General features: G+C 41.8%; 1 protein-coding gene across 2 annotated transcripts; it reads left to right on the forward strand.

Moving 5' to 3' along the window:
• Nucleotides 1-13,363: 13,363 nt before the first annotated feature.
• On the forward strand, nucleotides 13,364-60,651 carry tmem121aa (transmembrane protein 121Aa). 2 transcript variants are annotated; one of them, XM_035410747.1, is made up of 2 exons: nucleotides 13,364-13,778; nucleotides 58,868-60,651. In XM_035410747.1, exon 2 carries the CDS (start codon nucleotides 59,670-59,672, stop codon nucleotides 60,606-60,608), a length of 939 nt encoding a protein of 312 aa, XP_035266638.1. In that variant the 5' UTR covers nucleotides 13,364-13,778; nucleotides 58,868-59,669; the 3' UTR covers nucleotides 60,609-60,651. The 2 variants fall into 2 exon arrangements, with proteins under 2 accessions (XP_035266638.1, XP_035266647.1); XM_035410756.1 differs by lacking the exon at nucleotides 13,364-13,778 and adding an exon at nucleotides 14,045-14,117.
• The last annotated feature ends 297 nt before the right edge of the window (nucleotides 60,652-60,948 follow it).

Genomic DNA, 60,948 nt, shown 5'->3' on the forward strand with positions numbered 1-60,948 from the left:
ATGCCTTAGAATGTTTATCAGAGGAGATCCAGTCCCTCTCCCAGAATGTTCCTTCTTCCCTCAACTTTCCTCAACATGATTTGGAAGTATCCCAAAGTCTCTGATTTTGGAGACTGGTCCCTGCTAGATAGTTTGAGATTGCATGTAAGGACATTCCTTGCCCTTCCTATGGACTTATACTTTATGATGACTCTGCTTACAATTTTCTCTGCAATCCAAACAGGAATGGTTGACTGACTTTATTGCTTCCAAGAAGATGGTGACATGTCAATTGAAGCCCCCGCTCATACTCACTGTCAATCATTGGTCTTCCCTTCATACAGATATTGTTCAGTTTGAGCTCTCTGTTTCTAGGATGCATATGAAGCAATACCAAAAAATATTGCTTTTTGGTCTGTTGCTGTAGCTAGAATAAGGTTTCACCATCAGTCAATGCATATTTTAATAGTTATCAGTGATTCCTGGTATGAGCGTGGGAAGGCATTATCATTTTTTATTGCTTTATGTGCTTATTTATTTTTGTGGGGGGGGTTTGAGGAATTGAAATTATACAGTCTCGGTCTCCATTATTGTTTATTTCTGTTTTGGCAAACCATAAAAATGATTTTTAAAAAGTATATTCTCAGAAAATTCACAACCTGCAGTGGGAGGCAAATAAGGTTGAAATAGATATTGCTGCCATTGTTTGGTGCCACAGTGCTCGAATGGACCTCTGTAAGACCAAGCAGAATTCGGGGGAGCAATCTCTTGGAACACTTGGCCATCCCTGGTCCGCTATTAAAGATCCTCTGTCAGAGAGAGGGATCCACTGCCAGTGGCCAGCTGTCAGAGATTAATGATGACAGAGACATGTGATGAATCATATTGTCTCGATTACATCATCAATCCTTCACGTAGGCCATTGTTCCAAAAACGGATTAATAATTCAGTGATTCGTGTGTATGAATGAGACAGAAATCGCCTTGTAAAGCACCCAACATGGAATTCGTGCTTGGATATAACAGGAATATCTGTAGGCTTGACAGTGCGTGTCAATTAAGAGTGATTCTCGGGCCTGGGATCTGGGTGCTAAACATTTAGGTAAGGAGTCACGGGGGCAGCGGAGGGAAGGAATCCCCATTTTTCTTCCTGCCAGTCCCGCTTTGAGGCTGTGATGATGAGTAAGAAACAGCCGCGCTTGCCCTCTCTTATTCGCTGACTCCATAATTGGATATCCCCCCGCTTTAATTGGCAAACGGCAAAGCCTCGCTCTCTCGCTGATTACAAATTCGCGCTAATTGGCTTTCGGGGGCCATTTTTTAAAAGGCTGTCAATGCTAACGGAATGCGCGCGAGCCGGGACGAGAGTATCGCGCTCCGACGGAGCTCAACCCGTCGCGCGCGGCAATGCGGTTTCACTGTCCGCGAAAGTCCGCGTGTTCCACTGCCTTTGGAAATGATTTTCCTTGGGTGCAGTGAGAGCCATAGTTTCAGACTTTGTGCATCAAAATGACTTCTACATTTTTTTTTACAGCACTTCATTGAACTAAACTGATAGTGGTGTTTCCACGAACATCCATGACAATCCAGGCTATACGATCACCTGGCTTGTTTCCGTAGACCTTTGCTGCATTTGCGGTTTTTGATCCTGTGTTGCACCCCTACCGTCACTCTTAGTCTTAGTTTGGCTAAAAACGGAAAACCTGTCATATTAGACATTTCCTCGTCTCATAGATGTCAAACAACTTTTATTCCATTATTTTTTTATCCATTATTATGATATTTGTTCTTACTAAGAGCATTATTCCATGTATTTGTACACTTACATTTGTACATTTGTCATGTCACTAACTTGTAGTGCTTGAGCCTGATCAGCATTGCACTAAATAATAAATATGTGTTACTCCCTACTCCAGTTATGGCAGATGCACTTGTTATTTGCACTTGCTATTGTTTGGCATAATGACCCAAGAGGTCATGATAAAACAGTCTTCCAAATGGATAAGTGGATATGGAAACTAAAACAGGATTATGCTGTATCCATTTACCTGTTGTTCAAAAGCAGTGGCTAGGCTAACAGTGGCTAAAAGCTGTTAATGAAGAGCTAAATCCCTACCTCTATCATATATGGCTTTTTAATGAATGATATTTGTGTTATTTATTGCTTTACCTTGATGCAGATTCCGAACTTGGGAGTTTCATGAATCTGTGGTAATCTATGTGATTCCAAAAATAGAATATTTTGACCTTAAAACATTTACTTTCATGAACGCAGTGAGAGAACAGATTAGATATACATAAATGGCAACTTCTCCCTGTAGACTGAAACCTGTACATCATCAATGCAAGCCTCTGTCTCTGTATGTCTCATGTGTTGTCTCTTTTTCCTCCTCTATCCCTCCATCCAAAGGTGGAGTAATTCTAACATCTACAGCAGGTCAAACAGGTGCACATCAAACTGTTGCCATGGTGATTCACATCATCACATTTTCTCAGGCAACGACAGTTATATTTATTTGTGCACTTCCAAATCATTTACAACAGACATCTGCAGCTGCTTTCAAAAACTGAGCATTAGCACACATCCACACATGTGCTTGTGCATGCACACACACACACACACACACACACACACACACATTATCTTATCTCTGAGCATTGCCTGTCTCATTCTCTTCCAGACACACATACCTCCACACACCTTCCTGTTGTTCTCTTTTTCTTTATCTTACTCAGAGACACACAGACAGGCATTTAAACGCATATGCACACACACACACTGTCTCTCATTGCCTCTCTCTCTCTCTCTCTCTCTCACACACACACACACACACACACACATTGCCGCTCTCTCTCTCTCTCTCTCTCACACACACACACACACACACAGCACAACAGTGGTGGAGGAAGAACTTTCATGAAAACCAGTGAGTGTGAGGTGAGGGTTGAGCAAGATAATAGCTTATGGCTGAACAGACCCGCATGACACATTTATCACGTCAAATGAAAGCAGATTAGAATACATAATTATTTACCCTCAGGAAGGGATCTGCCAAAATGCGTTATCTCTTAAAAGTCTAAAGGAACTAAACTAGACAACATCTTTAAAAATGTTTTTCATAGTTTCTCAAGTACAGTACCTGTAGTGTGTAGCATATCTAGTGTATGTTGTGGGGGGCAGCTTTAAGTTTTCTTTGGCACTGTTTTTGGATAAAGCATAGATATTGAATGTATTGCAAACATAAACAAGTAGTGATAATGACAAGCAAAAATATTGAAGAGCAATGTACTTCTTACTACTTTCAACAACTTTATTTGTTCATAATTTGCCTTGCACTATTCTAGCTAGCATGCTAGCCACAGGCTAACCCAATCCTCACACAACATTCTTGAAGAAAAGAAGCTGGATGCTATTGTTCTCTTCCATTTTAATGGAAATCAGACAGGACAAAAAGAGAGTAGTGATATATGGATGCTCGATTTCCTTTTCATGTGTTGTTCTAACTGCAATTAGCCATGGTATTTAAATGCAGATATTTCATGTGGTGCAGGGCACAAGTTGGCAGGGAAAGCCTTGTAATGAAATGTGGTTGTGCTTAAGGTGTGACCTCGCTCCAGCCAATCAGGATGCTGAGAACACAGCGCATGAATCAGCTAGCAGCATACATTGTTCAGCAGAACAGACTCTTAGCGCTGTTCTGCTTTGGATTTCAAAATAATGCAGTAACTCCCATTGTGACCATAGAACAGAGCAATATGTCAAGGACACTGTCCACACCTGCAACTGTCTATTTACATGTTAAGCCTGTCTTTCCCTTACTGTCAACACAGCAGGCCAAATAATTTCAGAGGTGACCGTGTAAAGAAATACCACCAGAAGTCAAGATTGGAGTTCATGTAAGTAAGTGCAGTAGTGACGATGTCACAGAACAGAACAGTGTCATCACAGAAGAATAGAATGATGGGGAAAGCTTTATATGATCAGGGGTCGCCATGCTTGGCTCAGCATTTCCCTTTATTGAATTAATCACCGGCCTGAATAGTAACCTTTTCAGACATGTCCATTTATCAATTAGCCTGTATTGGCCCTTGCTCTCAGAGAACCTTGTCCCCTAATTTCTCTCCATTACCTAGATGGGAGAGATATCGCTCTGCAGAGCACACGTGTCACTGCTGAGCTCACTGCTGAACAAGGAGACCCTCTCTCTCTCTCTCTCTCTCTCTCTCTCTCTGCTCTCACAGATAAAGCAGGAGAGGGAGAGAGAGAGGGGAGGGGAACAGGAGGGAGAGTGTCTGTGAGAGAGAGAGAGAGAGAGAGGGAAAGGGAGAGAGAGCAAGAGAGAATGAGAGTCAGAAAGGCAGAGTGATGGAGAGAGATTGAGAGAGTGAAAAAGAGTGGAGAGAGGAAGAATAAGAGAAAGAGCAGTAGAGAGAGAGTGCAGAAGAGGGAGAGAGGGCTGTTATTGCCTGAGGGAGAGTGGCCACAGATGAACCAGCCGAAATAATGGAAAGGGAGTTCGAATCTTTCCCTACTGCGTCTCATGATGTCCCTTTTTAACATTCATAAACTGGCCCGAATGCGGCAAGCCCCGATATTTCCGTAAACCGCGTTAGCTTTGTAACAATTTTCAGTTCATTTCAGTAGCTTTTTGCAGGCAATTTTCCGTGTCACATTTCGAGCCGGTAAAGCATTTTGATTTAAGCTGAGGGAGCGCGAGAGAGAAAGGGACATACATAAGAGAGACGTGGTGAAAGCGATGCCGAAATGTGGAAAAATGACAGAGAAAAACGGTCCTGAAAGCGGCGTGGAGAAAACCTGCTGACGCGCAGAAATCCTCGCCCTCGCACGTGAACCCGCGCGATAAGCAGACCCTGCATCACGCCTCGCGCGTGGCGCGCTCGCGCCAAACGGCGGCCGCGGCGAGCTTCTCCTCGGAAGCGCGGCGCTCGCTTTCGCCCTGGCGTGTCTCCCGCCGGCGTCCGGGGACAGGAGTCGGAGGAGTGGCCGATGCTGGCATCCCACGGTCCGAAGGGAAATTGTCTAAATAACCCATTGCCCACAAGTTGGAAAACTCTCCTCTTCTTTTCCGAGCAGAAAGATATCCTTTTTTGCTGGCTGAAGGTTGAAACAAGGAGAGTCGGACCTGAGGGAGTGGCTGTGGGGTTTGCGTTGGCGTTGCCATGGCATCCCGCCGCTGTGGCACTGTAGTTGAGCGCCCAGCATTGTAACCGCTCGGAATCCGTGGCCCCGTTGCGCCCCTCAGTATAGAAGCCTTCAATACAGTAATTGTAAACGCAAATGTAAATGCATGCGTGTTGCGAGCTTATGTGTTTACTACTATCTGCTGTGACACTAACGGCTTAAACATTTATGTACGCGCTTATGCAGGTCAGTCTGGATTAGAGCGCAGGCTAAATGCATGAATGTGAACGTAAGAAATGGACGGCATGTTGAATTTAAGCCGTGCTGGGGCTCCCCTCTGCATTAGCTCCTCCCCATAATGCACCTGGTGCCCGCAGGCTACCAGTTATCATCAGCAAGACTCTTTTCCCTTTTTTATTTCCCCTATCTCCCTCCTGGTGTAGTGTGACCTGCGGGGTGGAAACATCTTTTTTGCCGGCTCGCAGGGAAGTGCATCGGAGGTCTGTGAGCAGCCGCTTCAGCTGCAGCGCTCCTCGCATGGGGTATAAGTGGCACAGCAAGACAGCCGGAGAGGTGCAATTAGGCTGCCCTGGACTGGGTGGAAAGTGTACGTTGCCCTGGTGTCTGGTAAGTAAAACAGTAATGCGGCGTAATGACGCTCCGCTGGCCAGTTGAAGCAGGAATGAGCCTCGTGCCGCGTAGACGCCGTTAGCCGTTAGCCGTTAGCCATTAGCGGCGTTCTGGCCCGACTGAAAGGTCAGCGTTTCAGCGCGGTCTGTAGGTCCACCGCAGATCCGCGCCGGTGCTGGGAGGGAGGGAAGCTCCCTCGGGTGTGGCGGGCGCGGTCGCTGGCGGGTAGGGGGACGTCCGGCCAGAGCATCATCGCCGAGGCGCGGCGTCTCCCAGCCCGAGTGTTCGCCGTCGCGTCTTTTTCAGCTGACAGATGGGTCCTGACAGGAGTCTCCCACCGGCTCCCTTCGCTGGTCCCAGAGCAAGACACCCGCCATTCCAACCAGATGCTTTTTTTAGCCTGCTGTACCAGGCCGTACCAAGGCAAAATGCTAACTTCGATTTTGCTCAAACTTGAGTTGTGACTGAAACTTTTAATTTTGTGTCAAAGTGTCTGGTTCAAAACCTTGCCCCCTTGGAGAAACCTTTTGGAGAAAATAGGATGTTAAAATAGTAGTAACTACCAACAAAAATGCAGCTGTGTATTTTCTGCACTCTGTCTTTGTTTACCCATAATTTAACTGCTGTTATTGCATTCTTGCTTGGGATTCAACCGGGCATCTACTTTGCGCTCTCACGCTTCACATCCAATCATCCAGCAAGCCGTTTCAGAAGAATAACGACACTATCTTCGCATGTCCATGACATTGAAACATGATTTAATGTAAAAGCTGAGGTTAGGCATGAGATATAGGTTAAATCTGAATTAAGCGTGCTTTAAAGGAATCACTAAGTGTCCATATTCATTGCATACATCCAAACAAGTTAAAATTTTATAAGCACAAGAATCTTTGATCTGTGCTGAAGGACAAAATAAGAATTCTACTGTAGTGAACTCTTCCCTTAGATCTTCGTTCCAAATAAAATCTGTGCGAAATATTTCATATATATTTTATATCAATCTGAGGTAGTCATTGGAAATACAAATATGTTTGTACATTTTTTGACCAGTTGTTGAATTAAGCGTTATATTATCATTGAAGGAGATTTACAACTTGCTGTACCTGTGTGAACACTTAGGAAACATATTTTCGGTGTTGTCTGGAATAATAATTCCAGTGTTAATCAATAATTAAGTTTTCAAAGTGCATTCATTAAAATGTTTGCAACCTTATCCATCATCAGGAAAGAAGTGTCAAGTAAAAAGTCAATTAAAGGAGTTGTTATTTTTTTAATTAATCAGAATTTGTAATCATATTCACATTATTCTTTTTGCTTTTCCATGAATCACTATAACATAATTACATATTATGAATAATAATAAAAAAACACTGTCACAACCAGTGCATACTTCACCTGACCAAAGACAATGGTGAACATCAGTAAAGGACAATTCGGTCTAGAAAATGAGAGGTAGCACAAAAACCAAAAACCCGAAACCCGTAGAAAAAGCCTTTAAGAGAACTCTGTGTAACGAGGCCAGGCAAAGGCAAAACATAGCTGCTGGGTTCATCCCCAGTCCTCCTCAGCTGTGTGTGCCTGTTGGGTCCGTGGTCTTGTTGCTGTCCATGGGGCTGAAGATTGTTTTGGGCGGTCACAGAAAGCTCTGATCATAGCCAGGGAAGGCCCTCTCTGCTCCTTTCTCTTCACTACCAACAGCACACATGTATATGCTTGTTGGCCTTGGAATTACATGAAAACACAACGTGGACTATCTGGTATATTACAAACATAGCAAACATACTACAAGCAAATGCATATAGAAACAATTTTTTTTTTTTTTGTAAACTGTTATTGGAGGGATTCACAGATGAAGAAAACACTTCACAATGTTTCCAGAATTGCACTTTCTCATAAGCCGCTTTAAGCTCTGAATAGTCATATTTGTACAGAAATGACAGTATGAAATCAGTGTTGGTTTCCCTCTCATGTTAAGTGTCAGGGTAAGGTGTTTTGAAAAGGCGGTAGAAGCATTTCAAAAGGCCACGCGTGCTTTGGAAAGGCTATGCTGCCGTCTCAAAAGGCCCCGCTTCAGAAAGGTTGCGTCTGATTTTTTAAAGGCAGCGCGTGTCGCATCTGCTGTTTGACGCGTATGGCACCTCGCGGTTTGCCATTCGCTGCAATCTCCAGCAGGTTAGCTGAATGCTGGCGATTCCAGCTTAAGGTCAAATTCAATTATATCGTTGTGTAAATGTGGATATGCGTAAATTGCGATGCCTGGCAATAACATGAAAAGAAAGATAAATTGTAAATGTACGACCGTATCTATGGAATAATCCAAAGAGCAAATAATGATTGTGAAAAGGTTTGGCTTTAATATGAAAAGAGAAGTAGAAGAAAGCGAATGAAGGAACAGACACAAAGACATATAGCAGATGAAGGAACATCTTGATAAATATCATTTAAATTGAAATAGTACATTTTATGCATTTTAGAAACAAACCTTTCATACGCGACCATTTGTACAATGTGAGCAGTTATAAGTTCAGGCTTTAAGAAACTAGCAAAAGGAACCACACAGAAAGAAAAGGCACAGTAATATGGGCTGTTAGAGATATGGGAGTTATGTAATTGAAGCAAATCTGAGGAACGGCAGGGGGGCCTACAAAAAGAACGGAGGCATGGTGACGGAGAGAAGACAAGGGGGGAGAAGAGAAAGGAGGCAGAGTTTTAATTTTTTGCGGAAGAACGCGCGGGGAGGGGAGAATGGTAGGGAAAGGGGAGGGAAAGAGGACTGCGGTGTCTGGGGTGGGAAATTACTTGACAGGACCCGAACAATGAGGCCCGGAGCACAGCGCGGACCGTATTCTTAGAACGGGGCGTTCCAGGGCATGTCACGATGAAGTCCGAACCGAACGGGTACGACAGAGAGGGCTCCGACGGGTGAGTCACATGGGGGAGAGTGGAGGAGGCGGAGGGGATGACTCGAGAGATGGGAGGGTCTAAGTGTTCCAGCCCTACTCAACACACGCGCGCATGCGTGTGCGAACGTACCGTTATCTGGCCCAAGTTAAAAACAAGCATGTAGGCATGCGCTGTACTCACATATGCGCGCACACACACACACACAAACACATCTAAGAGGATCAGTCTGTACCTGCCAAGTGGGGAACCATAGTTTCCACACATTTCTTCAAAACAAAACACAGAACATTTCATTTCAAGCTCATTGTTCATACTATTTACTGAGATTTCACTTATAATGTTTTTTTAATGACCCAAGTGGAGACCTGAACCACATCTACCAAACAAAGCGGGGGCTTTCAACAAACCCTGGGTTTCTTTCATGAAGGGATAATACTTGTTAAATAGTTACAACGTTTTTATTTTTTCTGTTACAATAAAGAACAAAAAGAAAAAGAGAATAAAAATCTTTTGAACATGTATATGTAAAATTTAGTTTACAGAAAATGTATGTAAATCACTGTAAAGGTACTGTTTTTTGCAACTTTGTAAATGCACATACCCTCTTAAGATGCGTTGCATCAGAAACAGCTATACATGCCAAGAATAATAAAATTTCTATGTTCACATTTTACTTTTCGTGCTATATTGCAAACTACAGCTATTACACAAAATGAGGCAACAAAATTTAAAAACTGAGATGAATCGATATGTTCCTAATTAAGTTTTTGAATTCATCTGTTTAATCTTAACATAATGTAGGTTTGTTAATTTATTTTGTCTTTGAATTCTTCCTTATCTACACAATGGTTAGTTGTGGCCATGGGCACACACTTTCACCAATTAGAAGCCTATTGATTCACCTCAGTCTTTAATTTAATTTGATGAGTTAAAAATGTTGCTACCTCTTTTTATGCAATTGTTTGCAATAAAACACAATAGGCACTATGTGAACATGGGACTTTTAGTTTCATTGCATGCAAAGCTATTTCTGACATAATGTGGCATAAGAGGGTAAATTATCCCTCTAAACATGAAAAGCATCTAATTAAGATACATTTACAGCCTGTTGAAATTATAAGATTGTGTTTGTAGTTGGAACAAAAAACCAGTATACTCAGGTGTTCCCCAGGACCAAGTTTGGGAACCACAGTTTAAACACAAACTAGGTTGTGACTATCATTTCCTGGAATCCAAGAGTGGGTCTGTGTCACTTTGTGCCAACTAAGAAAGGACTTGCGTCATTCAGCACTGTCAACGTGTGGACCACCTTTTAAAGCCTAATACCAGTCTGTGACCCTCGTTAGGATGCACTGTAGAGTTACCTTTAATACAATGAACAGCCAAGTCATTGCAGCTATTTTATACTGAATAACTACAATGTACTTGCATATTGTCCATACACCCTTACAAAAAAATCACATGTTCAAAAACCACATCTGAACACCCACCATATGTTTAATTATGTGAATGAAGATAGGCCTACTTATTAGAGCAGAGAGGGTAATCCATATTATTTCAGGGCACATGTTTTGCTTTCACATATGAAAATTGTAGCTCGCATTTTAAAAAGTCAGTGACGTGAAAATGTGAAGATGCAAATGACTCAATGTGTCCTTTTTTTTGCATGTGAAAAAAACTTGGTAGAAGACATTTTATTAGTAAAGTTACCTGGTGAAATCGAATGCAAACCTGTCAACATAATTTAAATGGAATAATCATTGGAGCAACTGAAGCAAATTGAAAAGCTATTTTTGTTAAACATTTCGTACAAGTCTGGTAGGGGAAACAATGAGCATAAAAAATAAACATTTGCTAATTTGTTCATTTCTGTCAAGGTTTTGCAGAAATTTCAAACTGTGAAAAAATAAAAATGTTGTTTTTTTCGGTTAGCCTGCCAGCGACGGCAATAGAAAAACATTTAATTGCTCATATTGTTCTTGTGAACACATTATATGTTTTCTAAACCTGATGAACACACACACACAGCACACACACTCACACAAACCAACACGGTTACAGACACACATTTACCAGCTGTGATGGCGCACTCCTGTTCTCTTGGAAGAGATCTGTAGAGGCCCAGCCTTTGATATGGTAACCAGGCCACATGTCTGTTTATAGGGTGGCAGAGGGAGTAGGGTCGAGAGGGGACCATATGTATACACATATAGGGGGAGGGATTATGGGAGGAGACATATTCTACTGTACTGTTGTGCTTTCATTGGGGTTAATAGTACCCACTCTCGCTGTCACACTGTAGTGGCTCTCGCTCTCTCTCTCTCTTGCTCTCTCTCTCTTTCTCTCTCACACACACACACACACAATGGCATGCATTTTATAGATGCTATCTAGTATTGTACTGTACAACCTATAAAATGCAATTCCTTGTATATTGTTTGTTTTACAGCATTTACAATGTAGCTCAGTGATTACGAGTAGGCTATTACAAGGTACAAGCTATCCTGCAGCAGACACACACACACACACACTCACTCACTCACACACATCTGCATGCCTGCATGCATGGACACACAGATGGACACACATACACACATACACACACACACAAACACATACATACACACATGTGCACACACACATGCACAGACACACACACACACACACACACACACGCACACACGCGCACACACACACAGCTAGTGAGCACCGCATACACAGTAGAGTTTTTTCTGCCCCATTACCTGCAGAGGCTACATCAACACCGGGCTGATTACTCTGACCTTTACCTTCTTTGGAGAGTCACCTGGTCCACATAACTGCAACTCCATCTGCAAATGCCAACTGCGTGTGGCAATGTAACCTGCCGGTGCACAACAGATCTGGCCACTGGCAAGAACACGCTGTGCAGTTCTTTAGGGCCACAACCATCCCCGGGCCCCACAATTCAAGTTTTTATTTATTTATTTATTTATTTATTTATCTATCTATTTATTTATTTATGTTGGAACACTTTGGGACTGCAACAACATTCTTGTCTAGGGCCACCAAAACCCTTGGGCCTGTTCTGGTACACAAACTGTTGAAGTGAGGAGCTCTGAGCATTTCAGAGGGAAAGGCACTCTACGAGGAAGACCAATTACATTACGTCACCTTACATTACATTACAGGCATTTACAGTAGCATATGTTCTTATTCAGAGTGACGTACACAACTTTTTTACATAGCATTTTTACATTGCATCCACTTATACAGCAGCATATATGCTGAAGCGATGCAGGTTGAGCACCTTGCTCAAGGGTACAACGACAGTGTTCCTATCTGGGAATAGAACCTGTGACCTTTAGGTCGCCCACGTCGACAACGTGTGATTCCAGACTTAAATCCTTAACCCCTTTGACCTTCCATACTAGGAAAGGAGGCAAGGAAAGGAAACAAGGAGGTACGAAAATTGGCTGGGAAAGAACTATGAGGGAAATACAGACTCAACATCAGGAAAGGGACACAGAGGGGATACAAGGACACACGGCCACATGCAAGGGGACACGCAGGGCGGCGGTTAGCCCTCTGATTGTGAAATAATGACCGAAAATCACATTAAAAAGAAAGATCACTGGGGTTCAGGAACAGAAGGCTAAGGGGCCTGTGTGGCAGTTAGCAGAGCGTGGGAAATCTGAATGATGTCTAATTAAATCACCATGTCAGCTTGAGCCTGAATATAAATGTCTCTAACAACGGCTGAATGTTTTCGGTCCTTTGGCCCAGTTGGTCATTCCAATGAGAGAATGGGCTGTAAAAAACACAAGGGGGCAACAGGTCACATCAGAACACCTTCACAGATGACTGGTATATAAACTATATTTAGCCTATTGACTGGCATTTATCCACTGGTATACACCCCATTGATTGGTCTGTAGGCTACTCTCTTGATTGGTAGCTTAGGCTATATATCTACTGGTATATACCTACTATTTATCTATCTTATTGACTAGTGTCTGTTGGCGGTACCCTGTTCACTGACATTAGTTGCCAGTGACCCAACTGACTGATGCCATTTACTAGAACTGCTTTGCTACTGACTGCTATTACTGGCTGCTATCCGTACAATTTGCCGGAATTTTCCATAGCATAAATCTCAGTTTACTGCTTTTAAAAATTCATTTAACACGTAGGCTACTATTGGTACCACACTGAAGGATTAATTGTGCGGTAGCCTACATTTCTGGAACAGGCTCATTTGTGTTCGTTGTCATTTTTGACTCATATTCTCTGCTCTCAGAAGATGGCCTGCGCGCCCCCCCTCCCCTTCCTCTCGCTGCTTGTAGGCTATATCCGGATATAACTCTTACGTTTTCAATTTGCCTTTCAGTTAAAATTTTGGACATCTGCTTATGAGTTATTCCCTCCCGGGACTTCTTTTGACGCTATGAATGTTTAATAAGGCTCACCATCAAAAACCAATCTTTAAAAATAATAGTGGTACACGACTTAAAATTAGCACGTTTTAAAATAGCGGTTAAACCACAGAGTACTTTAACGACAGTTTTGCATGTATTTATTTTTGTTATATAAATGCACAAATCAAATAATACATTTTAATGTTTCGCTTGACCAGCCAATCCCGAGTCGTGGCACAGTGCGATTTTGATATACTTTTATACAGTTAGATTTAAAAAGCCACGTAAACTCTGCAGCGCAGAAAATCACATACCTCACTGTGCGCGAGTCCGCATGAAGCTGTTGCATCGGGAGCACAGAGGGAGGGAAAGCGGGCAGCTGACGGTCTCTCTACATAAGCAAATTGGCAATAAATTATTCTCTCTGCTGGGAGGGTGGAGGGAGAATAATCGAGAGAGAGAGAGAGAGAGAGAGAGAGAGAGAGAGAGAATCCGGGAAAGAAGAAAATACAAAGGAAACGTGAATTGGACTGGCAAAGCCAGCCCGCAAAAGGGTTGCATGCCATATCTCTCGATGGCTGTCACGATTTCGTCTCCTATCAGCTAGAAGCACCCAACCACAATACTGAATCGCTTCTCACATCTGTGCGCATCAAAACGGATTAAATCACCACCTAGCGCCTGTGTCCGGATATAGGGGATCAGCACTCTGGACAACGACCAGCGGTAAGATAGGGGTGCTTTTTAGTAAAGTCATTTGCAAGGGAATAGTTTAATCATTGCGCTATTGTAGAGGCAAGTAATCTATTTTAGTAGTTCGACCAACATAACAAAATGAATTTTAATCAGTAAATAAAGTACTGCTATGAAATGAGCAAAGTTTGCGTTAGTAAATTACAGAAAGACCATGTAGGCTATGCACTAATGTAAGCGTATCGTAGGGTATGTGGTAATTCTCGGTTGGGAGTCTGTGTTCTAGTTTTAGCTGCGCTGCAGTGCTTCCATTTGCCTCTCGTTGCGATTCCAAGTTATAGTGGAATATTCATTCCAGAGTAACGCTGGCTGGTATGTATCGGCACTGGTTTCAATTAATATGTAAGCTATACATATATTTTGGTTTCCAGTGGTTGTTTGAATGTAGGCGTACCAATGTATTTGTATGTGCATGTAACCCCAGCCGATGAAAGTGATGGAAAGTTCACATACTGAGACGCGTGGGTTAAGGTGTTTGCGTGGAGAAAATCAACCCAGTATATTTCAGTCAACCATTAATCTTGGTGTCAGCGCGTGTCAAGTCAGCAGCGGAGCTCGTGGCCGAAACGGCACACATATCAGAGCCAGTCAGCGACAAGTTAAGGCTTCCTGCATTGGCCACGAGCCCGCGATCCCTTTCAAGCCCGCTTTATAAATACTGCAGGGGGCTTCGCGCTAAAAGCAGAGAGTCACAGTCGTCTGTGAGTAATAATTTGTTGGAATTAAAATAAGGGAGCTGGCATCCATTGCATTTAACCGGCGTGCTGCTCCTCACTCTGTCCACGTCCACTTTATTCGATGGTTTCTGAAACTGCGTTTTACAGTTCTGAGTATATAAATGTTTCATCCAATATCGTTCTCCACTCTATACTTTGTGATACAAAAGCATTATGAGGATTTACTGCCACTTCAATGAAATTGGTTAATTGTGTTCTAAAATATATGCGGTAATTTCTCTAAACGTTTTGCAAAAGATAAATAATGCCTTAATAGTGTTTTAGCTCATTAGATTTTTCATTTACCTTTTGTTGACGTGTCAGTGGGATACGGAGATACTCTTATTGCATGAAGAAGCGGAGGTGCCTCTTAAAATATGACAATGGATCTCTGTCACTTAGTGTACCCTCAGGGATTGGCTACAAATCAGGTGTTTAGTTCAGATTGCCGACTGTTCCGCCGTGAGTGATGTGCTAATTGTATCATAAGTACAGTTTTAATAACCTTACTCAATTTGTTCCCAATTAAACCACAGCATGCCACACTCACATTTCTATCCGAAGAGTTAATAAATGTTCCTTCTTAAGTGCCTTTTCAGGGACAATGAAGAGCAAGCTTTTATTTGCTGTGAGTGGTTTGACAATTTAAGGGGCAGAGGTGACTTCATGTAAAATCAGTGGCTTCCAGATGAATACAGGGCCATGTCTAAGCACAATGATACCATCCTGAACAGTGATCTAAAACTGGTGGTGGAAGTATTGCTTATGTGAAGCCTGGCTCAACCAGTGACTGGACAAAGCCAGCGACATTGGTTATTAAAAAGAGAACCTTTGGCTTTTCCTTGATGCATGTTAAGACTACCTTTGATAATCACTATAACTTTAATTCCCAGCACAGGCTTACTGAATCTTCAAGTCAGTTGAATATAATCTTTGGACAAGGCAGAATCTGAAACATTGAGAAATTTCTCTATTCACATGATCCTTGTTCATTATTTTCAAGCATAAATTCAGTTAACGACAAACTGATTATGACACATAAGAATCCAAATAATGGAAGATATGCTTAGACTCATTTTTTGTTAGTTAAATGCCAAACATAATGATGCCAATATTAAAGATGGTCCTCATTAGCATATGTCGCTGTATATTTGCATGAAATCAAATGTAGCATAAGAACTGGGTGAGCACAGTTGTGTCCTGTTCTTTCACTACACTTGTCCAACTGATACTCAGATCTGCCTTGCATAGACAGTATTTCTCATGATACAAGTGCATGATAGCAGTGTTCTGGCTGATGCTGCAGAAAACAGTTAAGTTTGGCAAGGTACTGTATGGAATTGCAGCTGCCATGTTTCGCCTTCATGGTAAGTTTCTTTAACAGGTTTTCATTTGAGTCTATTACTCTAATAGCATCATTGCAGCAGACCAAATGAACGAATGAATGAAAACTCACAAAAAAATTAAAACAGCATATTCTCTCCCATCATGTCAGAAAAAAAGTGTTTAGTGTCCTGGCTGTCTACTGCAAGAATGTTGCTGGTTTGCTGACAGCTAACCATGGATTAGCATTAGCTAAGTGGCTAGCTAGCTACAAAACTGTTTTATTATACCTTCTACTTGTAACAAGAGGTACTTAAACAATTGAGGACAGCATTATTCCTAGCCGGCTAGCTAGCTAAATCTCACACAGGCGTTGCCTGCATCATATGACAAAATAACGTTAGCTCTGCTGCTCTAGCCTCCGGCATTCACCTGATCTGCATGCTCCTTTGGCTTTTCTGTCACAGTCAAAACAGAAAAGCAAGCAAGTCGAAATCTGCCAATCGATTAACATTGCTGCTGGGCGGCCCGAGACACAATACTCTATTCTGTGCGCGTTTTTTTTTGTTGTATCCGGGATAAGTTTAAACGAGCCACATAAATCCATCTGTTTGCCAGCTGGATATTAAAATTATGCGCAGTTTTTGCGAATCAATACCGAGGCCGCTCAACACAAAACCGAATTGAATGTCACGGCGGTTACACCTGCGTTTTTAAAATGCACCAGGCGCTCCGATTCTGTGTCTTTTTCATTTGGAAAAAAAATACCCTGTGTTAATATGACCTCTGTTGCAGAATGACTTCGAAAGCTCAGGTATTTGTTCTCTGTTGTTGAAGTATTGAAGCTTTTCATCATTAGCACAGTCCAACAGAAAATACATTTTCGCACGGATTTTTAGGGGCTGGATTTATATATGGCCTCACGTTGCCATACTTTAAGTCTCGCTGAAATGAGGCCATCGCGCTGAGGAAACGTTCAGGCAACGCTGAGGGAACCTCGAGACGTGCTCCTCTCTCTCTCGGGACTGAGGATAATGACCTGTGAGAGGTTGTGGATACCTGTGAATCTACATCATCATCTTTCACGAGAGGTTGCTGGGAAAACAATCTTGCCGAGACACAGCCCCGCGGCATGGATGCAACCCCTCGGCCCGGTGTCAGACTAGCGCTCAACGAGTGTCAACCGCGTCTGGCAGGCCCCGGGGACATCGCACAATTTGCTGCAGGTTTCGCCCGGAGAGGTGCGGGTTTCAGTTGTTGAGATTGTGCATGAGTCATCATGCACAGTCTCACCTTTTCCAATCAATGAGGCACTCGTAGTCCGCCAGCAACAGCTGCCCGTGTAGGGCACTCCTCCAACGCAGTCAACGCGCAGCTCTGGCGGCTGAAGTGGCATCCGGCAAGACTCACTTCGGGCGAGAGGACGCGACGGAAAAGAGGCCGCGGCGGTCGGGTCGGCTCGCGAATAAAGTCGGGCGTTGCGGATTCGGAGAAAAGGAAAAGAAAAATGTCGTGAGAAACGTCTTTTGCCTCAGCGGAATTTGTCAAAGAGCGTCAGGATTTGAGCAAAGATGCGCCGGCGCGACTCGCCGCCGCCTCCCTTTCGCTGTGATGCGAGGGCGCCGCGGGTTCGGGGCGTAAAACGCTTCAGGCTCAAGGGGAGGGGCCTTTCGGCTGTGCGCCGTTCCGCCTTCCGGCCCTGCGTGCTCACATGTCGCCCTGTTAGCATGGCGACGCCGACCCCAGGAAGTACACGGCACCCCAGCCAGCTAATTACCGCCACAGTGTAGCTGCGGACATCTGCCATGTCCATTGTGCGAAGCGAAGCGCTTGACTAGTTTACTGGAGAGAGGCCATTTGGCCCCTTGTTGCTTGGATATGTCTGCTGTGTCGCTGCCTGCTTTTCCCCTGTGCGATGTCACTTCTGGGATCCCACAGTCGTTTCGGTTTTTGGACAGACTGATGTATAGTATATCATTTGGTGTTTTAAGGACTGTGGACCATATAATCTTCGTAGTCTCTTTAAGGTGTTGTATGTTAAAATGGTTTCTGGACAGTGGAGTTCATTTATATCTCTGCAGGACATTTTATTCTGTGTACTAGCATGGTTGTGGTCATTGTTCCTGTGACAGGGAAGTGATTGGATTATTTTTACTGGCCATCATGGGTGGACCTGCAAAGTATAAAGCCAGGCAGTGCTCTTTGCCATGCCTAGCTTTCCCTGGAGAACATTGCAATAAGGCATTTAATCCCTTCAATAAACTACATACTTAATTGGAACCTCTCTAATTTGGCATATACTGAAATTTCTACATTATGTGATAAAAAAAAAATTAGGGATGGGAAAAAGTGATGATTGTAAGGGATAGCAACTGGAAGTTAGAACAAGGAAACACCTGTCCTATTTTCAGAATGGCTGTGACAAACAGGAAAGCATACAGAAAATATTATTCACCTGCAAAAAAAAGATTTTGCTGGATCTAGGCCACAGCAATGGGACTGTTTGTACACAATGTTCCAAATCCTCCTTTAAAAGCATTAGTAGGACCGAATAGGACATTATTTCAAATTTTTGGTAGTATTTTGGAAAAAAAATTGCATATAATGTATATAATATATTATATGTAGTAATATTCAGTCAAACAAAAATGTACAATAAAGTATGTTTGTTTATATAAATATGCGTATGTTTGTGTGTGTGCGCGCATGTACGTATGTGTGTGTGTGTGTGTGTGTGCATGTGTATGGGTGTGTGCGCGTGTGTGTGTGTGTAATATAAGGACTTAGTTCTGCTTGTGCTGCAGTAAATGTGCACATCAACACTGATGCTCCTCATGCAACGGATGCGGAGTGAACAGATTTATTTCCCTTGATCATCTTTGATCTGCTGGTAGCTCGGCCCACTGCAAGCGGAAACAAGCTCTGATTAATGCAGTGCAGACCAGGGTGGTGGTTGGGGGGGGGGGGGGGTGGGGTGGGGGGGGAAAGGAAAACACATTGATAAACAAACAAATACAGCAACCGTCCATACTTCCTCTCCGCACTTCGGGCCGGCGGTGTTTTTTTTTTTCCGACGTCCTCCCTGGAGCCGAGGCACTTCCTGCCCTGGTCTCGGGCCGCTGCTTGCCCCCCGATTCCTCAGCGCAGCCTGCCTTTAATATCGCCGCGAGCAAGCGCAACGCATTTCAACAGCTCCGGTTATTACAGCACGCCACGCTATTCCCACATGTGTGCGGCCATAGATGTGGCTGTGGAAAAATAGAGAGGGTCAGCGCGAGAAATGAAATGCGATGCAAAATGTGATTGCCTTTTTACCCCATAATATAGGCCGCTCATAATCACTGCTGTATTGATGAGGCTGTAAAACCAACAGCGTTCAAGGAAATACGTTTTATTGATGCATACCATTAAATACCTCGGACAAGCATTATTATGTTTGTGAGCTCGCGTGTGTGCTTATATGTGTGTGTGTGTGTGCATCTGCGTGTGTGTGTGTGCATGTGCATCTGCGTGTGTGTGTGTGTGCCTGTGTGTGCATGTGTGTGTGTGCGCGCGTGTGTGTGCATGTTTGCTCTCCAGGCCATACCCTTATGACACTACTGTTGTGGGTATTCAGATCACTAATGTATCCCTTTGTCTGATGCAAAATCAATATAAATACCACACACTGAATACAGCCAAACCAGGTCAGGAGAAATCTGTGTTGTAAAAAAGGCTCCTGTCCAGATGTGACAGCTAAAAAGCCACAGTGGGCCTGAATTATGGGAGGACTGGCTCTGCTACGCCGATGCCGTCTCCGCCTCGGTCTCACCACGTGGTGCCACGGAGACCCGCAATTTAGCGGTTGCCATGGTGAATCGTAAGATGCCATTTCAGAATCCTCGATGGAGGTGCGCGTTCGAAAACGAGCGGACGGGGGAACCCGCGGGCTCGTTCCGGGCGTGTCGTCGCGTGGCTTCGAGCGACCGCGCGGGACCCCCGGCGGCGCTGGGCAGTAGAGCAGGGGAATGCGGGTCCTCTCCTCTCCTGGCAGCGGGTAAGGAGGTGCAGAGGCAGGACGACATCAGCGCCTGGCTCCACGGAGTGGGCCGAATGCCAGGGACCGCCATGTCAGGGAAGCGGCGATCATGCACTCGCGGGAAATATCCCGCTCGCGATTTTTCCCTCCTTGAGACAGAGGATGCGAAAACGGGAGCAATAACAGGCCTGTAGGTCGTCCCACTGGTGGATGACTTTCGCCACTTAGGACCAAGGACCGCTCTCTCTCTTTCTCTCTCTTTCTTTCTCTCTCTGCCTCCCCCCCCTCTCTCTCTTTGCGTTCCGCGTAATTTTAAATTCCTGCTTTGTTAACCTAGCTCGTCTCCGTTTCCGAATTACCCCCGATTTGAAATGCCTGCCTGCCTGCTCACATCATCGTGATGCTGACCTTTCGTGCCAGGGGAGTGCGGGGAACGTGTGCTCTCTGTTGAAATGCATCCTTTCAGCCGCCTCCTCCTTTTCACGCGGCAGTCTACCAGCCGAGAAGCCCGGTCATTATGTCTGAATGCCCGTCGCTAATACGGCGAGGCAGTGACAATACTGGCCATCGAAACGCTCCGCGTGTGGTTAACTGCACAGCTGTACAAGTATTTAACAGGTATTTTCCCTCACCTGTTTCCAAGGACATCCCTTCTATGTTGATTTCAAATAGACGGCTAAAATGGTTTCCGTGCAGTGAATTTACAATGGAAAAGTCTGCTTATGTAACATAAGTATGTATACAGAACTAAGTCCATAAGAAGCAAAAGGTTAGAGGCAAGCAATGTGACTTGCTCTGAAAGACTGGTGAACAGAAGTAAAGATTAAAGAAAGAAACATGAGACAGTTTCTGTCAGCTTTTTCAGTTACAAAGTTAAAGTAACAGACATGTGCAGTCATTTACATCTTTAAACTAAAAGAACAACGAAAGAATGTATATTTTAATTCAGTACAGTATGAACAAACATGTTGTTTTAATGCCATAAGACAATGGTGAAATCAGTACCTGTACACGCAAACCCTGCACAATGGCTACCAAACATATATGATAGATATACACTCACTGGCCACTTCATTAGGTGACAGGAGTTGCACCTGGTGTGGTCTTCTGCTGCTGTAGCCCATCTGCTTCAAGGTTTGACGTGTTGTGCGTTCAGAGATGTTCTTCTGCATACCTCGGTTGTAACAAGTGGTTATTTGACTTACTGTTGCCTTTCTATCAGCTCGAACCAGTCTGGCCATTCTCCTCTGACCTCTGCCATCAACAAGGCATTTTCGCCCAGAGAACTGCCGCTCACTGGATATTTTCTCTTTTTCTGACCATTCTCTGTAAACCCTAGAGATGGTTGTGCGTGAAAATCCCAGTAGATCAGCAGTTTCTGAAATACTCAAACCGGCCTGTCTAGCACCAACAACCATGCCATGTTTAAAGTCACTTAAATCACCTTTCTTCCCCATTCTGATGCCTGGTTTGAACTTCAGCAGATAGTCTTGACCATGTCTACATGCCTAAATGCATTGAGTTGCTGCCACGTGATTGGCTGATTAGATATTTGTGTTAACGGGTGCAGTTTGCGGTTGAACAGGTGTACCTAATGAAGTGGCCGGTGAGTGTATAGTATATGTATTAGAAGATATTATATGTCTAATGTGTTCAAGTTTGTGTGTAATCTGTGTAATAGGGAAGCCAGTGCTTCTGACAAATAAAATGTCAACTATTTACAAAAGATACAATACAGACTTCCACTGGTATGTTCACAGTATTATATGGATTCTGAATGGAAACTATGCAAGAGCCAAAACGTACTGGCGTGTGGACATACCCCTCTGGGCAGAGAGGGATAGAGGAAGACAGGAAGAGAGAAAGAGAAAGAGAGAGAGAACAAGAACAAAGTATGAGCTATTCAGGATTGCTGCCTGAGGGGAGGAGGTATGCAAGCATGGCAGAGAGTGTGAAGGCCATTGTACCGGTGCGGTTGTGTGTCAGTGCAGATTTTCAGTTGGCAGCCTGACAACCAAGGCTGGCTACTGGGAGAAAGGTGTGTGGTATTCATACCAAAGGGAGGGTCATTGCTGCTAGGTCCATTTTAGCCGCACTTGGCTACTCCGATTACTCCATCTGAATGATCAATTTAACAGATTTTTCTGTTTCTTGGTTGTGCAGGCTACTTATGATAGGAAGTGAGTCTTCAATAACCCCAAAAATGATTCATTCATGATTATTAATCACCGTAAGTCCTCCATTCATTTATTTAATTCATTCCCTCATGCATTGTTCAAGTGAAAAGAAAGATGAAAGATGAGGTAGTTCCTGGTAAATACCCAAACAACTTTATCCCCACAGGGGACACTTGGGTGCAACTGACAAGAGTGACTGTCATTGCCTCATTGATCTGAGCCAATCGTTGCACATTACTATGAAGCAAAAAAAGCTTTTTGATTCCTTCAGATGGGTCATTGATTGACAGCCACATCCATTATGGAGTTCGTGAAGCCTCGTGCTCAAATCGCTATTGGTGATGTGGGCGGGACTGCAGTTAAACGCACAGCACTCTCCCTTAATGCCCCCCTCGTCCCTCATGACTTGCTATGCGTACATGTAGTGATTAAGTAAGCTTCTTAGCATTCTCACACAGACAAGGCTATTTTCAGTAGTGTCACAAATGTGAGTACTTTGCATAAAGAGCAATAAACATAGGTCTTTAATCAGGACAGTTTTATGAAAAGACTTGTGTAAGTGATCAGGAGTTCTACATTTTATATGCTAAGACGGCAAAATGTGTCTTAAGGTTTCAGTTTTACAACTTGTTTATCGAGTTTGGCACGCTGAGATGATATTTTGAAAATTAGTCCAATCAATTGTACAACAAAACTGTAACAGCTCAGAATAAAAAATAATTATTAGGATGGTTATGATTTCGGTGGGGCAGTGTGTAGCACTGTTGCCTCACAGCAAGAATGTCTTGCGTTCAAATCCCAGCCAGGGCCTTTCTGTGTGGAGTTTGCATGTTCTCCCCGTGTCTGTGTGGGTTTCCACCGGGTACTCCCGTTTCCACCTATCTTATTTCATCCAAAGATCAGCAGGTAGGCTAATTGGAGATTCTAAATTGCCCATAGGGTGTGAATGCCCATAGTGTGTGAGTGAATAGTGAATGTGCCCTGCAAGGGATTGGCGTGTGTGGTAAGGTTTGTGTTCCTGCCTCTCGCCCAATTCAATTTTATTTGTATAGTGCTTTATACAGAGAAATTTCACAAAGACACTTCACAGAGTAGCAAGGCAATGCATGCTGGGATAGGCTCCGGCACCCCCCGTGACCCTGACCAGGGTGAGTGTGTAAAGATAATGGATGGATAGATGAATGGATTTCAGCCCACTGTCTGGAATGATGATCTAATGGCTCCATCATTTGATTCGTATCATTTTAGTGACATTCTTTTGGTTCTCTATACAGCTACAATGTGCATCTCTCACTACCTCATCTCTGTATGCTAGAAAAAATATCATCAACAGTAAAGGTGAAATATGATCCATTTCCTGGTTTCCTTAAAAAGAAGGTATTTCATCAACCGAAATGATAATCATCAGCGCAATTGATCTCTCTCTATTCGAACTGCGAAGTTTGGTGTGGGGTGTGTGAATTGTTTGCAGACAGTGTCTTTAAAATATTCTACCTATGATTTTCAGCAAAACTAGGCTCTTAAATAAGGGTCTTTCATCTCATTAACCTAAATGGCAATCATCAGTGTGCTTGGCCTACCTTCAAACGGGATGGTTTGGTACAGACTGTGTGAAATAGTAGCTGCCCAATCACTGTCTTCTCAACACTTCAGCCATAGTGAAAATCCAGTAAAGTTCCTGAATAATTGCCTTTTGTCTCATGCCTCATCAGAGCCTCTGTGAGCTGAACTTTGCACAGCAGAAAATACACTATAAAATAATCAATGGGCCTGAGCTGGAGATCTGTGGGTTACTGATGGAGGCCAGCAGGAAACGTTGTCATGACACGATGACTAACTGCGGGGAGGTCTCCCTCTCATTGTGCCCGTCAACATTACTTTCCATTTAGATTTACACTTTCACTCCATGCTCTGATTCGCCCCCTGCTTCCTAGGCCAGCCTCCTCCGAAGCCCCGCCCCTCCCTTTCCCCTCAGAGGGGATGTTCGGGCCGTTGTCTGGGAATAGAGCTATTTAAAGTTTAAATAACAGTAAATAGAGCTATTTACTGTTATTGTTGGGTAACCAATGGATCATGTTGTTGTTACTTAATTAGATTTCATGACCTAAAAAAATATTTATTACAGTTTTAACTTAAATGTACACAGAAAAACATCAGGGTACAAACAAAAATAAATAAATAAATAAATAAATAAATAAATAAACGTGGGTGATGACTAAAATAAATGACTTCCACACTGCTGCCCAGCCTGTACAGCCTCATATTTCATCTACATTTTGGCATTTCACAAACAGTCTTACCACAGATTACATTATTACATACATTTATTCAGCTGGTTATTTTCAGCGATGCAGTTCACGTTAAGTACCTCGCTGAGGGGTACAATGTCACCCCCCAGCTGAGATTCACGCCTCACCGTTAGTTTCTCCAAAATCAGGATACCTCAAAAATAAAAAAAGCCAAGCGGAATTGCTTTACCGCTTTTTATCGATTTTTTTGGTTTAAATTATTTATAGGTCTTTTTTTTATTTTTGCTTTCTTAGCAGACACTTCCGCACAGCTTACATTTTTACAAAAGGTGCATTCAACATGGTTGATTATTCAATGTAATCTGGTGAGAAACTTTCTTAAATCAAACGGCCAGGCAGGCTTTCTGGGGAAATATCAACAAATATTTTTGAAATAAGCCCGCAGAAAAGCACTTGGCTGCTCACATCAAACACAAACCAGCTCAATGGCTATTAAGACTCGCTTAGGAACCACTGGCACGTCCAATAAAACTCTTTTCTCCAGTGCCAAATGGAGAAGCACATCTCTGACTGATGGCAAATGGTTTTTCTGTGGGTGCCTGGAGAGTCGCTAGAATGCGGTTATACTTGGATTAACCCCCCAAAACCCAAGATGGCTTAAGCCTCCCGTAAGCCAACTGCATACTGCTGCTGGTTTTCCCTTCTTAGTCAGCTGCTGACATAGCCCAGGTTCAAACCCGTGACCACAAAGCTCTTATGGAAACGGCTTGTTATATTCCACCTCTCCATTTTACTTGCACTTGTTTGCGGTCCAGGCCGGTCTTGCACGACATTGAAATGTGGAGGGGCGTGCTTACAATGTCACATGGTTGAAACGCACCAATGGGGCTCAACCTTTACTGACTGAGCCTCGTTGGTTCCCTGTGTCCTCTGTGCATCTGCAGAGACATGTCACCAGACAGTCTTCTCCACTGGGAAGAGAGGAGATATCTCCTAGCAGACAGGCAGCGAGAGCAGTCTCACGCAGAGATAAAGTCACTCCCGGACATCAGTAGACAAAAAACCCACTACCTGTCCTGTTTTTGCTTCCGGTGACAGACAGGGGCAAACCTACCACAGAGCCACAGAGTTTCATCTCTAGAGAGAGAGGAACTGAAAGCCAGAGGCCTTAAACTCCATTGGCTAAGCCTGCAGGCTAATTCCATAAATTGATTTTTGGTCGGGTCGCCCTCCCCCCCCCCCCTGTGGTGGAGGCTCACAGATGTATTCTGAGGATCTGTTGTGGTTTGGCCCCGCTTCCCTCCTCCAGCTGGCCCAGGGATTGAAGGCCATGAATCAACTCCTGAATACAGAACGCAGGGGCTTTTAATTATCTGTAGTGTTTTTATTTATTTAAGCTTAATTTAATCAGGTTCCATAGAGACTAAAATATCTTTTTTTGAGAGTGCAGTAAAGCACAGAACTTTCACAATCGCTACAGTTCTTTTTCTTCCCAATATGAAATGCCCAGTTGTATACTGTATGTACATCAGCACGTATCACTGCAACCTCCACTACCGATTCAGGACAGCATAGAGAAGCATGTGGTCTCCCCCGAAGCACTTGATGTTGCTGCTGCTGCTGCTTGTCACCCTATTTTATAAGGCAGGCGCACACAGGCATGGCACGTGAGTAAGTGGAAGGCAATTCAAGTGCAGCTTAGCAGCAAAAATGGACTGAAGCCTTCCATTCCTAGCAATGCCAGAGTCCATTTTATGCTACTCTGCAGGGCTTATGGCTAGAACTACCGGGTCTGGATTCAATACCAGATCACAGGGCCCACCCGTGCACTCTAAAAGCGCCTTAACAGGATGAGCCACCAAACATCATGCGATTGTTGATTTCTAAGATAATTGTGGTTATTAAAAATTTTTTAGGAACGGCATGTGATATGGAAACAATTGCCGATTTATAAATTCATGTATAGTTCTAAAATGAAGTATATTGAGTCATTTGGCATATCTGAGTCTGTGTACCAGGATCGCATCTGAATATCACAGATAATGCAGAGTACACATAAGTTTTTTTTTTCTTTTTCCTTAAGTTGTGGGGGGTTTTACATTTTATATGCTAACATGGCAAAACGTGTACAGCTTACAAACCACAACACAGTTTGGGGCATCGATATCAAGTTTTGAAAAATGAGTTCAAGCAATTGTAAAACAAAACTTTACTACTTTACTTTTCTGCCCACCCTACCTGGAATGAGCATCAAATTGCACTTGGTTTCTATCTTTTCAGTGACAACAGTTTGTTCACTTTGTTGTACGTCGCTCTGGATAAGAGCGTCTGCCAAATGCCTGTAATGTTCAGTATAAAGCAACAACGTGTCTGTCTCTACCTCTTCTCTGTAGGTTAGAAAAGACATCATCACCAGTAAAGGTCAGATATGATCCATTTCCTGTTCTTCTCAAAAAGAAGGTATTGACTTCATCAACCGAAATGATAATCATCAGCGCAATTTATCTCTCTCTATCTGAACTGTGGAGTTTGGTGTGGAGTGTGTGAATTGGTTGCAGACAGTGTCTTTAAAATATTCAACCAATGATTTTCAGCAAAACTAGACTCTTAAATAAGGGTCTTTCATCTCATTAACCTAAATGGCAACCATCAGTGTGCTTGGCCTACCTTCAAACGGGATGGTTTGGTACAGACTGTGTGAAATAGTAGCTGCCCAATCACTGTCTTCTCCACACTTCAGCCATAGTGAAAATCCAGTAAAGTTCCTGAATAATTGCCTTTTGTCTCATGCCTCATCAGAGCCTCTGTGAGCTGAACTTTGCACAGCAGAAAATACACTATAAAATAATCAATGGGCCTGAGCTGGAGATCTGTGGGTTACTGATGGAGGCCAGCAGGAAACGTTGTCATGACACGATGACTAACTGCGGGGAGGTCTCCCTCTCATTGTGCCCGTCAACATTACTTTCCATTTAGATTTACACTTTCACTCCATGCTCTGATTCGCCCCCTGCTTCTTAGGCCAGCCTCCTTCCAAAGCTCTGCCCCATTCTCACCTACATGTCCCTCCCTTTTGCCTCAAAGGGGATGTTCGGGAAAAGAGGACTGTTATTATTGGATAAACAGTGCATCATGTTCTCGTTACTTAATTCAACTTTATGTTTCATGACATTTTAAAAAATCACATTGTTTTGTAAGCCAGACTCACACAGATCTGAGTCAGTGGAAGACACATCATGTGTGACTCAACCCTTGGATTTGGGGGCCCCCATTCGCCCGGTGTAAAAACTGACTGAAACCCAGCCTCCCATCCCTGGCAGCGCTAGGGCCAGTTGTGTGTTACCCTGAAGGACTTCCAGCCAGAGTCTGCACTCTAGCTGGTCTGGATTCAATACCAGATCACAGGGCTCATCCATGCACTTGAACATTGCCTTAACAGGATGAGCCACCCAACAGCCACGTGACTGCTGATTCTTAAAATGTATAAATCTATGTGTTCTTCTAAAATGAATTATATTGTAATCATTTGGCATATTTCAGTCTGTATATCAGGGGTGTGTATGAAATTCACAGATAACAAAGTGTACAGGGATGTTTTTAAATCCTGAAGTTGATCAATGATATTTAGAACACTTCCCCTTTTTCATTCCCTGACAAGTTGTGGAAAGCCATTGCTTCTATAGAAAAAAAACAAGACCAGGTCAAAACCCAGTATATGGCTGGACCTAACACCTGTGATCAGGCCGACCAATGGTGTAACTTCATCACTCACTCAGTCACAGACATTCGCGTTTGTAGGGCTGGGCCCGCTGTTGCGGTCCAGCCAAAAACAGAAATTAAAATGAAGCACAAATTATCACACTTTCCAATGCTCCAACCTTTCCCTGATTAAAGCAGACTCAGCCTAGATGCATTGCTTCACCCTTCATGATCTGCATATTAATATACATTTCTTTGTTTGGACTTTCTGTTTTTGCAGCTACTTTAAATACCTCAACCTCTAATCTGCCCAACCATGTTTTCTGTTTGCTCAAATAGGTTCCGCATTACCTCTCAATTGCCATTTAGCTTATCTTTAACTATTGACACCAGGTTGGCCAGCGGAGGATGTATTCTCTTTCTGTAGCAAGCTTCCTCCCCGGATAATCTTGTCTTTGTAAAAATCACTGCAGAAACAAAATGGAATTGAATTGAATAGAATAATGATAAAACCTGGAAGTACGCATTTAGCTGTATAACTGCATGTTTGGCCATCTAAAGTCAGTTAATTTTGAAGGAACAGCGTAATGAAAAGAAACCAATTATAAGTACTTACAAGAGATTGATATACAATGTAGCGGCGCACAATGGCGAATCATTTCGAACATTTTGTTAGCTTTAAAAAATAAATGATCTGTTATACGTCATAATCACAGGTTTGCAAGCCCAACAATTGCAATGACGATGCATGTTAGGCTTGAAAACTGGCATTTTCTCGTGGTTTAAGCCATACCCACGTCTGTTTAGACGCAGAAACTGATTCTTTCAGTAGTTGAACAGATACAGATATAAATAGTGCTGTCTGTATACATATACATTTGAGGTAACTTTTCCATCTTCGTTTACCTCAATAGCATATTCTAAGGCCAGGTGGAATGTGGTAAATCCTTAAGTCAGTCAGTATATAGTTATTTTCAGTGGACTCAGTGGGACTCTATTTAATTAATTCCCCATATGAAAACGTTTTGTACAGAGATAATATGACATACTGTAATTGCAAATTAAAAAAAAATGCATTGTGTATTCGTGCGTAATAGTTTCTGAGGGTATGGATCAATGTATGGATGGCTTGTGTATTTTGTACACAATGAGAACATTTGTGTGTTTACAACCAAGAACACAATATTTTATGTTTCTATTTACGGTGCAAATAAATAGTCAAATGAATGATTGAATGAATGAATGAATGAATGAATGCAAGAATTTCATTTTGTTTCCAAATGTATGTCACGATGTTTAAATTATTAGTATAATTAGGTGGGAAGATTATGTCATATGCATGACATAGTGCCTACAAAAGAGGAAAAATAAATATTCTGACCATAATTCTCCCAAAATTAGTTTGGTGTGCAGCTCTTTTCCATTTGTAAGCTTTCTTAAAAAGTCCTTGTAAACAAGTCTGTACCAATGTTATTTTCTCTTGTACAGGGTGTACAAGAGAACCTAGTCAAGAAGAGCTCCTCTGTGTAATTCAGAGAACGGCATACATAGTCCAGTTTTCATTATAAATAAAGTGCTCCATGACAAACAGTATGGAGAATGTAGAGTGGAGAGTATTAAGATGATTATGTGCTGCAATAAAATGTTGCTTGGAGATGTGATTGCTTTGTTGCTAGGGAATAGCAAGATTTGCTTCTAATGTGAAAACCTTACCTTGACTTTATTTCCTCCAGCACAATTTAAAAAAGAAAAAGTGTCTCGAATCAAATGTAACTTCAATCTTAGGACACAATCTACAACTTGAGCATTCATGGTAATAATGCTGGGAAGGCAATTATAGGTTTCCCTTTTATAATCAATTTAGTTTTGAAAGCTTTAAAATGAAAGATTATGCCAAATAGCATTGCATAGTAATTGTAGGCCAGAAGCATAATAAAGGGAGAGTATTCGAGAATGTACAATTATGTCACCAGAATAACGGTATTAACAGAAAAACCTGTTACTTGCCATTATCCGAGAGATTAATTCATGCTCATTATGTACAAGATGAACAAAGTGGAGCTTTTGAGGATCGCTTTTTTTTTTATCAGAAAGCTGAAGCTCTCAGCTTCCATTACGATATACTCAGCTCTGTCAAAGAAAAAAAAAAAAACAGACACAAGTTTGATATCTGTGCCAACGTTTTTCAATCTTCAATGAGTCAGATATGACAGACTGTGTTGAAGCCTTCATAAACATTAATGGGAAGGGAAATAAATATTTCGGTCGTATATGATTGACGACAACCTGAAACAACCGAAGGCATCCGAGGTGGTAATTAACTGTAATAATTGGGACTGATTGTAGTTCAGTTACAATTTGTTTTTGCTGTCTCATCTCTGGCTTATCGCAGCTTGAATCAAATACAAGGCCCGTTAGCAGGCAATCAACAGCGCGCCTCCCTGCAAGCTCGAATCCATCAGCAGACTGGCCAGGTGGTAGCTCATCCTAATAAGGCACTGTTTCGGTGTATGGATTTATGCACGGTCGGGTATTAAATCCTCCCCACGCCAGCGCCGACTGTGGCGGTGGCCCCTACGGAACGGCCCGTGAAGAAAGGGAACCGGTTTGGCTGGGAGTGACTGTGATCTGATCTGATCGCGCTGCGGCGACCCCCTCCTTCGACCGAGGTGCCCGCGGCCTACCCGCGCCAGCTAGCGTGGAGCGCGCTCCTCTGGCGCAGGCGCCGCGCAGCTCGCCCGGCGGACTACGGAGAGAGAGAGAGACGAAGCTGTGGTCAACGGCAGCGTGCGTTTCGGGGGAGAGCACACGCTCGTCTGTGCCCTCTCAGAGGGAGTTTCAGAGTTCAGACTGGCTCGGGAATGCCACGGGGCATTCTAAATTTAGAGACATAGAGAGCGAAAAAATAAATGAAAAAATCCATCACATCTACCCGACCTTTTACCTCAGGGCTTGGAAGCCTCTGGTCTTCTGGCAATTCCTCAGCCCCACTGCACTTGCCAAACTCACCATCGTTCTTCACTGCCTCCCAGTGATGTGCCGTTTGAATCCAAATGTGCATTAGGTTTGAATTATACTTTTCTACATTGTACAGTACAGTACATGCATCTTTATATGCATGAATAGGCCATACCAATACTTCTTAAGTATGGCGGGGTAGAAAACCTGGCCTTTTCTTTTTCTAGTCATTTAAAATAAAAAAGGGCATACTTTTTGAGCAGTCTATAATTAATCAGTCAATTAGCGAGGGTCAGCTGAATGACTGTGCTGGTTTGAGCACTTTCAGTGTTTGATTGACAGGTTTGTCAATCAAAACACAGAAAGTGCTCAAACCAGCTCTTGCCCTTTGTGATGCATGTCAGACTTGAGAGTAACATTAACGTTAATTAATGACTGTAATGTCATATGACTTCAACTGCAAGTTTATGTGCATCTAATTTTTCTGTCTTGGAAGCACGTTGCCTTTTGTTTTGGTGTTATGTTTAATGTAATAAAATATTATTGTCTGTAAAATCTACCGTTTGAAATCTAGTGAACCCATATTCACATTTTGCATGCTGTTTGATTCAATTTTAGGGAGAGCATATAAAAAGAACATGATACTGAACACTTAGACAGATACTGAAGATTAATTTCTTTCTGCGAAAAAAAACATTCCAGGTCACTGCATGTACGCAGCAGTACATGTTTTCTTGCAGGATATAAATGGATATTAATTATACAGTATATAGAGGCTGCAAACAACGATTTACATTTCCGAGCCTGGAAGAAATGTTACCCAGTCAGCAAGACTGAGGATGTTTTATTTTCCATATGAAAAGATAATGGCTTGGGTTCAACCAAGATCTGAAAACAAATACTGTTGCTGTGTTTCTCCTTTTAAATGAAAACAACCCCCTTTTCAATTATTTTCAAGATGACATACTATGCCTAACCATGTCCGTGAAGAAGAAAATGGCCATTCATTTATTTAAATTAATAGAACTTGAATTTTCAAATGAGTTTTTTGGTTAAGTTTATAAACAGCACTTAAGAAAACAAAATAAGCGTAAGAATTAAAAATATAAGCATATTTATTTTTACTCATTGCATAAATGCATATTAAAGAAACCTTCCACTTAAGCAATGTGTTTACATGCAAACTAAATTATTTGGAAAAGATTAATTAAACCTCATTCATTTATTCATTTTTCCAACTATTTTATTAGCCATGTAAATAGAAGCATAAAATGCTTGTTTGTGGTTATACGCCAGAAATATCCTCAATATGCACAACACACAATATGTAAAAAATGAATGCTTCAAATTAAATGAAAACAGCAACAACCGCTTGATTAAAATATGAGCAGAAATTAAACAAAAATAGATGTAAATAGCCATACTTATATTGCCATCTCTTCTGACCTGGTATATTTTGATACATCACAGTGGTGTAATCTTTTTAACTTACTTGCAGATGTCAAGTTTCAGGAGAGCTAGTGTTAAAACACAACATATTCATTATGTTATTCCCGCCACTCAGATACATGATTTAACCACTGGCCTTTATGGGACACCTATTCACATTGCAAATGTGTGCTATTTTATGAACCTCACTGTAAAATCTGAGGATTATGTGATTTCCCTTCATCAAGAGAAATGGCATAAAATCAAAAAATCCTATTTGCTTTATAAAATGTTGCTGCCAAACCTTGTTTAACCATGGCTCCCAAACTATTGTGGCCAGTGGCTCTACGGAACTAAGGTTGAAGACCACGGATATGCTAAACATTGGAGTTCTGATGCATTCTGTCTTGTAGAAACACTAGCTTTAACTAGCTTTTAAAAAAGAAGTGGATGATATTTATATGATTTAACATATCACATCATGCACAACCACAGAGAAGGCATTTGCTCTCACCTTACCCAGCCAACCCTAGGAACCATAACTTTAAATGTTTGGGCAACGGCCTCGAACGAAAAGCAGACCTCTGTCAAATTGGTCGGGGCAGACAGAAAACAGGCTCCCACAAATCCTCATTGCCGAACGAAATCCTCACTGCTGAACAAAGCAGGGCAGAGGATCCAGAGCTAATCTGAGCAAAGAGCTGCTCTCCTGCCTGGAAATGCAAAACGAGTGGGTGAAAAAAAAAAAGCTGCAGCAAACGGAGCAGCTATATCTTACTATGACAACCGGTTCAAAGCACACCCATTTGGAAAATTATCCCATGAGCCTTGAGCTTGTTCTGTTCGAAGCAATTACGCCTGTGTGTCTCTCCCCTGGAAATTTGTGCTCCGCATCTCTCTCCGTCTCTCTCAGCTGAGTCGTTCGGCAAATGACAGGCTTCTTATCAAACGGGGACCGAGTCGGCACAAAAATATTCCACAGGCATAATGAAAACCCATTTGAGAATAATTTGGACTACTGTAACATTTCCTGACCTACTGCGAAAGGCTATTGCGATAAACTCATTTAAAGGTCTCGCTAGCCTCCAGAAACCGGTTTTTGTGAGGGATGGGGAGGTTAAAATACATTACACAGCCATATTGTTTATTTTGAGATATATGGAGGCGGGGGTTTATTGTAAATAATACCATTCAACAAAAGGGAGATGGAGGTTTCTCTCAACCTTACCAGAGCACATTCATCATGGAGTCCCTTGTCTTTCAGGCCTTAATTAAATCACTGGCCGGATGGGCCCATCCTCAGGGATCAAAAGTTAGCCTGTTTGCTCGATAAGCCATTTTTATGGGGACACCACGTCGTAATATGGCACTGTGCTCATGTCAGGGACAATAATTAATGCAATAATTCACACTGCATAAGAGCACTTTCTAAATACCTAAATGCAAAAGTAATGTAAATACTGTAGGCTAATTGCCGTATGAGAGACTGAAACTGTGAGGTCTTCATCTCGATTAGAATGTTGGCTCACCTCCTCAGCTGGTGTGAGTTTGCATGAGGACATAGTTCCTTGTGCCCCGTGGATAAATGAGGTAACTGTCTCACGCCTTTGGACCTCATTGGCCTTGAAGGCAGCGGTTAATCCAAATACAAGACAGAATAACAATGATCTCTGCATTTATTAAGAGATGGCCCTGATGCTTGTGAAAAATAAGAGAAAAACTATTTTAATTCACTGCCACCCATGGGAACATAAGCATATTACCAATGTTCACAGCAGGCTGGAATACTCTTTCATACAACGAGAAGCACATTTGCATGAATTCTCTAATGTATATGGCAGTTATTCCTGCCTGACTCAATAGGCCACAATAATGCAGTTATTATGAGATTCCTCCAGATTCAAACGAACACCAAGGTGTTGTATATTCTCTGACTGTTCCTTTTCATAATAAATATCACAATTCTGTGCCAGTGAGCACTATATGAAGGTTAAAGGGTTAAGGGCTTTACAGTTATACGTTTAAAAAAAAGTTATTAATTTTTATTGCTCGTTTGCCATTTAATTCCCCAGTTTCATACTTCCACCAGTCCTTGCCGATATCTTCATGACTCGCTGTGGGGGGAAAAGAAATACCAGAGAACAGTGCAAGATAAACAAAAGCTCGAAATCAAGGCTTTTATTACCCTGTATGTTCTGCAGTGTCATAGAGAGGGTCAGCCTTTTATTGGTTCTTGTTATTTCGCTCTGGTCCCATGTGCGTGCTCTTTCAAATAATATCAGAACCATGAAAGCGCACAGCATATTTTTAAAATGAAAGCCTGTAATGGGGGAGGGTTATAAACAGGTAGGAAAAAAAAAAATCTGTGTAAGGTACTCATTGTACTGTATGTTTCTATCACTGGCTATTTCATTCAAATATTCATTTTATAAAAGAAAGTCTGATATCTTTTGAATCAATGTGTACATTTGGTCAATATCATCTTGTGTTTATATTTGATCAGTCATTTTGCTTCAGTTTAATATTTACTTGCTAATGCTGTGACAGTTTATTCACATTAATGAACTGATTCTGAGATAGCCTTGGGGCTTGAAGTACAGATGCCCCAAATTTTGCACTTAATTAAAGGTTTCATAGTCTTAATTTGTCTCCTGCATTAATTAGGTGCCTGGTTTGCTGGGAAGAACAGGTGGTGATGCTTTGCTAGGACAAACACAAAACACAGATTGTAGGAAAATGTTCCTTGTACAGTATAAGAAACAAATATCTAACATTATTGGAACTAGATAATATAGATGTGAACATTCTGGATAGGCCTACAAGAAAATACAAGCAAATCTTTATCAACCCAACTAGAACATTTAAGCCTACTCCATATTTTTGCTGTTAAATAGTAGACATCATACCAACTGTCGTTAACATAGAGTAAGAATATTTTGATTACAACATTTTTTTCAGAGGCATATAAAATTTGTAATTCAGAAGTATCAGTAAGTATTGATAGGTTTGAGAGTGAGAAAGCACTATGCAAAAGAGGAGCACATTCACAGCCATTGAGACTTTTATCTGTTATTAATAACTGAATAAATAAATACATGTGTGGGGTAGCAAGAAGGTCAGCTGTGTAAGATTCCATATCCTCATGGTCAGTAGATATTTTTGACACAGTAGTCATGAGAACCTTGATACCTCAGATTGACATACAGATATGAAACTGAATTGGCTGTTGACATACGGCACAGATGATTCTACAGTGAAACCATCCGAGAGCTGTTGATTTATCTAGGATAACCTTAGATGAAAGATTTGCTTGGCTTTCCAGCATCTGACAGCCAGAGGATGTGTCAGAGCAGCTTCCGGTAAGACCTTCTCGACTGAAATGAGTCCAGAAGGACTGAGCAGCAAAGATAAGAGGCTGTCAATCTTCACACGACTGGCTCCCTGCTTCTGTGAGTCCCTGCTGAGAAATGTGTGCCTAAATAGATGCTACGCCTGTACGCTTCACAAAGAGTCAGGACACGCCGTGGTGTCATGTGATGGGCAGCAGTGTAGTATACAGCGTAAGGAGATGATCTTGTAACCTAAAGGTTGCAGGTTCGATTCCCAGTTCGTTGTACCCTTGAGCATTGCATTCAGTATATATCCAGCTGTATTAATGGATTCAATGTAAACAATCGATGCAATGTTTACATAAATTCTATGTAAAACGTTCTGTAAGTCACTCTGGATAAGAGCGTCTGCTAAATGCAAAGTAAATGTGATGGAGAGGTGCATGTGAACATTGTTGCATTATATTTCGATGTGGATACATTTAGAAAATTTTCCACATACTGTGTAACTAGAAAAATGCAAAAATATTAAACAATATGGAAAACATTTTGTTCTGAATGTAGGTAAGAATGGAGGTTTCTGCAGGAACTATACTGGCATCGAAAGGGTTAAAACATTTTCAAGGAATTATCTGGCCCAGGTCTGATTTGAACATAAGGCTACAATTTAATATGATGGGTCAGGGGTTCCAAACATTGGTCCTAGGATAACCCCTGCCTGTGCTGGGTTCTCATTCCAACCATTATCTTGATTAATTAGGGTTAATGAAAATGTGCCATAATTTTGTGCTGATTTTAACACACTGTAGATCTGGCTTGTTACCGTTCACCTTGTATATAGCCTCTTAATATTCCAGAAATGCTATCATTTTAATGACCAGATGTCCAGACTTTCAGCGTATAGGATGTTACAAAATTTCAGCTGTTGGTCCATCAGTCACTCAATGCAAAATATAACCTATTTTAAAAGGAATCGTGCCACAGCACGTTACAGAAAATTAAAGTGCTAGTTGTCTAAGAACTGATCTGACTCATTAAAAATCCTTAAATAAATACAGAATATGAATTTCTTGTAACATGGATATCTGTTTCTGACATCCCTCATTAGACATTAAAAGTGTCTAATTAAAAACAATTAACGACTCTTTATGCTTCAACAATTGTAATTAAGGATGGATCAAAGCCAGCGTATACACAGGGATTCTCTAGGACCAGGGTTGTGAGTCTCTGAGATGTGTAACAGATATTGCATTCTCTCATTAAGTGGGTGGTGGGCTCAGACATTTTTGTAACCCCCTGTATTAAAGTATCCCCCCTCTCCTGTAGCAGGGTAGATTCTCAAAGAGTGAGGACTTAACAGGATAGGACTAAGGGGAAAAATGGCAAGGATTAAAAAGATTATGGAATGCCATTATCCTAAAGAGAATGAATTTTGAATCCAAGAATATATATATAGATAAAAAAAGCACTTGCATTCATTTGTAAGTATGAAATGAGAAGGAATAGAGCAATTATATTACAAATATTGCTTGAATCCTGGCCATATTTACAGAAAAATAATGCTTTACAGCAAACTTTCTGAGCCTATGACCCACATAATGAGCCATCATATTTTCGGTGACCCACCCCCTAATAAAAGGCAGTTTTTTATATTTAACTATGCATTTTAAATGTTTGGTAAAAACTTTTAATAAATAACAACAACAGCAACATTAATAATACTTGTATTCATATAGAGCTTTTCAGAACATGATGCTCAAAGGGCTTTCCAAACGAAAAGAGACAAAAGATGATTAAACAAACCAAAGTAAAAAGGTAAAATTAGACCGACAAAACATAGATAGCATTGAAAAAGATTGAAATATTGAATATTGAAAAACACAATAAAGTAAAAGGAATAATAACATAAAATGAAAACATAATTCACCCAAAGGCCAATCTAAAAAAATGTGTTTTTAAAAGTGACTTAAAACTGTCAACTGTCTCTGCCATTCTAATGTGAACAGGGAGTGAGTTCCAGAGCTTGGGAGCCCTCACAGAGACGGATCTAACACCTTTATTTTTTAGTCTGGAGCACGGGACAATAAGCAGATCACTCTGTGAGGGTCTGAAGAATCTCCCAGAAGAGCTATGTGGCACTAAAAGTTCAGAAATATAGGTAGGTGCTAAGCCATGCAAAGCTTTAAAAGCAATTAATAAAAAAATTATTTTTAGCAATTCTAAAGATAACAGGAAGCCAGTGGAGTTTGGCAAGGATTGGGGTGATATGTCCTTTTACTGCTATTAAACAAAACTCTTTCTGCTGAATTTTGGATGAGCTGGAGCCTAGACAGTGGAAGATTACTTAAACTGGCACAGAGAGAGTTACAGTAATCAAATCGTAATGAGAGGCATGTATGAATTACTTTTACACTGTAAGAACAAAATAAACATGGCCTCTCAGCTATGTTCCTGAGTTGATGGTATCAAGATTGTACTACCTTTTTAATTAGAGTTTCAAAATTTAAGAGGGACCCAAAAAAAAAAAAAAAACCCAGAGGTTCTGAGAGGCGTGTTTCTCATCCAATCAGAGAGAGTTTAGGTTATGGGATATAAACTAAGTCTCAGTGTTGGGACCTATAATTACAACCTCAGTCTTATCTCTGTTCAGGTGCAGAACATTTTGGGACATCCATAAACTGATGTCAAAAATGCAATCATAAAGAGCAGCTAACCAAGCCATTTCATTGGCTGGACAGAGAGGTAAAGCTGTGTGTCATCAGCTTAAAAATGAAAAGATATGCTATGTTTAGAAATTATATGGCCAAGTGGATGCATATAAATAGAAAACAGAAATGACCCCAGAATAGCCCCCGGAGGGATATCACATGTAATGGGGGCTGGAAAGGATACAAACTCACCAATGGAAACTGAGAACTGCCTGCTGGTGAGATACGAATGAAACCACTTCAGGTCAGTGCCATTAATGCTCACCCAGTCTCTAGGGAGCCTGTGAAAATGGAATGATCAACCATATCAAAAGCAGCACTGAGATCTAGTAAAATCAGTACAGATCAAGCACTATTATCTGCATTTAAAAGGAGATTGTTAGTTACTTTAAGAAGAGCAGTTTCAGTGCTATGCATCACACGAATGGCGGATTAGAATTTTTTAAATACATAAAAGCCAATAACTGCTTTGAAATCTCATTTTGAAGTACCTTTGAAAGAAATGGCAACTTTGAGATTGGCCTATAATTGTTTAGGACAGAGGAATCTAGATTAGATTGCTTCAAAAGAGGAAGATCAATGGGATATTTAAAACAAGAAGGAACAGAGCCCATCATCAGAGAGCTGTAAATAATTGAGAGGATATCAGGATAAATAGTTTCCATAACCTCCTTTAGGAGTGTAGTAGGCACAATATTCCTAGGACATGAAGATGATTCCATGCATGCTACTACAGCATATTTAGGAGATCCTCACGTGATAAAGACTAAAAAGAGCAGAACTCAACTATCTGCTGGTGGACAACATTTACATCTTTTGGAGGGGGAGAAATCAGACCTCTGATATTAATCTTACTGACAAAGAAAGACATAAACTTTTCACATAACTCAAAAAAAGATTCAAGATAACATTTTGTCGATGGATTAACAATGCTTTCAATGGTATTGAAAAGGACTCTTGGGTTGTGACTATTTTCAGTTATCAAATTGGAGAGGTCCTTTGCTCTTGCATCTTTAACCGAAGTATTAAATTAAATCAAAAGATCCTTCAAAGGACTGTAATGAACTTCTAACTTCCATTTACGCTCAGTCTTTCTACAATCCCTTTTTAAGGAGCGTATATGATCATCAATCCAGGGGGTATTTCTAGAGTAAGATTTTGTCTTGGTTTTGAATGGTGCAACTGCATCCAAGCATAGAACATTAAAACTATTCAATAAATTTTCAGTGAAATGAGACTGGGGTAACCCAGCATGTGAAGCCGAAAAAGCAGCAGTGAAATGCTTAGCAGTTCCTGAGTTAGTGATGAGAGAACCCACAGAGCAGTGATGATTGACAGGAGTAGAAATATGATTACATCACAGTTAACACTTAGGTGATCAGAAACACATATATACTTGGTGATTACATAATTTAGGTTTAACCTAAGAGACAAAACAAGATCAAGAGTGTGACCAGATAATGAGTGGGACCTGAAACATATTGTACCAAGTTAGAAGATTCTATCACATTCAAAAATTTGGACACACGTGCATTAGAAGGATCATTAACATGAATAGTCCTTCATAAGAGCTATACAACTCATTAATGACCGCTTCCTAAACATTTATAAATGCTTATGTTATTAACAATAAATAGACGCATGGTGTGTTATGTTACCCCCAAAGCAGATGTGAAACTACTGTGACATACCAAGTGACACACACACACCACTGCACATTTCCTGTTATAAAAATGAATGTTTATGGAGAGTGTATGAAGGATGAAGGTGCTACAGTATGTAGCACATATATATAACTCTGAAGGACCATTCATATAAAACATGACAATATAACATACCAGTATGTCAAAGCAACTGACAGTACATCGTAACTCTAACTGCAAACACATATTGATGTTTAATTCGACTGGTATGCATGTTAATGGAGTGTATCATATAAGGGAAGTTTTTTTTTTTGTTTTTTTTTGACCATGTTTACCTCATGACAAGCCTTAACTCTCTGACATACAGACCACAGGAGACATATAAACAAAGGTCAAGACAAAGGTACTGTCAAAGGTACAGTTTTATATGCTAACTTTTAGGAGAAAAGACACAGCAATAGTGGGGGAGAAGGATATACAGGAGTAAGATGAAAGCCATGTGTCAAACATAGATGCTTTCTTGGAATTGCAGTACATTTCATCTAAAAAAACAAAACAAAACAAAAAACGCAGGCAATAACTCGTTTTTCAAACAATGCAGGCTATTAATTAGTAGTCTGTGGCATCTTTATTCTAACGATGCAGTTTTCTGTCAGCATTACTCTAAGCAATCAAAGAGCGACCTTCACTTGCTATTTTGTTTTGTTTTGCCCTACTTCACTTGCTAGCATGCATCGCTTCACCCGGCAGGAAGTTTTCCAGCTCAGTCTCAAGACTTCTGCTTCTACTGTGTGTGTGTGTGTGTGTGAAAGAGAGAGACAATGAGAGAGATAGAGAGAGAGAGAACAGTATGAGCTATTCAGGATTGCTGCCTGAGGGGAGGAGGTATGCAAGCATGGCAGAGAGTGTGAAGGCCATTGTACCGGTGCGGTTGTGTGTCAGTGCAGATTTTCAGTTGGCAGCCTGACAACCAAGGCTGGCTACTGGGAGAAAGGTGTGTGGTATTCATACCAAAGGAAGGGTCATTCCTTCAAGTCAAGTGCCTGTTCTCTTACTAGCTGGATTAAACATTCACAAGATTTAGGCAATCAGTGTATGTAGAAGGCCCAAAGGCCACCAGAGCCTTCTGGTGAAGGATATGCCTCTTCTTGAGATGCCAAAACTGGCCAGTCGTCGGCTAGAAATGTAGTAGCTTTATAACTTCGGATGTGAGCACCACAGAGACTTGGAAAATGACTTAAATGATGCAAGACACATGTACCATTTACAAAGTATTTTCATAATTTGGCTGAAAATGAAGTGTGACAAATACAAATAAATTGAGGAAAATCTGAGGGTGATAAGCATAGCTATTAAAGATTTATGAAGCATAATTTAAGCAGTGTACCCTGGTGTCCCAAAGTGTCACCAAATCACTCCAAAATGGCTAAATGGTTCATTGCTAAAAATAATAACATAATCATAAAATAATCTCATCAAACTCACATTTGCATCGTTTTCAATTGGAATTAGTCTTTTCGTCAGTATATGGAGATAGATATCTAGGGGTCCAAAAACCTATCCAAAACCTCCCCGAAAATGAATAAAATGCTTTTTGTCCATTTTCCCCCACAGCCTTGTTAGAAATGTTAGAATAGGAACAAATGACATAATTAAAAAGCATTATAACACACTTTAGTACACAAACCTAAATATGAAATAACACACTCACAAAATGCCCCCTTTTTCTGTATCCTACAGTATATAATCTTTTTTTTGCATGATGGCATTTCTCTGTAGTGTGTTTAACAAATGTTTTTAATCAGTCGAAGGGAAAAGTAACACTCATCTAGCACATATCAGCACACAGTAAATTTGAATAAGTACATTCATGGAGAAACTAATACCCCATAGTCTATGTAGAATAAAAAGATGATATTCCATCATCAGGAAAATACTGCTAATGTTCTAGCTTCATGAAAAGTGGGCGCATCAAACATAACATATGACTGAGCCACCTATGAATGCTTACGCTACAATATGTGAAATGTCCACATTAGAGAATAGCGCTACCCCCGTGAAAGACACTCAACTTCATTGCGGGTGATACTCATTCTGGCAAAGCTGGCCACATTGAGTCACTATGATAACAGTGATTAGCCATTAGCTAGCCCCCAATACAAATATTATTAGCAAAGGCTAACAGTTGTAGATTATGTCCAATGTGAATATACAGTATCAAAAAGGTGTAGTGGAAAAAAAATGTATATAATTCAAATATTCCAAACAGTAATACTTACATGTTGAGGAGGACACTGATTCTCTCCTCAAGAGAATCAATGCTGTCAGGCTCAGAGTAGCTGTCCTCGCTCTCCTTGTCTGACTCAGTCCCCAAATCCATATCAGCTAGGCGAGATGTTCTCAAGATTAGTAATATTTTCTAAAATAGAAAGAAAACAACACCTGGTGTGTGTCTTTTCCTGCTAACACTGTGGTTGAATGTTTAATGCTGTGACAATGCAATCAAACTTGCTCTTACGCTCGGACTTCAGTTGCTGATCCAAATGTCCAGTTATACACGTCATAAATTGTTGGGAAGCTTACACCGTCCTTTACTGGATACAATAAATATCACTCAAACCAGAATGAACTGGAAAGGGCCAACTGCGTGAACAGCATGTGTGGTTTTACGCACAGCTATCTCAGAAGGTATATTGGCTTTGCAAAGGAGTGTACATTTCACCAACAGACTGTCCAAGACAATATGTGACCACAGAAGGACATCTCTACACGTAAAACCAATGACAGGATTGTGTATTAATCCTATATTTAGTAGCTGATATTGAAAGCAGAATGACATGGTCTAATTACACAAGAATTTCACCAGTTTATTTAGCTTTTTAGTGAATTTAAATTTTTCACCACTATGTTGGCACACTTTCGGCCTAGAGTTTTGTCATCTTGTTGCTATAATGGAATACAAATTTTTGGTTACTATATTTGAAGATGAGATTAAGCTGGGGGTGCTTGTTAAATATATGAACTATGCGACAATGGTGGCACTTGGAAACTCCATATTTGGCACTGGTGTAGTGTATCGTGTATTAATAAAGCTAGTATACAGAGTTTGTTATTTCCACTTGTAGAATGGATGCAGAAGCAATGAATTTTTGAGATAAGCCGTTTCAGGACGCCGGCATCCTGGCTGCTAGAGGGCTTACACAAAGGTGATAAATTGGTCCTGTGCTGTCCAGCCTGTAGTGCCTTCCTGGTTCCATTGATTCCTATGGGAGCTGCTCATTTGGCAAATGAAGCCAGTTCATAAAGGGTACCAGGTTTCATTATGGGGTTTTTTGGCACCTAAACATAAAGGATCACGGTAAACCGGTAAATGCAATGCTGTAACGTGACATTACATTAGCTAGCTACTTATGGAAAAACTGGCTGGTAAACTAGCTAGAACGGCTTCAAATTACAGCCAGAAGTTGTGGTTAGCTAGCTAAATACTATTACATTACTTCATGTTCAGCAAGTGAGTTAGCTATCAAGCTGTCTACCTAACTGGTTAGCTACAACTTCTGACGGAAATGGAAATTCTTGCAAGCTGGTTTACCAAGTAGCTTTGCAATGATTAGACAGCTAATGTTACAGTCAAGAAGTGTCATGGCATGCACTTTATCTGCCATTTTGTGTTATTGTAGCTAGATAGTTTTTAAATAGACAACCGACTTCCAAAATAAGTAGACGTGGTCAGTAACTGCATAATTCGAGGCTAACAGCTTTCTGAAGTTGTAAATAACCTTGTCATGGTTGCTTTTTAGCCTGTGGTAAAGTCCTTTAGCTAATGGTACACTGATATCAAGCAAAATGCATCACATTCATGATTTGAAAAGTAGTGATTTGAGAAGGAAAAAGCTAATATACAGTAATTCACAAGCTTGATTTATCTATAGTACCTACATTGTCTTGAAAGCATGTCCTGCATGAAAGAAAGCAGTATTTTATTAATGTTAACTTTCATTTTTTATTCACATAGAAACAAACAACCTTCTTTATATAATTAATATTATCATGCATATAAACAATATGAAGTAATAAAACAAGAGCTTGTCACCTGAATGCAATATTGACTCATTTCCATAGACATAGGCAATGATGGCAAAGACAATCTTTCTACACAATTTTCTGTACTCCAATGTTATTGTTCTGAACTCTAAGTCTAACATAACGTAAGCAGTACAGGATGGAAATTATTCACGAAGATATTGTTGCTTAATGCTGATACTGTAAATGTACCCCATCCCAAATGTACCACATCCTAAAGCTGTTCCGATCGATTAGGCTATGCTTTATGAGAGTGTTTCAAATAGATGCTCCGACCAAACCTTTGGTGAAGACTGCCATGACATTATTAACCCAGATGCAGGCAGAAAAAATAGCTCAAAGCTAACATAAGTGAGTTAGAGGTTAGGAGCCACAGTTAAAAGCTGAGCACAATGGCATTGTCACTATCTACACTAGAACTGAATCAAACTAGCATGAAAAGACCTTCAATGCAAATGGCGATATTCTATAAACTCCTGATGCCACTGCCGTGATGTGACTTGATACTTACTGAACACACTGAAATAAGAGGGAAGCCAATAAATAATAAATAAATAGATAAAACACAAAAATAACATAAAATGTGTTGATAATTTAGTCTTATGTATTATATTATATGCATAGTTATCATCTTTGTAATCGATGTTCATCATCCTCATCATCACCACTTCACCTTAATCAGCACCATAGCATTGTCTCAAAAATAATTTAAGACCAAATTAAATATATTGAGCTATTATCATTATTTATGTTGGACTATTTATTTTTCATATGCGATTAGTCTTTGTCATCATCAGCACCATCATCATACAGAGACAGAAATACTACAACTAATAACATTTTTAATAACAGTATTAGTAGCAAATAAAAGTAGCAACTTAGTCAATAATATGGTGGAATTATATCAGCATAATAGCATCTTAATTTAATATAAACATGTTGTTCCAGCTTTAGTACTTACAGTAGGCTATTATTGTCACGATTCATTTCCATGAACAAAGAATACAAGAACATGAGATTATGGCAGATAACGTTATTATTAATAATATTAATAGTAGGCCTAATAATGTCATAATAACAAATATGATCAAAACAGCAGGATTCATGTAACCCTAGGCCTCCTGGGTTGTATGATGATACATTGATTCTGTGCAGGCAAATCTCTCAGCTCAGCCCTTCTCAGCGTCGTCATCAATGAGTCAAGTCACAGCTTTGTACTCATTCATTACATAAAACTGGTGAGTGATTCATTTGTTGTGAAGAAATTTTTTAATTTAAAAGTACTGTCCAAAATATTATAATTTGGCCAGGGTGAATTCGTAGTTTTAAATGGACTTCAGTGAGGAAATTTGCTTTTTGGCACTAGAGCCTTAGTAAACAGCAATAGCTAGAGTAACCACCTGAATTTGCGAGCTTCATGCCGAGTTAGCAATCCCTGGTCCCCTGATGTAGTCAATGATATTTTAATTCTCATGAATATTAATAACGTTTACTGGTGTCTAAAGGGTAAAACTTGTTCAAATAATTTATTGGTATTAGTCACTGGTTTACAGGTCTGTTGCATGTGTGTTGCTGGGTAGGTGCAGGTGAGTGTGGTGCTTTGGAATTGCTGATCTGAAATTGGATGGAAAGGGAAAAAATTGCCCCGTGTAATGCAAGCACATTTTCTATTGTCAATTTGTTCTAGGTACAAACCAAACCCATATTTTAAGGATTCTGGAAAATACTGAATGTACTGAAGTAATTTGGCAAGGTACTACCAAATCCTACGCATTTTATTAAATGCGAACAGCAGCTGCTGACAAGGGCCTGAAGTGGTTTAGTGCTCCAGGAAACTGCTATCATGTCTCTGACACTTGATGAGTGAAGAGACTGTCACGTGTACCAAGCTTGTGCACGCATACAAAACATTCCACGCTAGGAAGTCCTGTCAACTGACTTCATGAATATTAGCTGTATGGCCTCGTGCAGCAATGCAGCCACTGAAAGCAAATCCCCACGCCCTCATGATTCCAATACCAAATCTGCAAAGTATGCCTGCCCATGAAATCCTTGTCTACTGCTTGTCTACCGCTGTTATTTTTGTTCATCTGTTGTAAATTAGCAGCGATTTAGCTCTGTGTAGAATGCACCTGTATCCATATGCTGCATGTACTGTAAATGCTGTTGCTTTCACGATTTGCTTTTCATTTGCTGTGCTCATCCTAATGGTCTCATATACAGCATATCAGTTGTTCTTGCTATTTCCTTGAGTAAAAAAAAAAAACATCATGGAGAAAATGAAATTTTATACCTTGGCTCAAAGCAATTTTTTCGCTGTGGCGATGATGTGTGTGTGGAGGAGGAAAGCGCACAAGGATGCAGAGAGAGAGAGAGAGAGACTGACAGTGAGAGAGAAAGAGAGACTGACAGTGAGAGAGAAAGCGAGAGAGAGAGGTCAAGTCAAAGAGTGAATGGGAAGGCAGTTGACAAGGGTATGAACAGAGAAGCGAAGAGACAGATAGAGAAAGAGAGAGGCAATATGGAAAGAGAAATGGAGGGACAGAGAGGGGGAAAAAAAGGTCATGGAAAGAGAGTGCAGAGGGCACAGGATTGTTCTACTGCTGCAGATAGGAGCCGGGATACTGGCAGCTAACATGTGCGGTGGAAGCTGCTCTATAAATACAATCCATCACAGGCATTCCAAAGCTGTTCTGTGTGGACTCCAGTCACATCAAAATGTACAATCTGCCATGTTTCCATTTAATCTGCCAGTTTCTTAATTATGCTGTATGATTGTTAATAGCGCTGTTAGCAAATGCCTGTAGGTAAAGACAAACAATTGTAACTGCTTGCAAATGTAGATTAAATGTTACTCTGTTTGCGAACATTAAATGATTAAATGTAACTATCTGCAAATGTAGATAAATGGATGCAAATGTATGTTTTTTCCAATTTAGGTAAGTGTAGGCAAATGTGACAACTGTATGTAAACAGGCACATATATTTCTGCTACAAATGTAGGTGATGTGAGCCTATGTAACTGGTTGCAAAACAATGTGCCAAGTTCTGGATTGAACAATGAGGTGGAGGAGCTGCTGGATTGCTTATTTTGGTTAAGACACGATGATGTGGTGTACGGATGAGCCTCATGGCATCGGAAAGAATTCAGACAGTGCCGAGTGTGGCCGATAGCTCCACAGGGCAATGTGAAATTGGTTCAGTCGGTCAGGAGTCCGCATTTAACCGCTCTAGTGACCCCAACTGGTCAATTAAGGCGACCGTAGATTGTACGTCAACGCCGCATATGACAGGCCTTCCTTCGACTCCGCTGCAGTCCGCTGTGTGAAAAGAACTAGCAGTGATGCTACATATTTCACAGGAGAGCCGTGGATGTCTATACTCTCCTGAATTGGCTGTGGGGTTTGCGCATGAACGCAGCTGTGGTTGCAGATAATTGTACATTCCAAATTAGGGTGGGAATTGGATATATGCAGGCCCCCCCTGCCCCCCCCCCCCCCCCCCCCCCGCCCTCCCCCTTGCCAAATGAAGGGAGCACAAACAGAAGGGAAGGAGCGAATGAGCTGTGAATGAACGGCCCACAAAGGACAGAAAGAAGCCTGAAAGGGGGCACTTTGTCACTCTGATCTTTCTCACTCCTCTGTCACATTGCCAATATTGTGAAACTCGCCCTTTTGAAAGGAAAGCGATGGCGCTAAAGGCTGATGCTAAGTGGAATCTTAAAAACCCTCCATTTCCCCAAAGCATAGCACCTCCTCCCCCAGTGCTCAGATTTGGAATGCGACAGTCACAGACTTGCTTTCCCCCGTCAGCATTCGTTCTGTTGCTATAGTTTGCCTCGCTCGTGTCCCTTTTCCTGGCTGGTATCCATTTTTAGGTGCATCCACAATTACTGTACTTTATATATATAATAATATAATATAACCTGAAGCATCCCCTGGGGCACAATAAAGATGTTCTATTCTAGTCTTTGAAACATACATTAATCCGTTGAGGGGTTTAATACACTGCAGTGCACATGATGACGATGTTTCTTGTGGACATCTCTGCCGCTGTCTTCAAACTGGTGCCAATATTACTCCTTTGGGACCCATTCATTGCAAATTTGATTATTGGAAGATTCCACGTGACTGGGCCAAATTTCGACGAACATCGTCTGACCACAGATCTTCTGAATAAGGACCAGATAGTCAGAATTATTTTCAACCTCTCTACTTCCTTACTCTATGACAGGGTTAAAATAAGATTAAGACAGGCTGAAACATTCATATAATTGAAGCAAAACTGTAACAAATCAAGCCCTTTTGTTTAAATGGCTCTGGTTTAGATCTGTGTTGCTATGCCAGCTATGGTTCTTCTGAAAATGCAGTATATCAGAACGCTTGAGATGAAACAAGAACTGATCCTTCAATGTTGCATGTGCCAAAGGTAGATCCTTTTCTCATTAACAAACATGGGTAAGGCTTTATCAGTGTACATTCATAATCTCTTGTCAGTCTTAGTTTTATTTCAAAAGTATTCGATAGTTGTTTCTGTTAATGGGGTTGCGGTTATCATTTTGCTTTTCGTTTTTCATTTTCCTGTAATTCTGGTTTGGTTTCTATGATAACTTTTTATCACTTTTGTTATGCTCATTCACTTTCAAATTAGTGGAGCAGAAATTATTCTGAATAGATTTTATCGACCCAGAACGACCCCCTCAATAACACACCTTGTTGCTGGTAAATGCCTAATATCCTCTAAATACCACTGATGACAGCTTACACTTCTTTAAGTAGATGAAACAGAGAAAGGTAAACTCATGTTAAAAAAAACAGTGCTTCTGCCGAGAGGGAAAAATGGATTTCGAAGAGCAAGTGCAAAAGTGAATAAAGCTATTTAATTGCCTCTGCATACAGTTGCAGGTCATTCAGAAATATTCTGTTAATTAAAATAGGAGTGGGAGCAGGGCTGGTGCGGAGGCGGGGGCAGGGAGTGAACAGGGACAAGGACTAAGAAACTCGCACCAGAAATAAGTAGCAGTTGTAAATGAGTGACTTTTGGTTTCTATGTTTCTGCACTGTACTCTTGTGGTATTGACTGTGTGTTTTTTAAACTTTAAAAATAAATTCAATAAATCGCTGAGGCGCATTATTTTTGAAACCGGATCCATCTGCTTTCGAGGGATTAGCAGGCTGGCTGCCATCCTGCTTGCATGTGTCTATCTGACGTGCTAACGATTCTTGCCTGGAAGGGGATGAAGATCCTTCAGGACTGGTGCCACTGATAGATCCGCCGCTCGGCCGCCCTCACCGTACCGGTAAAAGACTCGGTCCGTCGCTCGAGGGCAGCGGTGCAATCGAGGCGCCCGCGGCACGCGTGGAGGTGTAACCAGCAGGACAGGTGCACACGGCTCATATCGGTGTGCTGCTCCTCGCAGGGAGGGAAGTTTTTCCGCTAACAAAATTTAAGGGTCCCAGTGAAGCTCAGCCAATAAAGGCCGTTTCAAGGCCAGCTTGACAGCCTTGATTTATTTCCGCCTTCCACGTCCAGAGTTACAGTGCCCCCCCACTCACTGTTCACATTAGCGCTGTACACTACTGCACATATTGAGGTACCTGTATTTGGGAGAAGGCTTGAATTCTCCACAATCCACACTGACCTCCAAAGTGGTGAGCACATTCAGTCTTAAATGAAGCCAGATATAGGCCAAGTACCATTTATAAAAGCAATAATGACACATGACATAGGTCAAGAAAAAGTGCTATGGTGCTCACTCAAATCATTTGGCTTCTCTTAAAGTCACTTAAAACTTCTAGAATGTCTAGAATGATATAACTACTTACAACTATTTCTTCCTGAACTTCTCTCCAAATATCCTTGAACAAATTTGGATGTTGCAGTAGCATATCATACCCCATCCAATCACTTTTACTCTTAAAGCAGTCATTAAACCTGAAAAGATATAATTTACCTTCTGCAAATTTGTAACTGAGAAAATAATAAATGTTCCTTTTCTAATGAATATTCACAAGAGCACGTTTCAAAGACAGTCCCTAAACAGACTCACACAAGTGTTAATTGCCTTGTAACACAGAGAGCACAGAGGACAATATTAAGAACACAGATTCTTACACTTATGACAATAAAACCAAACAAAGTCGGATTTGAGAAATAATGGCTGTTCGTGCATGGAACAATACTACTCAATGCTGGTGATGACATCACCACTTCTCGCTCTAGGGCAGGATCTGAAGCCAATATGTCTGGCAGCTCAGGAGAACATTCTTTAATTGTGTGTGTTAGACCAGGGGTGCGCAACCCTGTTCCGGGAGATTTCCGTCCTGTGGGGTTTCATTTCAACCCTAATTTGGCACACCTAATTCTGCTAATTAGCAGCTTAACAAGATGTCGAGCTGTTTGAATGAGGTGTGCTTTGTTAGGGTTGGAGTGAAAATCTACTGGATGGTAGATCTCCAGGAACAAGGTTGGGCGCCCCTGTGTTAGGCAATTATCTCCTCCCCAGCAGTCGTGTACATTGATACGTCAATTGGTACTTAATAGTAACTGACAGCCAAGTTCACTGCTGCACGATGCATTCAGTGTGGCTGATAGAACCATGAACATGCTGCAGTAGCGTAGTTTTACAGTGCTGTGCTGTAGTTTTTTTTATTATTTTCGTTGGGAGCAGCCTTGCTGTGTACAAAGCTGGGGTGGCTACAATGTCACACAGTAAATGAACGAGACAACACCTCAACATTCTTGGCTTACCACCTTTTATTGATGCCAGCTCAAATCAAAGACTCACAATATAAGAGATTGAAAAATACACACCGCCGTCATAAGAAAAGGGGTCAAAAGGGTGACAAGCTCATGAAGTGACCATTCGACAAAGGGTCTCTCCGTTTCCAGGCCCTAGAGCTAGGCCTTTTATAGAGCCTAATAATTAGGCAATGGGTGTCAGTTGCCCTGATTAGCAATGATCCACAGCTGTCGTTGCCCATGGAGCTGTCGCTCACTGAAACACCTGAGGTGCTGGAGGGTCAGTGCATTACAAGATAAAGGAGCAGACAGGTCTGCTGACCTGAGGTGTGCACCACCCTTCCTGATGCCGCAACCAATAAAAACAGCAGTTATATCACCTGCACAAAAAATAGAAGGCTATTCATAAAAATTGATGCCAATTAGAAAAGAAATTAAAACAGATGAACTGAAAGTAAAATTAGGGCTTAATCTTTGTCAGTGAATTTAATCATGCTCTTCTGTTTTTAAACAGCTTTAGCATTGCTTGATCATGCTTGATGTAACATTGTCCTTATAAAGTGACACATCCGTCTGCATTCATGGAATTTGTTGGAATGGACAAGTATTGTTCAGGTTTCTATGCCCCCAACATCATTGCAGTGATTTTTTCTGGTGCAAATAACTTGCAGTTGATGAATGAAGATCTTTGCTTGTTCAATCCTTCAATAAGTCCTTTGTCAAGTCAAGTGTGCAGAGAAGTTGACAGGGAAACTGACAGGTGACATTACAAATACACTGAACTCCAAAAGAAAGCATGTTTCTTTCAAGCAGTGCGCAAACTGCTTTCACAGTTTGACGCATATAATGCTTGTAATAAGTTTTCAGTTTCTCTGTAACTACATTGGCTATTTCTTGTTTTGACTGCACTGTGCAGAGCTAAGTGTTTGGTATTCAGTTTTTAGTTCAATCTTATTGCACATTTCATGTGTATAATCAGACTGGGGGAGTATTTCAACAAGTTTTTTTTTGTCACATTACGTGATTAATATAGCTGTTCGCCTAAACCCTTGTGACACAACAACTCCTTGAGCTGAGCCAGCACTGCAGGATTTGGCAAGACGTCCATCTACCGGTCTACAAGTCTGGAATAGAAATTGAGGCACTAGGAACGGTACGACACAGCAGATTACCACCTGCCCCATCTTGTCTCGCACAGATCTAGTGGGCGTTTTACTGGTAGCTCTGAAACCTATTCCATTATTTTAAGCTTTAGAGGCCCTGTGTAGTGCCCTGCCCTTTTTAAGCGCTGCCCAATGATTTGAGCACTGCTTAAAAACCTTTTTAACAACTCCCATGAGTTTGTCTACAAACAATTAATAGTGATAAAAAAACAAAAACAAACAAAACGTGCCAGACACAATTGTCACTGCCATCTGTTGACTCGTCTGTGACCACAGACACGCTGTCTGCTGATTTCAACAGTTCCCTTTTATTTTGCTAATTATGCATCGGCAGCACTTAGTTTCCCAAGCTGTTTTGCAGAAGGGGATGCTCACCATCGATTACATGCATACGAAGAAACGCATGTGATTTTGGCCTATCCAGTTTGTCTAGTGGAATGTTTGCTTCAGTCAAATTGTGGATACGCCGATGATATGATACGTTAAACCAAGGTCCTGACTCACTGCGGTCACCGAATCATTCCCTGATTTAATTGGTTAAAAATTGTTGTGAGTGTTCTGGCGTAAAATGGCTGCCGTGCATCACTTGGGTGGGTGCTACGCATTTGTGGTGGGTGAGGTGCGTTCCCCCTCACCACTGTAAAGCACTTTGTACATCTGGTAAAGTTCTATATAGATGCAATGTTTCATTCGTTCGTTCGTTCGTTCGTTCGTTTGCTCGCTTGCTCGCTTGGGACAACTTTTAGGGGTCACAATTAACCACCATTTGTATGATTAGTCCGGTGAATGTGCTATACATTAACATGTTTTCCATGACCATTGATTGGTGAAGAAACATTTTATGTAAATGCTTGTTGATGACATCAAAAACTAGGTCCTCCAATGACCAATACCACATACTCCAGCAATACATAGTAAGGACTTCCTGGCTTTCAGGATAAAAAAGCAAAAACTCATTCAAAATATAAATGGAATAATGACAAGTGCTTACTATCATAGAATTTATTTAATATGTTTCTTTATTTTTGACAATTAAAAATGATCACTTTGATTGCATGGGGTTCTTTATGCGAAGAAAACCATGGCCAGAAATCTTTTCTGAATCTTAATTCTGCGATGACCGAATGTTCTGCTGCATAGCCGCTGCATTGTGTGCATGACCCAACCCAACACATGCAAGACTCCTGCCAGTCTGTTTTACTGCTGCGTCTTATGAATGCATTGAGGGATTAGAAGTTATATAGGAACTGACATTTAATGACATTTTCGATATCACAGAATCCATTAAGTGCGCATAGAAAATGGATCATGTGAATGTGAAATGTAGAATGCACATTTCCTCAGTATAAACTATTTAGTACCTAGCTCCATAAGCCTCTTTTTATTGTTACTTTTAAAAATTCTCTTTGTTGTTGCAACAAATTAAGTGAGTCTCTTTTATAGACACTCGTTATTTTCTTTGTTTTCTTCAATAGTCCAAATTTTGCCATCGTAACATTTGATAGTGGTAAAGCATATAATGTGAGTACACTACCCCACAGGCAAGAACACGGTTGTATTTCTTGTATAGCCGTGGCTAATGTGAAAAGAGCAGAGCATCCTTTTTCGGAAAGGAGAGCTATAGCAGCATCGGTAGCTCACACCGCGAACCGCGCGGTCGTATGAGTGAGATTACGAGAAGCCGGTTACCGCGAGCTTTGTGTGTATTGATTGCTTTGATCTGTGTGCTCTGCTCCTCCGCGGCTCCCTGTGTTTTTCTGTTTTAATTAAACTCATGCTTTAAACCCTCTCCCCTTAAGCCCCTCTCAGCCTGGCTATGACAGAGTGGGAGGGGCCTGGGGCCAAGGTTACAGCTCCCCTGGGCGCGCTCGAAGGGCTTGTATTGACTGTGTGGCTTAAGGAGAAACCGCAAATCCAAAATGGCAGATTTTGTGATTGGCTGCATACAGTTATGATAAAGTTCAAGCTTTCTACATAGGGACAGACTTGTGTCTGAGAAAGATTTTAATTGGGTCAGGACAACCTGATATGCATGCATGTAAGAAAATGGAGCTTGTTTGTTCTGGTTCTACACCTTTGCATGAATAAAATTGTTGAGCTAATCTTGGATGATTTCATTTCAATAGTCTAAATGACTGGTCCAAAATGGAGGATGGATCGTGGGCATTTTGTATGGGCACTTACGGCCACTTTCAGTTTTTCACACACATGGACGCACACACACACACACACACTCGCACACACGCACAGGCACACATACACACACACACGCACACACACACACTCACACTCACACACACGCACAGGCACACATACACACACATGCGCGCACACACACACACACACACACACGTACACACACACACACACACTCGTGCACACACGCACAGGCACACATACACACACACGTACACACACACACGCATACTCGCGCACACACGCACAGGCACATATACACACACATGCGCACATACACGCACACACACACACACGCAGACACTCGCGCGCACAGGCACACATACACACACATGCACACACACAGGCACACATACACACACATGCGCACACACATGCACACACATACACACACATGCGCACATACACGCACGCACACGCACACACACACACACACACACACACACACACACATGCACACATACACACACACACACTCGCGCACACATGCACAGGCACACATACACACACATGCGCACATACACGCACGCACACGCACACACACACACACACACACATGCACACACGCACATATGCACACACACACACACACATGCACATATATGCTGCAAGACAAATTATAGGGCGTGGCTTTATAGAGCGAGCTACAGTATTCTTTCGCAATCCCATTAGGCTAATTATTATGAGAAAATATGATAATCATTTTTTTTTTTGTCTAGGAGGCTTTCAAATTCCAGCTCAGCACAGCACAAAAAAAAACAAAACAAAAAAAAAAAAAATCTCCATCCTTACTGGGTGTCCCCATTTCAGATTTAATTTCAGTTCACATTTCACTTAGGAGAACTCCGTAATGTGTTTGAACAGATAAATCAGGTTGATCGATGCATCACCTTCAGAACGTCACATTCCACTGTGCAAGCATCTGATGCAATCAGGATTTTTCATCCGGCTTCCTCAGTCCTGCGACCTCAAGCAGCTGCCTTTTCCTCGGGTAACAGCTGCGGCATGCTCAAACAGGCTCAGATTTTATGCTTTAAAACCCCCCCAGATGAAAGGATGCCCTTGTCTCAGTCGTAATGAACACAAAGGCCTGGATTTCGTAAAAGGGCTCGCCTTTAACTCCGACCAACAAACAACCGCAAGAGCAATTTTTTTTTTTTTTTACTATCTTGCCAAACTGTCCGTAAAAATAAAAAAGTACCACCACCGAAACCGGGGAAGACAGCATGACCAAAATGAACAAGCCCTGTTTCATATGGATGAGGGGCTCTGCCATTTTAATCATCTAGTTATAATGCATGGAAAAGTTGTAAACATGAAAGCTTGTGGCCTTAGAAAGTAGGGGTTGTTGAAGAGAAGAGGCTCTGGGAAGCAAGCATTCATGCATGTACATATATATGGACAGCATCTGCGTTCATAGGAGAAACCACTGTCAGGGAATGTTAAACACATATGAAAACGCGGAAAGTAGAAAGCCATAATTACAATATCCCGCACACAGGACATTCTCAAGTGGCATTTATTGGGTGCAGGGCACAGTGTTTTGAGCTTTTTTCGACAGGTTACCAGAACATTTCTGATTGCGTGGCCATTGACACTCTCACTGAATGCATTTCCATTAGCATGAATTTTAATTTGACCTTTAAGAGATTGATTCATAATTTTTGTGCAGGGTGCTAAATGGAAATGAGACCCGTGCGTGTAAAATCGGTTGATTATTTGAACAATGAAAGGAGGAAGAAACAGGCGGGCCTGGCGCTTCCCCCGAGTGAAGAGAGCAGCGCTGAGCGCTTCGGTGTATTTTCGCTGTCCGTGAAACAGCATCCCTGCAGGGACGAGCGACGGCGAAACTGCTGCGTTCAGCGCTGATGCCTACCCTCGACGACTAGGTATCGGGACGGCTTTATCGCCGTCTGCTGTGTAGATGGAAGATCCGAGAGCCGTTTGCCTGCGTGCGTGCGTGTGTGCGTACGTGCGCGCGTGTGTGTCTGTGTGTGTGTTTGTGTGTACAGTACGTATCTGTGCCTGTTGGTTTGAGTGCCTGTGTGTCTGAGTGCCTGTGTTTGCTTGTGTGTCTGTTTGTGTGAGTGCCTGCACGTGTGTTTCTATGTGTGCACGTGTGTGTGCGCACGTGTGCACGTGTGTTTGCGAGTACGTGTGTGTGTGTGTGTGTGTGTGTGTGAGTGCCTGTGTTTGTGTGTGCCTGGTCAAACAGCCATCATAAAATTCCCAGACTGCAGTGCTTACAGTGCATTTATACAGTAAGCATCATATGCTTTGTTGCTGAATACTAAATAATTCTCTAAACATACTATGCTATAAACACCACTACAATGCACTTTATCAGAGTGATTTTACACTGAATATTTTATGTGCAATAATAATCAGGGGTGATATATCTTATATAATAATACTTTCCTTAGGGGGTTTATTTACCTTTGGAGCTTAGCACCCCATTAACATATGACCTGCTCAAATGCCCACATGTCTTTAATCTGACAGCTAGGATCTCTGTGGCCTCGAACAGTGGAACTGGGCCAATCAGAGCATAATGGCATGTGGCTGGGGACTACAAACAACCTGCATTTTCAGACACTGTGGAGTGCGGCTCACACCAAGGACTACAAAATAAAGGAGCAACATTACTGACCCAATTGCAGGTGGCTGGTGCAGCGCAATAACTTTCAGAATGATTTAGTAAAGGCACCTGCCCCACCCCCACCCCCACCCTCCAGAGTACAGTCAGTAATCCCTGAATTATTTCCCAGAATTCAGAGAACATTTGTGCTCCTGCTTTAGGCTCATCACCTGCTATTATCGCTTTTCCGTAGGAAACGGTTGCTATGGAAGCTGACAGCCATCCGCGCAATGCAAAGGGAATTAGGCTGGGTGAGAAACTGTATCCTGGCTTTATCACAAAGCCCAGGTAGTGCACCAGGGAGAATCAGGGAGACCCCCTGCCAATCTGTCATTCACTGGCCTGGCTGTGATGTGTGTAACTTCTCTCTTTCAGTCACGCTCTCTCAGTTATTGAATAAATAACAAATAATAAATAGAAACTTGAAAAGAAGGCCTTTAAAAACACATTTCTACTCCCTCTCTTCAAGGAAATGGCTGGGTTCGAAGGTACACAGCTGACCGGTTGCTTAGGGCAACCAAAAACCAACTGAAATTAACAGAGCCTAAGGGGCAATACTGTCCCTGTATGTAGATCTATGAAGAGCACTCAAAGGTGTTATTGACAGCTAAATACTCCTGATAAAACACAGTATTGGGGATATTGCTCCATTTAGGTTTTTCTTTTTCTTTTTTTGTGCTCATTTTGGAATTTTTGCCATGTGTGTTAATCGTGAGCACTGATTATTGTATCCGCAGTATTGTTTGAATTATTCATATAATTAATTTGCATGTGAAGCACGACAGGGCTGTTGCAATCTGTGATAATCATTCCAATTTGTGCTTTATGGCTTCCCGAAAATGAACGCTCAGTAAATGTTAATTGGTAACTCCTACAGCTTTTAGGATATATACACAAGAAGTTATGGTATTTTATCCAGTTTCCTACTGAATGCATCAGTGTCATAAACTTTAAATGTGGTCTGGTGAGGTTGGCAGTGTAGTATAGTGTTTAGGGAACTGGGCTTGTGACCTAAAGGTTGCAAGATTCATTCACAGGGCGCTACCATTGTACCCCTGAGCAAGGCACTTAACCAGAATTGCTTCAGTATTAATCCAGCAGTATAAATAGAATGCAATGTAAAAATGCAAAAGCTGTGTAAGTTTCTCTGTATAAGAGGATCTCCTGAATGGAAAAGATAATGCAATGGTCCATTGTCTACAGCTGAAATGGCTTATCCTCCTTGGTAGCCTGTGCACAAAGTTGGCAAAAATCGAATTATTAATATGTAGAAGGCAGTTTCCTCTCTGTTGGTATTCCAAAGCCTATCCAATTAATGATTAAAGGCAAGTGTGTGCGTATTACACATTTCAAATATTCGCAATTCACTTTGAATACATTTATACATTTAGTTGGTACACTGAGATCATCGAAACTATTTCAGTAGTTCTCAAAAACAGGTTTGAGAATCACTGACTCGTGATATTAAAACCCATACAGATTGTCCTCATAGATTGTAAATGGCTGTTTTTCAGTCTAATTTGTTCTCAAACTGAGCTTTCAAGTGGGTATTATTTTTAACAGCACGTTTTTTCTTTTACTGGTGTAAGGTGTACTATAATGCAGTGGGTAATGGACTGAAGTCTTGCACAATGGAATCTTTAACTGAATCGGAATGATTGTGTTGGTATATTCTTGGCTGCGCTACTCAACCATACACTTAAAACTGTGTCTTGCAGCTATGGTAATGTTTTATATTGGACCATATTACACTATGCAGGATACACTGCCTGCATTGTGCATTAAACATTACCATACTACTTGTATTCGGATACTAGGAAAAGTTTCTCTTACATGGAAAAAATTGTTTTTGTTATCAGTGTTGCATTAGTAATGTACTGAGCATCATGGCAGATATGCTTGTTAGATTTCAAATGCGGCAGAGAAGATGAAAGGATGTAATATTGAATTATGCCTTTTGTGCTTACTATTCTTTCTTCTCATTCTTCCACAGATTCGAGCTGAAGGGGGATGATGTGAATTTTGCCCGAGAACATACTATTGAGCGAGGGAAGCTGCTGTTAGATGCCCGAATAGTTTGCGTCCAGCATCCACCGGACCTACAGTACCACTCTGTTCCAGCGGACATCTTGTACTCTACGCCACTTCTCCAGCTGGCCACGCCCACGCCGACACTTCCTCTGCTGTCTCTGTGGATCGCACAGGCCATTAAGTCCTCAGATGACCCTGCTTTTCCTGGGTCAGGGAAACTCACGGTTCTGAGGTTTGGTCCATGATGATTCTGTTGTATGGGATTAGCTGACACAGATAGACTGGCCTGTTGTCGAAAGCCCCTAACGTGTGTCTTGGATTGCTCAGCAAAAAAGGAAAAAAGCTTTGTTAGAGCAATTGCAACCATTCAGAAAGCCAGCCGAAGTCATGGTGTTTCAGAAGGACTTAGTCCCAGTCTGTAAGAGTGGCAGTAGATTTTACAGCTAATGGTGTTCTGTGGAGGTTAACTTCAGAGGTGTGATGTTCCTTTTCATACACCTTGTGAGAGAGCACAGCCTAAGGCAAGAGATACTGCTAACACTGACTTTGCTTCCCCCAATTCCATACTCGTCTCATTGTTTGAGGTTTTTGCACAAACCCATACATGCACTTTGCTGAGTTCCTTTCGCTTCTGGTGCGATGCTGGAAAACTATGTAAAATAAGTCTGGCTCTCTTGTTTGTAAAAAAAAAAAAGAAAGAAAGGGCATTATTGGGGAGACATTACAACGGAAAGACAGTTATAAAAATCAGGGCCCCCGTTACCATGGTGCTACCGCCCCCGGACAAGCGGCACGTGTGCCTCACCACTATGGTCATCATGACCAGCATGGCCTTCATGGACGCCTACCTGGTGGAGCAGAACCAGGGCCCTCGCAAGATAGGGGTGTGCATCATCGTGCTGGTGGGGGACATCTGCTTCCTCATCGTGCTGCGCTACGTGGCCGTGTGGGTGGGCGCCGAGGTCAAGACCGCCAAGCGCGGCTACGCCATGATCCTCTGGTTCCTCTACATCTTCGTGCTGGAGATCAAGCTCTACTTCATCTTCCAGAACTACAAGGCGGACAAAAAGAACCTGGAGACGGTGGCGCGGAAGGCACTGACGCTCCTGTTGGCCGTCTGCGTGCCGGGCCTCTACCTCATCCTGGTGGCCCTGGACAGCATGGAGTACGTCAGAACCTTCCGGAAGAAGGAAGACATGCGGGGAAGGCTCTTCTGGGTGGCCCTGGACCTCTTGGACATCCTAGACATCCAGGCCAACCTGTGGGAGCCCCAGCGGACGGGGCTTCCCATCTGGGCCGAGGGGCTGATGTTCTTCTACTGCTACATCCTCCTTCTGATCCTGCCCTGCGTGTCGCTCAGCGAGATCAGCATGCACGGCGAACACGTCTCGCCGCAGAAGATGATGCTCTACCCGGTCCTCAGCCTGGTCACCATCAACGTGGTCACCATCCTCATCCGCATGGTCAACATGGTGCTGTTCCAGGACAGCCGGGTCTCCACTATTTTCGTCGGGAAGAACGTCGTGGCCATCGCCACCAAGGCCTGCACCTTCCTGGAGTACCAGCGGCAGGTGAAGGAGTTCCCCCAGAACGCCATCGCCATGGAGCTCCAACAGAACTCTGTGACCCACAACCAGACCCTGCCCAGCACCACCAGCCTACCACACGAACAGTCCCCAGTGAGGGAGGTCATCGATACATGACGAAAGCCCGTCTATTTAGGTGGCCCCCAAGTATCATACCACTGTACTCAAACTGCCCTGTCCTCTACCACTCCCCCTCCCTAACAACTCCAGGGTACCATTTTTAGAGGCCCTGCATTTAACCCCACCTATTTGGACCCTTACCCTTGGGACTGACCCTTCACAGGACTTCCAGTACAGGAGTAAGGCTCGCCCATAAGAGAGGTGTCACCACTACAGAACAGGAATACGACAAGGGTCCGCGCCTTGCATATTCTCTGCATTGACAGAATACCATAAAATTCAGAACTGAAGTTTCTACTCAAAAAATGTAAAGTGTATTTTTAAATCGCCCTGATCT

This window comes from Anguilla anguilla, chromosome 1, assembly GCF_013347855.1.
Source record: "Anguilla anguilla isolate fAngAng1 chromosome 1, fAngAng1.pri, whole genome shotgun sequence".
In the NCBI taxonomy this organism is placed as follows: domain Eukaryota; kingdom Metazoa; phylum Chordata; class Actinopteri; order Anguilliformes; family Anguillidae; genus Anguilla; species Anguilla anguilla.

Bases quoted from the DNA above. Each gene is read 5' to 3' on its own strand.
- tmem121aa (XM_035410747.1), top strand. From the start codon at position 59,670: ATGGTGCTACCGCCCCCGGACAAGCGGCACGTGTGCCTCACCACTATG.